Source organism: Tachyglossus aculeatus, chromosome X4, assembly GCF_015852505.1.
Source record: "Tachyglossus aculeatus isolate mTacAcu1 chromosome X4, mTacAcu1.pri, whole genome shotgun sequence".
NCBI classification, from domain to species: Eukaryota; Metazoa; Chordata; class Mammalia; order Monotremata; family Tachyglossidae; genus Tachyglossus; species Tachyglossus aculeatus.
The window spans coordinates 49,476,306-49,534,597 of NC_052098.1; the positions used below are offsets into that span (position 1 = coordinate 49,476,306).

Below are 58,292 nucleotides of genomic sequence, written 5' to 3' on the forward strand. Positions count from 1 at the left end.
GGGACTGTTGGTGAGTGGTAATTCATTCAATTCATTCAATCGTATTTATTGAGCGCTTACTGTGTGCAGAGCACTGTACTAAGTGCTTGATCACCACCTGCTTATCACCCTCACAACCAGGAGATAAAGAATTCCCAGGAAAAAAGCTGGGAAATCCAGGTCCATCACTGGGGAAGGGAGAGATCGCTCCAGCAACCCAGTCCAGATTTTCTTCCCTGCAGTAATCATAATTGTTGTATCTGTTAAACATGTACTATGTGCCAAGAACTGTACTCGGCGCTGAGGTGGATACAAATTAATCAGCTTGAATATAGTCCCTGACCCACAAGGGGATCACAGTGTAAGTAGGAGGATCAGGTGTCATACAACCATTTTACAGAGGAGGTGACTGAGGCACAGAGAAGTGAAGTGATTTGCCCAAGGTCATACAGCATGCAAGTGGCAGAGAGGGGATTAGAAACCTCTGACCCCCAGGCCTGCACTTTTTCCACTAGGCCATGCTGCTTCCCACTAAATCTAAGCTTAGTAGTCATCACCACCACAGCACTTCTTAAGTATATATCTTTTAGTTTGGTTACTTTCTCCTTCTTGTCATTTATTTTATTTACCTGTATTTATTTTATTCAGGGAAACAGCTTGGCCTAGTGGAAAGAGCATGGACCTGGGAGTCAGAGGATCTGGGTTCTAATCCCAGCTCCACTACTTGTCTACTGTGTGACCTTGGGAATGTCACTTCACTTCTTCAATCAATCAATCGTATTTATTGAGCACTTACTGTGTGCAGAGCACTGTACTAAGCGCTTGGGAAGTACAAGTTGGCAACATATAGAGACGGTCCCTACCCAACAGTGGGCTCACGGTCTAGAAGGGGGAGACAGAGAACAAAACAAAACATATTAACAAAATAAAATAAATAGAATAAATATGTACAAGTAAAATAAATAAATAAATAGAGTAATAAATACGTGCAAACATATCATCATCAATCGTATTTATTGAGCGCTTACTGTGTGCAGAGCACTGTACTAAGCACTTGGCACTGTACTAAGTATATATATATATATATATATATACAGTGTATATATATACAGTGTATATATATATATGCATATATACAGGTGCTGTGGGGAAGGGAAGGAGGTAAGGCGGGGGGGATGGAGAGGGGGAGGAGGGGGAGAGAAAGGAGGGGGCTCAGTCTGGGAAGGCCTCCTGGAGGAGGTGAGCTCTCAGTAGGACCTTGAAGGGAGGAAGAGAGCTAGCTGGGGAAGATGTGGGGAGGGAGGGCATTCCAGGCCAGGGGGATGATGTGGGCCGGGGGTCGACAGCGGGACAGGCGAGAACGAGGTACGGTGAGGAGATTAGCGGCAGAGGAGCGGAGGGTGCGGGCTGGGCTGTAGAAGGAGAGAAGGGAGGTGAGGTAGGAGGGGGCGAGGTGATGGAGAGCCTTGAAGCTGAGGGTGAGGAGTTCTTCACTTCTCTGGGCCTCAGTTTCATCATCTGTAAAATGGGGATTCAATACCTGTTCTTCCTTCCACTTAGACTGAGCGCCATGTGGGACAGGAACTGTGTCCAACCCGATTATTTTGTATCTACCTCACTGCTTAGTACAGTGTTTGGCACATAGTGAGCACTTAACAAATACCACAATTATTATTACTTATGCGTGGCCTAGCAGAAAGAGTTCTAGTGGAAAGAGTCATGGGTTCTAATCCCAGCTCCTCTTATCTGCCGTGTGGCCTTGGGCCAACAACTTTACTTCTCTGTGCCTCAGTTACCTCATATGCAAAATGGGAATTAAGACTGTGAGCCCTATGCTGGACAGGTACTGTGTCCAACCCAATTTGCTTGTATCCACCCCAGTGCTTTAGTTCAGTGCCTGGCACATAGTAAGCGATTAACAAATACTATTAAGAGCACAAACCTGGGAGTCAAGAGACCTGTCCCTGCCACTTGCCTGCTGTGTGACCCTGGGCTAGTCACTTCTTGTGCTTCAATCAACCAATCAATGGCATTTTTTAATGATATTTGTTAAGCGCTTCCTGTATGCCAGATAATCTGTAAGGACAGTTCTCGACCCACATAAGGCTCACAGTCTAAGGTGGAGGAAGATGGATATTCCATCCCCATTTTTCAGATGCAGAAAGTGAAGCAGTATCTGCAAACAATAGCATGGCCTAGTGGAAAGAGCCCAGGCCTGGGATTCAGAAGATCTGGTTCTAATCCTGGCTCTGGCACATGTCTGCTGTGTGACTCTGAATGTCTATCATTTATCTGTCTATCTATCTGTCTATTATCTATCTACCCATCCATCCATCCACCTACTCACCCATCTGTCTGTCTATCTATATTAGATATATATATATATATATATATATATATATATATACAACGCAAATCTCAAATATATATGCATATACAAATTAAATGGGGGAATGGTGGGGACGGTAAGCATCAGTATTGAGAAGGCCCTGGAGATTGGGGGCGGGGAGGGAAGGTGTTTCTAAGGATGGATGGAACTGCACCAATGTAGGGCAATGTAAGCAAGATGTGTCAGAATGGAGAGAAAAAGAATCAGAAAATGGCAACTTTATTCCTAGCAAGAATGTATTGTCTAAACATTTAATGAAAAGAATACAGATCTTTACCCTGCAGTCTGTCTGCTTTCTGTTGTAACTGTGAGGAGCTGGGGCTACTGCCCTGGGCTAGGAGAGGAACAGAAGGAATTTATTCCTTCTGATTTTGCAACAAGTTAAAGCACTCTATCGAAGCTGTTTGGGAAGGACTTCTGCTGGGATTCCAGCAGTGCCACGCAAGCCTGCTTTCTACAACACAACAGACACATTCCCTGCCCACAACGAGCTTACAGCCTAGAGGAATAGATAGACGGGAGCTAGGAAACCCTTTCCTGTCCACCCCAGAACCAACCGGGGCTGGACTGGGTGGTGGGAAGAGCCGGGGGTGGGGGGTGAGGGGGAAGCTGGAGACAAGAGGGTGAGCCTGAGGCATGTAATGAAAAGGAGGACTGAAAGGGTGGGGCCTCCTCAGAGCCCCTGAAACTCCCCTGCTCAGACCCCTGACCCCCTGAAATGAGACCGGGAGCTTCAGGTCCAAGGTCAAATGGGGTCCTGGGCTCGGTCTGGGGAGAGTTAGGGTTTAACGAGGGGAACGGCCAGAGGGGATGATTGTTCTGCTTTTTGAATTTCACCCATGCGCAGGCCTGGGGTCATGGGATGCCAGCTAACTAGGGGCTACCCTATGCTCACCAGACAGCCCGAGGCCACCCAATGACTTTGATCAGGTCCTTTCACCATGTTTTTCCATCCAGATTCCCAGCCTGGGGACGACTGCAGCTGTTCTCCATCCGTCTGACCTCTAAGCTTCCTCAACGATGACTTCCTTACACAACTCCAGGAGCTTCTTGGCGTCTTCGGCCACTTTGCTAAGAAAGTATGAGCGCATGTAGCTGTGCTGCTTATAGGCGATGGGGCCAGTGGCAATGGCACCAAAAACCGGAATAAAGTTGAAAGCTAGTTCGACTTTATCCAACCTGCCTCTGAAGTATTCCTTCATCTTCTCATCACTGTCTATAAGTTCCTTTAAATCATTAGGTTGGATCATTATTTTGAGGTCTTTTAGTGGTCTGTTCAGCTGCCGGGCCAGCTGAACAAGGGATGGTTCGTCCACTCCGAAGAGATACCGATATTGTTCCAAGCATTGTTTGAGCACATCCCAAATCTCAGCATCTCCCACTTTCCAGACTTTCCAGCCTCCAGCCAGATCTTCTCCTCCAGGGTTTCTTTTCTTCCTGTTGATGGCTTCCTCTAAAACAACCAGGGTGCCTTCCAGCTTGGGGAAATCATGACAGGTGATGTTGAAGGAAGAGATCAGAAAGATCTGAGGCTCTTGCACCACATCCCCGAGTTGCGTGAAGCTGGACTCTTTTATGTTCTGAATAAGCTTCTCCTTGCTACATATGTTATTTCTTCTTCGGGCGTTATCTATGTCTCAGTCCACCTTTTCCCGAACAAAATAGAACTCTGGGGGAAACACTGCGAACCTCTATTAGGGATCCCAAGATATCAGGGCCTCCCTGTCCCCACCCCATCTGTAACCAGGGCTTTGGCCCCAAATTCCTCTCTTCCCCCTGCAGTCTCTCTTCTCAAGGACCTGGACCCAGTAATTTGCTTCCTCTTCCTTGGTTTTTTGTATTATTTGTTAAGCATTTACTATGTGTCAAACACTGTTCTAGGCGCTGGGATAGATACAAGTTAATTAGATTGGACACACTCCCTGTCCAGCATAGGGCTCACAGTCTAAGTGACTTTTCTGAGGCACAGAAACGTTCAGTGACACTCCCAAGGTCACACTGTAAGGATTGGGCAAAGCTGGGATTAGAACCTCGGTCCTCTGGCTCCCAGGCCCACGGTCTTTCCACTTTCCCCCCCAGCTGCACCTTCTCCCCTGCCACCATTCCTTGACCCCTTGTTTGGAACCAGGAGTCCTGTCCCCCAGCCCCTGGCCCCCTCGGTTGCTGCTTCCCACTAGCAGAGCCAGGAGACCCTCACTCTCCATCCTCCGCTCCCATCCCTCCCCTCCCCCTTAGGACCCAAGTGCTGGGCCCTGCCCATGGGCTCCATCTCATTCACCAGTTTTCAAGAAGAAACGGATCCTTGGGGCTGAGCCCGGCCTCTGCTGACTCCTCTGGGATGGCAAGGGAGATCGTGGGGGACTGCTTCCCTCCTCCTCTTCCTCCTCCTTCTTTCTTCTCCTGCTGCTCTCCGGCTCCTGTCACTGCCGCCCGCAGCCCTTTCCGCAGAGGGGGTCACCGACTGAGAGTCGGCACCTGCTCTGGCCAAAGAGCTCAGAGCGAGCTGTACAAATAGGCCAGGGAAGGAAGGGAAATGACAACTTCCTTTTGAAGCTCTGTGGAGACCCGCAAGCTGCTGTCGCTATAATTGGACAAGAAATCTCCAGAGATTTCTCATGGGGAAGCATTCAATATCAGAGAAGAAGATGGCACCATAGAAAACACTGCTTTTAGAACAAAATCAGTCTTTGAGAATTGAATCTATGCTCACCTCAACACAGCTTCCTCCTGGATTGGGGGTGGGGGATCAGACGTGAGAGGAGGACAATAATAATAATAATAATAACTATGGAACTTGTTAAGCGCTTACTAAGTGCCAAGTACTGTTCTAAGCGCTGGGGTAGATACAAGTTAATCAGGTTGAACACGGTCCCTTTCCCACATGGGGCTCAGCTACTCTAGAGGGTCCTGTCTGGCTCAGACAACTCCCATCATGACCCACATGGGTGTCCCACAGAATGGATCCCAGGATCCCAGCTCCCTTCTGTGTTGCCCTTGCACTTGGATTTGTACCCTTTATTCATTCATTCAATTGTATTTATTGCGCACTTATTGTGTGCAGAGCACTGTACTAAGCACTTAGCACTTTACTCACCCCACCCTCGACCCCACAGCAGTTACATAGATACCCGTAATTTATGTATTTATATTAATGTGTGTCTCCCCCTCTAGACTGTAAGTGCTTTGTGGACAGGGAACCTATCTACTAAATCTGTTGTATTGTACTCTCCCAAGCGTTTAGTACAGTGCCCTGAACCTAATAAGTGCTTAATAAATACCATTGATTGATTGATAATTCCCTTGGGGAAAGCTTTATGGATCCTGGTTCCCAGCTCAGACTGGTGCTTCTGGGGTCACCCTGCCGGGAGCCCCCATGAATAAGGAGATGGCAGTGGGTAGAATTCACCAGGGAGCAGTTCCTCAGTGGATTTCATTCCTCAGGCCCCCACCCCATATCTCAGGCACAACTCTCTGTGTGCTTCCTAGCCGTCAGTCAATGGTATTTTCTGAGTGCTTACTGTGTGCACAGCACTGTGCTAAAAGCCCTTCCCTTCACAATCTGTCTTCATAGCAAAAAGCTGCTGGTTCAGGGCAGGTGAATCAGGCCAGCTCTGATGGGCTCGTTGAGGTATAGTCCTCCAATGGAAGAGGGAGGCTGTACACATCACTGGTTGATAGGCAGATCGGGCCCCGGCAGGTTGTTAGAGGTGGAAAGCAAAAGCTGGCAGTCAGCCCATTCTTCAGTCGGCACACACTAATGGTTACATTGGGTATGCTCCTATTTTGTGGAAATATGCGGATTTCAATCAATGAATCGTATAACAACGATAATAATAATAATACTTGTGGTATTTGTTAAGCGTTTATTCATTCAATTGTATTGATTGTATACTGTGTGCAGAGCACTGTACTAAGCATTTGGAAAATACAATCAGGCAAAAGATGGAGACAATCCATACCCAACAACGGGCTCACAGTCTAGAAGCATTTACTATGTGCCAGGCAAGGAAAACTGTGTTTTCCAGAGGAGCAGAAGTGTATCCTATACCTGTATCCAGATCACTGGTGTTCTCTAGCATTGCCACACAGAATGAATTTTAAAAGATTAGACCTACTAATGCTTTCCTGCAGTCAATATATAATGTCGGTATTTACTGGGTTCCTACTTTTTGCAGAGCACTGTACTGAGCGCTTGGGAGTGTACAGTACCACAGAATTGGAAGTTACATTCCCTGCCCACAAGGAGCTTACAGTCTAGAGGAAACACCGTGAACAGGAGTAGTTGTCTCCAAGGTTATACCATTACATGATATTTAAGCTGCTTCCAGAACACCTGGGCATCAAAGGACCTGGGTTATTATTCCTACTCTCCCACTTGTCTGCTGTGTGACCTTGGACAAGCCACTTACCCTGTCTGTGCCCAAGTTTCCTCATCTGTAAAATAGGGATTTTGATACCTTTTCTCCATGGCTCCAACCTGATTATTTTGTATCTACCTCAGCATTTAGTACAGTGCTTGGCATTGAGTGCTTAACAAATGTAATACTTATAGTAAAAATAATAATTATTATTCCACTGCCTGGGAATATCTCTGTCTGTTTCCCCCATTAGAGTGCAATGTCCTCGTGGGCAGGGAAGCACGTCTTGGGCTTCTGTTGTATTTCCCAAGGACTTAAAACAGTCTATTATTACTTAGTAGGTGCTCAATAAACACCGTTATACTATTGCTACTACTGCTATGACTGCTGCTACTACTACTTTTACTAATACTATGACTACGGCTACTTACCACCACTGCTACTAATGCTATGATTACTATGGATTCTACTACTACAACTGCCACTACTGCTACTGCTATTATTACTAGTATATTACTGGTACTACTATGACTACTACTACTGCTACTATTATTAGTATTCCTCCCAACACTATTTCTGCTATTAATACTATGATTACTATTACTGCTACTATGGATGTTACTACGGATGTTACTACTACCACTGCTACTGCTTACTACTCTACTGCTACTATTACTACTGCTGCTACTACTACTATAACTGCTACTAGTACAATGGCTACTACTACTGCTACTACTATGACTCCTCCTCCTGCTGCTGTTATTATTACTACTACAACTACCGTGGATCTGGAGAACTTTTGTGGTCGGACCCCTTGCCCTGCTCATCCCTGAGGGTTTCTGATCAGGATTTGAAAGACCCAAAATGGAATCAGTCGACCTGTGTGTGACATTTCCAAGCCCCATGAGGACTGTTGTTGTCTTATGCTGTCGCGTCGTGTCCGATCCATAGTGACGCCTGGGACATATCTCTCCCAGAATGGCCCACCTCCATCTGTAATCATTCTGGTAGTGGATCCAGGGATTTTTCTTGGTAAAAATACGGAAGCGGTTTACCATTGCCTCCTTCCACACAGTAAACCTGAGTCTCCGCCCTTGACTCTCCCCCGTGCCGCTGTTGCCCAGCACAGGTGAGTTTTGACTTGTAGCAGATTGCCTTCCACTCACTAGTCACTGGCCAAGCTAGGAATGGAATGGGTATACCTCTTCTTGACTCTCCCTCCCATAGTCAAGACTGGTAGAGTACTGGAAACTCTCCAGGTGTGACCCTGGGAGGTTTCATGAGGATTGCTTCCCCCTAAAATATCTCCTTTTTACCACCTGCACACTCAATACAAAAATAAGACTCCAGTTTTAGTGATAATAATAATTTGAATTTGCACAGCACTTGAAATTTTCCAGAGAACGTTCGTGTGGATCATCTCACTTTATCTTCCCAACCCCTCTGTGAGGGGCACATCATTTTGCCCTCACTGCCCACTCAGAAGAGCTCAAACGTGTTTGTGACTTACCCAGGAAGGAGAGAGGGGGTCTCGAAGAAAGGCTGAGCCATTCTTAATTACTATGGTGCTGGCTCAATATTTTATCTCCAAGGAGCAGAGAGGGAAATGGCTCATGGCCCAAGAAGCGCCTTGAAACGAGGCTGGCATTAGTGATGAGAATTCATTCGTTACTGGATCTGTCCTTTCCCTCGATATCTCCACAACCTGTACTTCCTGCCCTCGCCCCTTCTCGCAGGGTTCACGGGGAATCGTCCCCAGCGATGGCGGTCGTGGGCTCCGGGAAGCGTGTCTGTCTGCCTTGGGATGTCCTCCTTCAGCTGCTTCTGCTCTCGTGTTTGGCGGTGGGCTCAGGTGGGTTTCCAGCCTCTTCCTTGCCCCCTCGGTCCCCTTCTGCTGGGTTTGCGGCACTGTTTCCAACTAAGAGAGGCTTGTAGGTGCTCGGGAGACCAAGGGACAGTCTCCATTTTGGTCCAGAGCTTAAGGCTCAGGAGCGTAGAGACCCCCTCTCAGAGCTGATTGGGACTGCCCCAGATGGGTTGTGTTCTGTGGAGGAGGGGATTGGGCCAAACCTGTTTTGGGGAAAGGTGGTGGTGGTATCTGCTTTGTAAAGCCACCCATTTTAGGGAGATGAGGTTTGGCATCAGGGATTTATTGACAGCTGGCTCAATATCACTTTTCCCCTCCATCCCTGTTCTTGACTCGACAGACGAGATGACCCTGGTTAGGCCAGGGTGGATGAGTGTGCAGGAAACCAAGTGAACAGGGAGAAATGGGGTGCAGACCAAGAGAAAAAAAAGAATGTTTGCTTGGAGGCCCCATGGCTTCCACAGCCCCAGGCCCTGAAGAAATCTAACCTTGCCGTGGCCCTTTCCCTACAAGGGGGGAATCCCAAACTTGACTCCTCTTTCCTCTCTGTCTCTCCTAGAGCTCCACTCACTGAAATTTTTCAGTTTTGCTGTCTCCGAGCCCAGTCCGGAGGTCCCTGAATTTGGTTTGCTTGTCTATCTGGACGACCACTTCTTAGCACAGTATAATAGTGAAAACCAGAAATTAAAATTCCAGAGTAAGAGGGTAGAGAATCGAGTTGGACCTGAGTATATTGAAAAGCAGATCTTGCAGATTCGCCTCTGGCAGGATTGGTTCAAAAGCCAAATGCAAGACATCATGAGCCACTACAATCATAGTGGAGGTAGGTGATTGTTATTATTATTGTTGTATTTGCTAAGCACTTGGCGTGTGTCAAGTGCTGTTCTAAGTGTTGGGGTAGATACATGTTAATCAGTCCCTCTCCCATGTGGAGCTCACAGTCTGAGCAGGAGGAAGAACGGGCACTGAAGCTCCATTTTATAGATGAGGAAACTGAGGCACAGGGAAGCGAAGTGCATTGTCCAAAGTCCCACAGCAGACAAGTGGTGGGGCCGAGATTAGAATCCAGGTCCTCTGACTTCCAGGCCCGTGCACTTTCCACTGGGCCATGCTGCTCCTGCCTCCTGCCTCCTGCTCTTTCTTTGCTCCCTTCCCCCTTCTCCTGCCCCTACAAACAAAAGGTCTCCAGACCCCAAGGGGTGCTGTAGTGACATCATCAAGAGTCACCTGACAGAGCGGGCCTCAACAGGCCGACCAGCTCAAGGCTCCAACTTGTCTCAGTGTGGCCCTGGCGAAGGTCACAGGGTCAGACATTCAAGGACCTGGGTTCTCAACCCAACTCTGCAACTCGTCTGCTGTGTGACCTTGGGTGAGTCACTTAACTTCTCTGGGCCTCTGCCTCCAGTCTGTGTCTATTACAATTATAATAGACAAATTATCTGGGCCATTTGTTTTTATAATTCCTTGTTTTGTAGGACAGGGACAAGGCTTTGGTTTTTTAAGTAGAAATTGATGATGCTGTGTCCTGCTCATCTGAAGAGCAAGTAGGTTGGCCAATAGTCTACGAGTAATGTAATAATAATAATAATGGTATTTGTTAAGCACTTACTATGTGCCAAGTACTATACTAAGTACTGGGGTAGATACAAGATAATCAGGTCCCACATGGGGCTCACAGTCTAAGTATGAGGAGAACAGGTTTCAATCCCAATTTTGCAGATGAGGAAACTGAGGCAAAGAGAAGTTAAGGGACTTGTCTGAAGTCATACAGCAGGAATGTGGCAGAGCTGAGATTAGAACCCAGGTCTTCTGACTTCCAGGCCCTTGCTCTATTTACTAGACTACACTGCTTCTCTAAGTAGCAGGTACAAGGGTGTTTAAAGAAGCTGCTCTGGTACTTTGCATTCTGGAGTCTAGTTGTCTGCGAAGTGCACTAATCCAATGTGTGTGGGTGGGGCGGGGGGACGGTGGGGTGGATGTCAGGGTCTCACACTTTCCAGAATGTGATTGACTGTGAGATCCAGAAAGACCACAGCCCCACGGGAATTTTCCTCTGTGGATATGATGGTGAGGACTACATTTCCTACAACCTGGTTGATGGAACCTGGACTACGGAAGATTATGTGGCTGAAATCACCAAGCAAAAGTGGAACATCACAGAGGCACACAGGCACACACTGCTTGGTAAATGTATCCAGATTCTCCAGGAGTTGGTGAAGTACAGGAAATACATCCTGGACCTGAAAGGTATAAATTCTGTTAATCAATCAATCAGTGACATTTATTGAGTGCTTTCTGTGTGCAGTACACTTTACTAAGCGCTTGGGAGAGTACAATATAATAGAGTTGGCAGACGCAACGAGCCCTGCCCACAATGAGCTTACAGTCTAGAGATGAGTTTAACTCACCCAGTATGGTCTGCTCCTGCCTCTGACACCAGTCTGTTTCTATTATTATTATGACGATGATTATTAGTACTATTATTATAATTACTATCATTATTATTATGTTTCAAACACTGTTCTAAGTGCTGGGGGTATCAATCAATCAATCATATTTATTGAGCACTTACTGTGTGCAGAGCACTGTACTAAGCACTTGGGAAGTGCAAGTTGGCAACATATAGAGATGGTCCCTACCCAACAGTGGGCTCACGGTCTAGAAGGGGGAGACAGAGAACAAAACAAAACATATTAACAAAATAAAATAAATAGAATAGATATGTACAAGTAAAATAAATAGAGTAATAAATACGTACAAACATATATACATATATACCGGTGCTGTGGGGAAGGGAAGGAGGTAAGGCGGTGGGGATGGAGAGGGGGAGGAGGGGGAGAGGAAGGAGGGGGCTCAGTCTGGGAAGGCCTCCTGGAGGAGGTGAGCTCTCAGTAGGGCCTTGAAGGGAGGAAGAGAGCTAGCTTGGCGGATGTGGGGAGGGAGGGCATTCAAGGCCAGGGGGATGATGTGGGCCGGGGGTCGACGGCGGGACAGGCGAGAACGAGGCACGGTGAGGAGATTAGTGGCAGAGGAGCGGAGGGTGCGGGCTGGGCTGGAGAAGGAGAGAAGGGAGGTGAGGTAGGAGGGGGCGAGGTGATGGAGAGCCTTGAAGCTGAGGGTGAGGAATTTCTGGGTAGAGACAAGTTAATCTGGTTGGGCACAGCAAAAGCGTGGAGGAGCTGGGATTAGAAGCTAGGTCCTCTGACTCCCAGGCCGGGCTCTTTCCACTAGGCCAGGCTGCTCCTATGATTTCACTGGCCACCCTAAGGTGATTTTTTTCACCTGTTAGACTGGACTGCCTGCTCTTGGGTTGCAGGGCCTCCTTTAGACCCTGTGGTACTGCTTGGTTCTCCATGGGTGAAGGTGATGACTGAGGGAGCAGGGTGGCCTGTGGGCCACCATCTTGGATTCCCCTCCCCTCTCCATAGGTGGATGTACATGCCCTTAAAGGTCCCCAGGAGACCCTCCGGCCCTGGTAGTCAATTCCGATGATGAATCTGACCTTCCCTGACTAGGCCCTCATTTCCTCTCCTGCTCAATCAGTCAGGCAGTCAGTCGTATTTATTGAGCACTTATTGTGTGCAGACCACTGTACTAAGCTCTTTGGAGAGTACGGTATAACAATAAACAGATGCCCTTGCCCTTGAACTTGGATTTGCCCCCTTTATTCACCCCTCTCTCAGCCCCACAGCACTTACATACATATCCATAATTTATTGATTCATATTACTGTCTTTCTTTTTTTTTTTTTCAATCTTTTTTCTCTTTCAGAACGACCATCAGGGCTAGTCACCCAACATACAAGCCCCAAGGGAGAGACGATCCTGAAGTGCTGGGCCTTCAGCTTCCCCTCCCCAAATATCGTGCTGAGCTGGCTGAGGGACGGGGAAGAAATGGAGCAGGACACCAATCACGTGGAAGCGCGGCCCAGCGGGGACTGCACCTACCAGAAGTGGGCATCCCTGGAGATTTCCCCTGGGGAGAAGGAGAGATATATCTGCCGGGTGAAGCATGGGGAGCTGAGTGCCCAGTTCAGCCAGACCTGGGGTGAGGACCGGACTGCTGGGTGGTGAGCGGGGTCAGGGTGAGTGGGGGGAAACAGAATCATTGGTAGCACAATGGGGCTTATGGAAGAGGAGCAGCATGGCCTAGTGGGTACAGCACGGGCCTGGGAGTCAGAAGGACCTTCTCCTCCACTTGTCTGCTGGGTGACCTTGGGCAAGTCACTTAACTTCTCTGAGCCTCAGTTACCTTATCTGTAAAATGGGGTTAATACTGTGAGCTCCATGTGGGACGTGGAATCTACCCAAGCGCATTAATACATTACCTGGCACATAGTAAGCTCTTAATAAATACCATAAAAAGAGGGGTTATGAGAAGCAGCACTGCCTAGTGGAAAGAGCTTGGGCTTGGGAGCCAGAGGACCTGGGTTCTAATCCCAGCCCTGCCACTCTCCTGCTGTGTGACCTTGGACAAGTTACTTAACTTCTCTATGCCTCTGTTTCCTCAACTGTAAAATGGGGATTCAATACCTGTTCTCCCTCCTACTTAGACCGTGAGCCCCATGTGGGATGGGGGACTGTGTCCAACCTGATTACCGTGTATCTTCCCCAGAACTTAGAACAGTGCTTGACACATAGTAAGGACTAAATAATAACATAATAATATTAACACATTTAACAGTAATAACAATAACAACAATAATAATGTGGCAAGGGGCAAACACCTCATTCCCTCCAATTTTGTTTCAGAGCTGGAACCTAACTACTTGACCATCTGGGTCATTGCTGCATGTCTCATTACTGTCCTGGTCATCAACTTGGTTGGGGCTGGAATTGTGTACTGGAGGAAGAGAAACATGTCACCAACAAGTAAGGAGGCGAGACTAATTTCTCTACTTTCTTTTGAGTTTCCAGTCTCCAGTCAGTCAGTCGATGGCATTTATTGAGCGCATACTGTATACATTGTACTAAGCACTTGTTAAAATATGATACCCCAGAGAATCACAGTGGATTCTGGAACAACTACCCCATACCTACCAAGGAAGTCACCCAAGGGTACGCTTTGTCTTTTGAAGATTATTCCTCCTCACTCCCTGTAGTCCGTGACCCTTCTAGTTCCTGGGGTTCTTCTTGGGCATACGGGTCAGATAGCACCCAGATAGTGTTTCCTGCTAACATTCCAGGGAGCAGTCAAGGACACAAACATGGATTGATTCACATTGAGTCAGACAAGCAGCATGGCCTAGTGGAAAGAGCCTGGGCCTTGTGGGGGTCAGAGGACCTGGGTTCTAATGCACCACATACCTGCTGTGTGACCTTTGGCAAGTCGCTCCACTTTTCTGTGCCTCAGTTCCCTCATCTGTAAAATGGGGATTAAGACTGCGAGTCCCTTGTGGGACAGGGGCTGTGTCCAACCTGATTATCTTGCACCTACCCCAGTGCTTAGAATAATAATAATAATGATGATGATGACATTTATTAAGTTCTTACTATGTGCAAAGCACTGTTCTAAGAGCTGGGGAGGTTACAAGGTGATCAGGTTGCCCCACAGGGGACTCACAGTCTTAATCCCCATTTTACAGATGAGGTAACTGAGGCCCAGAGAAGTTAAGTGACTTGCCCAAAGTCACACAGCTGACAATTGGCAGAGCTGGGATTTGAACCCATGACCTCTGACTCCAAAGCCCGGGCTCTTTCCACTGAGCCACGCTCCTTCTCTAGAACAGTGCTCGACACATAGTAAGCGCTTAAGAAATACCATTAAAACCCCCGACTCACTGAACAGCAAAAATCCAGTTGCCTAGAAGCGAATTTCTTTTCTCTGCTTTCATTTGCTTTAAATCCCAGGAGTTCATCGCACCTTGAGCTCCTCAGCTGAGCCTGAGGGGAGCCCTGGGGAAGCAGGGTTATTTCAGGGGTCCCCATTATGTCAAAGGAGGACATTCACCCCAGCTAGCATCCTAAGGAGGTGGTGGGCCCTGTGGGGTTAATGAGCAGTGTAATGGAAACACTGAAGGTCCAAATGTCCTATTTTAACCCACTTTGTCACTCTTCACTGGGTCTTTTCTCTCTATGAACTAGACATGTTGACTACACTTGATTAGGGGCTACATCTAGGACAGGGCTCTCCACTGAGCCTAGTAACTGGCTGCCACTAGAAGAAAAAGGGCATAGCAACTGAGAGGAGGGAACCGCAAACTATCTCCACTTCAGTTCCCTAACTTTGGCCAGTATTTTTTACCCTTACCTTTCCATCCCATCACCCCAGATAAATAAGAAGCAGTGTGGCCTAGGGGACGGTCCCAGAGCTTGGACCTGGGAGCCAGAGGACCTAGGTCTGAATCCCATTTCCGCCACTTGCCTTTGAGTGACTTTAGACAAGTCACTTAACTTCTCAGTGCCTCAGTTTCCTCATCTGTAAAATGGGGAATCAACACCTGTTCTATTTACTTAGAATGTGGGACAAGGACTGTGTCTGACCCAATTAACTTAATTTTAAGCACTTAACAAATACCACAATTATTACTATTTTTATGAGCACTGGAGATGATGTGGTAGTGAGAGGTTTTTTTTTTCTTTTACGGTATTTGTTTAGCACTTACTAAGTGCCAGCCACTGCACTAAGCACTGGGGTAGATACAAGCTGATCATGTTGGCCACAGTCCATGTCCCACATGGGGATCACAGTCTTAATCTCCATATTACAGATGAGGTAACTGAGGCACAGAAATATTAAGTAATTAGCCCAAAGTCACAGAGCAGATAAGTGGCAGGGTCTGGATTAGAACCCAGATCCTTCTGACTCACAGACTGAGTGCCCTATTCACTGGACCACACTGCTTCTCAGCCTTCTCGGCCACTTGTCTGCTGTGTGACCTTGGGCAAGTCACTTGACTTCTCTGGGCCTCAGTTACCTCATCTGTAAAATGGGGATTGAGACTGTGAGCCCCACGTGGCACAGGGACTGTGTCCAACCTGAACTGCTTGTATCAACCCCAGCACTTAGTACAGTGCCTGGCACATAGTTAAACGCTTAACAAATACCATCATCATCATTATTATTATTATTAGAAGGAATCCATTAGATTAGGTTGTGGGAACTGTACTAATAGCATTTATCGAGTGGCCACTGTACTGGACGCTTGAGAAGTACAGAATAAAAAGAAATGACATGTTCCTTACCCACAAGGAGCTTCCATTCTATAAGGAGGAATGAGAAGGCAGTGAGATTCCTTTGCAGATGTTTGGGTTGGGTGCTTTCTGTCCTGAAAAATTTGAAAAACTCACACCTTGGTCATCCCTCACTCTGTGCTTCTTCTCAGCAAACCGCCAATGATTCCTCGAGAGGGTGAACCGAAATCCTGAACTGCCTCTACTCCCACTGAGAAACCATCCGATGCCGTCTATGACCCCATTTCAAGTCCAAAATTCTAGTCCGGAGGTCCAGGATGGGGCATAGCCCTGACCAGTTCCACAGAAAGAGGCCAAATTTTGCCTCTTCCCGGTGACCAACCTTTGCCAGATCACTCAATTATTGGAGCAATCTGTCACAGTGGAGATGAGAGCCATCTGCAAAACACGCTCTGATCACAGCCGAACAATAGCAGTGAAAAAACGAAGGGAGAAATGCAAAATAGGACTCAATGAAATGCTTTTCATCATCCTATCTCCTCCACTAGATTGTAAGCCCCCTGAAGTCAGGGAATTGTAGTCTGGATTTCCTTAGCATCTCATCTCAGTCCCCAGGAACAAAACCAAAAGATTTATTTTGGTGTCTGACTTCCCCATTACACTGTAAGCTCCTCAAGGGTAGAGAACTCTGTTGTATTACATGTACTCCCAAGCACTTAGTACAGTGCTCTCCAACAGTAAGCACTCAGTAAATATCATTGATTGACTAATTCCTCTAGGCTGTAAGCTCCTTGTGGGCAGGGAATGTGTCTACCAACTCTGTTGAATTGTACTCTCTCAAGTGCTTAGTACAGGGCTCTGCACATGGTAAGCATTCAATAAATACCCTTGATTGATTGGCCTCATGAATCTGCTTCACTATTTCTTCAGGCTCAATCACTCCACTGCAAAGTTAAGAAGCTGGACAGACATCTTCAGGGGGACAAAATGTGTTAAAAATATGATCGAGAACTTGACATGTTTTTTTTTCAGTGGTACTTATTAAGAACTTTCTTATGTGCCAAGCACTCTACTAAGTGCTGGGGTACATACCAAATATCAGGTTGGACAAAGTACCTGTCCCACAAGGGGCTCACAGTCTAAGTATGCTTTAGGTGACATTGAAAACGCGGTGAAAATCTACTATATAAACTAGGCTTGACTTTCTTTTAATGAGCTCACTAATTGTGTGTGTGTGTGTGTGTGTGTGTGTGTTTAGGGGACCACAGACTGGGACTTGTGATTTACTTGCAACTGAGGTGAAAAAAAGCCTCAAAAAATGACAATTAACTTTGATGCAAAAAATATTTTGAATTTTGATAGGAATCCTTTCATTTGAACAAGAGACTTTTCATTTGAAATGTAAGTAGCCATTTTTTAGTGGTATTTTAAGCATTTACATTGTTCTAAGCGCTGGGGTAATACAAGTTAATTAGGTTGGACATAGCCCCTGTCCTATATGGGCCTCACAATCTAAGTAGTAGGGAGAACAGGTATTGAATCCGCATTTTACCATTGAGTACTCTGAAGCACAGAGAAGTTAAGTGACTAGCCCAAGGTCATTCATTCATTCATTCATTCATTCAATCGTACTTATTGAGTGCTTACTGTGTGCAGAGCACTGTACTAAGCACTTGGACTAAGCGCTTGGACTAAGGTCACATGGTAAGCATTGCCAGAGCAGCAATTAGAACACAGGTCCTCTGACTCCCAAGTTCAGGCTCTTTCCACTAGATTCCCGCCCCTCCCCAAGCCATCTTATCACTTCCTCAGCCCCATGGCCTTATCGGACTCCACATACCTTGGCTCCTTACTTGATTGTGAACCTGTCCCAGCAGCTACTAGATTATCAAAAGGGCCCAGACTCTGCAGCCCGGAGCGAGTCTTCTGGATCCTTTTTTTTTTTTTTCATGGTATTTATTAAGTGTTTACTATGTCCCAGGCACTGTACTCAGTACTGGGGTAGAAACAAGCTAATCGGGTTGGATACAGACAATATCCCACATGGGGCTCGCGGTCTTAATCTTCGTTTTACAAATGAGGTAAATAAGGCACAGAAACATTGTGACTTGGCCGAGGTCACAGAGCAGACAAGTGGCAGAGTCAGGATTAGAACCCAGGTCCTCTGACTCCCAAGCCCGAGCTCTTTCCACTAGATCATGCTGCTCCTTCTTAGTCAAGACAGAGTGCCCCATTGGAACAGATGTTTTTAAAGGAAGGGGTCATAGGAAAGATTGGCATAACCGATGAAAGTTTATTTCAAATTCATCCTTACCTCTCCTCCGCTAGGCAATGGCACTTCTCCATCCTTTTGATTCCTATGCCTATTGCTCTCTTCTTTTCTTCCATTCATTCCTCGTATTTAATAGCTAGCTCATTACTGAGCCCTAGAGGAGTTAATTATAGGACATCTTTTCAGTCAATCAAGAGCATTTATTGAGAGCATTTCATGTGCACGGCATTGTACTAAGCATTTGGGAGAGTACAGTAGAGCTCATAGATTCATTCGATTGTATTTATTGAGTGCTTACTGTGTGCAGAGTACTGTACTAAGTGCTTGGAAAGTACAGTGCAATCCCTGTCCTTAAGAAACTTACAATCTAGCGCAGGAGAACGACACTAAAATAAATTACAGGTAGGGGAAGCAATAGAGTTTAAAGATAACAATTGTGGGTTTTATTAAGTGCTCACTACGTGCCAAGCACTGTACTAAGGTCTGGGGTAGAACCTAGTCAGGGCAGACACAATCCCTGTCCTAAATGGGACTCAAAGTCTAAGTAGGAGAGGGAACAGGTATTGAGTCCTTATAGAAAGATGAGAAAATGGAGGCACAGAGAAGTTAAGTGACTTGTCCAAAGTCACAGAGCAGGGAAGTGGCAGAGATGGGATTAGAACCCAGGTCCCCTGATTCCAAGGCCCGTGCTCTTTCCACTGGACCACACTGTTTTTTTGTTGTTGTTTTTTAATGGACGTGTTAAACTTTTACCAGGTGCCTGGCACTGTTCTAAGTGCTGGGGTAGATACAAGTTAATCAGGTTGGACACAGTCCCTGTCCCACATGGGGCTCACAGTCTTAATCCCCATTTTACAGATGAGGTAACTGAGGCACAGAGAAGTTAAGTGACTTACCCAAGGTCACACAGCAGAGAAGTGGCAGAGCTGGGATTAGACCCCAGGTCCTTCTGGTTCCCAGAGTACTATGAAGGGGTGGGGATGGGGTGAGTACCCAAGTGCATATGAGATGCAGTTTGGGGGAAAAACAGGGTGGGGGAAGGAGAAATTAGTCAGGGAAGGCTTATCTGTAAACTGGGGATTAAGACTGTGAGCCCCATGTGGAACATGGACTCTGTCCAACCTGACTAGCTTTCATCTGCCCAGTGCTTACAGTGCCTAGCACGTAGTAAGCACTTGACAAATATCATTTGTTTTAAAAAAAGGCTTCCTGGAGGAGACGTGATTTCAGGAGGGTTTTGAAGGTGGGGAGAGTAGCAGTCTGCCAGATATTCATTCATTCTACACTCTAAACTCTGCTTTTTCCCCTATCTGTACTTTACTGTAATGAGAATCAGTGTTGTCTAATGGAAAGAGCCTGAGCCTGGGCCTGGGTTCTAATTCTGCTCTGCTGCTTGTCTGCTGGATGATTTTGGGTAAGTCACTTAATTTCTCTGTGCCTCAATTACCTCAACTGAAAAATGGGGATTAAAACTGTGAGCCCTATGTGGGACATGAACTGTATTCAACCTGATTAGCTAGTATCTACCCCAGAGCTTAATACAATGCCTGGCACGTAGTAAGCACTTAACAAGTACCATTTTAAAAAGTTTGTCAATCAATGATATTTGAGTGCCTACTGCATGTACTAAACGCTCAGTGTCTCCCCCATTCATTCAATCGTATTTATTGAGTGCTTACTGTGTGCAGAGCACTGTACTAAGCACTTAGATATAAAGGGGGAGGGGAGGGAATTGCAGGCCAGAGGTCCCTATCTGGTTGGATTGAGAATAGACTGACTCAGAGCTCCTTCTGAGAGCCTGCTCTACCCACAGTGAAAAGGTTTTGGTGGCGTTGCCAACAGATGTGGAACTTTGTCCTTCAGTTATGGTTTATGATGCCTTTATCAGTGGGTGGACAATGCCCAGCAGCTTCAGTGAGAATTAGCTACTCAATACAACTTCTCAGATGCTGTTGGTTTTCATATGTGTCCTGCTGAAACTCATCCTGGAGCTCCCTGGAGTAGGTGAGATTTTAGAAGAGCTGAAAATACAGAGAGAAAGAAAGAACTGTGAAGCAGCATGGCTTAGTGGAAAGAGCATGGGCTTGGGAGTCAGAGGTTGTGGGTTCTAATCCCGGCTCCACCGCTTATCAGCTGACTTTGGGCAAGTCACTTCACTTCTCTGTGCCTCAGTTATCTCATCTGTAAAATGGGGATTAAGACCGTGAGCCCCACATGGGACAACCTGATTTCCTTGTATCTACTCCAGTGCTTAGAACAGTGCTTGGCACATAGTAAGCGCTTAACAAATACAAAAAAAAAGCCCTGTGGTCTGGTGGATTTGAAGGGCGTGAGCCAGTGTTCAAAGGTAGATGAGTTGAGAACAATGCAATAGGATAGGATGATACAATTCCTTCATGGTTTTTCTTACCTCTACTTGCAGAGGGGAGTAGAGCGGTGGAGAAAAGGCATTTTTAGTATGAGACTTTGTCCTTCAGTTATGACTCTTGTCAACATCAAAAGAGGGAGTCCAGGGGCAAACTCCACTCTGATTACTGCTTAGCCATTTTTGGAACAACTTGCAAACCACAAGCCGCTTCCTCTTGGAGAAAAGCCATTTCAGCTTCTCAAAAGCCATCTAGTCTCCTGTGATTAAAATGCAGCAGGTTGAGTTACGCTGAAATGAAATGAAATGAAACTTCTTCGGCTGAAGTTCCCACCTCTTTTCCTTAGCGGGATCGTGGGACCATCTTTGTTTAGACTTTCAAGAGTTCCTTTCTTGTAAGTACCTGTGTTTCTTGGGAATCTCGGACACGGAGGGTATGGCGAAGAGTGATGCATCTGGAGTTCAGATCTGGGAGGAAGAGGTGGGCAGCAGGGGTTCTGGCAGAGACCAGAAGCCTGACGGTAGAGCACTATATTTATTGGGAGAGTTAGAGTAGAGGGCAAGGAGGGGAGAGAAGTTTGGTGGTGATAGAATAAGGTTTGGGAACTGGGAGACAATGTCATAGTTTCATCTCTCTCTTGTTGATGACCCCTTTGCTCAAGTCTTCCCTCTTCAAAGCCCTACTTAATGATGAGGGTATTTGTTAAGCGCTTACTATGTGTCAAGCACTGTTCTAAGCACTGGGGTAGACACAAGGTCATCAGCTTGTCCCACGTGGGGCTCACAGTCTTAATCCCCATTTTACAGATGAGAGAAATGAGGCACAGAGAAGTTAAGTGCCTTGTTCAAGATCACACAGCAGAGGAGTGGCAGAGCCGGGATTTGAACCCACGACCTCTGACTCCCAGGCCCGTGCTCTTTCCACTAAGTCATGCTGCTTGTCTTCTTAACTACTCTTCTCTACTCTACTTAAACCCTATCTCCTCCAAGAAGCCTTCCCTGACTAACCTCTCGTTTTCCCACCCTATTCACTCTCTCTTTGGCATCACCTATGCACTTGGGTCTGTACCCTCTAAGCCCTTTAATACTCACCCCCAGCCCCATGGCACTCATGTATAGAACTCTACACTCTGCTTTTTCCCCTATCTGTACCTTACTGCAATGAGAATCAGTGTTGCCTAGTGGAAAGGGCCTGAGCCTGGGCTTGGGTTCTAATTCTGCTTTGCTGCTTGTCTGCTGGGTGACCTTGGTCAAGTCACTTAACTTCTCTGTGCCTCAATTACCTCAACTGAAAAATGGGGGTTAAGACTGTGAGCCCTAGGTGGAACATGAACTGTATTCAACCTGATTAGCTAGTATCTACCCCAGAGCTTAATACAGTGTCTGGCACATAGAAAGCACTTAACAAGTACCATTAAAAAAAGTTCATCAATCAATCAATGATATTTGAGTGCCTACTGCATGTACTAAATGCTCAGTGTCTCCCCCATTCATTCAATCATATTTATTGAGCACTTACTGTGTGCAGAGCTCTGTTCTAAGTGCTTGGGAGAGTACAACACAATGATAAACAGGCACTAGATTGAAAGCTCCTTGAGGGCAGGGATCATATCTACCAACTCTATCGTATTGTACTCTCTCAAGTCCTAACTCCTGACCAAAAAGAGACTCTTAGGAGCCTTAAAGTGAGTAATTAATTGACAATTAACTGATCTGTGACATATAACCTCAATAGGCCCTTTCTTTCTCGGTCGTAACACAAACAGGGGATTTCAGGGTATAGTGGGATGTCAGGGGATTTATCTCTTCCTGCTGCTCAGATCATTTTCCTGAAATGTCACTCAGCACACCCACCCCCGTCTCTTCCAAACCATTTTGCTGGTTGCCCATCTTCATTTCTATGAAGTAAAGATTCTTTGACATTCATTCATTCATTCAATCATATTTATTGAGCGCTTACTGTGTGCAGAGCACTGTACTAAGCACTTGGGAAGTACAAGTCGGCAACATATAGAGACGGTCCCTACCCAACAGTGGGCTCACAGTCTAGAAGGGGGAGACATTGGCTTCAAGGTTCAAGGTTCTTATTGGTGGCATTTATTAAGCACTTACTTTGTGTAGAGTGCTGTACTAAGCTTTTGGGAGAGTACAATACAACAGAGTTGGTAGGCACATTTCTTGCTTGCAACAAGCTTCTCCACCTTATTTATCAGCTCTTCACAACAGCTTGCCATACTTTGATCCTCCCTGTACTTTGCTCTCATCCTACCCATCTCTGGCCCCCGCAAATCTGCCAGACCTCAGCCCTCTCCACTTTCAAATCCCTCTCAAAATCTTAACCAGTTTACCGATGCCTCCAAATCTGATCAATCCTTCAATCTCCTTTTACACTAAAAAAAATGTTATTAGTTAAGGACTTACTATGTGCCAGGCACTGTACTAAGCGCTGGGGAAGATACGAGTTAATCAGGTTGGACACGGTCCCAGTCCTACATGGGGTTCACAGCTTCAATCCTCATTTTACAGATGAGGAAACTGAGGCACAAAGAAGTTAAGCAACTTGTTCAAGGTCATACAGCAGGCAATTGGCAGAGTCAGAATTAGAACCCAGGTCCCCCTGAATCCCCTAGGCCATGCTGCTTCTCTAATGTATTTTTGGTCATCTTAAGTTTTTAAATAATAATAATAATAATGATGACATTTTATTAAGAGCTTACTATGTGCAAAGCACTGTTCTATGCACTGGGGAGGTTACAAGGTGATCAGGTTGTCCCACTGGGGGCTCACAGTCTTCATCCCCATTTTACAGATGAGGTAACTGAGGCCCAGAGAAGTGAAGTGACTTGCCCAAAGTCACACAGCTGGCAGTTGGCAGAGCCAGGATTCGAACCCATGAACTCTGACTCCAAAGCCCGGGCTCTTTCCACTGAGCCACGCTGCTTCTCCAAACATATATATATTCAAATGAACATTCAATTTTGTAAATTCTGATTCCTCTGCATGTGAATATTTCTGCGACTAGCTCCACCATTAAAGTGTATGAATTTATCTACAGCTTCCTTAGCACGTGTTTGTGTGTGTTATTTATTGCCAATTTGTACTTCCCAAGTGCTTAGACAGTGCTCTGCACACAGTAAGTGCTCAGTAAATGTGATTGAATGAATGAATTTATTTTTTACTTCTCCAGTTGTAAATATTTTTTCATGTGTTCCTCCCCTGTTAGAAAGTAAGCTCCTTGTGGGCAGGGATTAAGTCACTTCTTTATTCTGCACTTCCCCAGTGTCTAGTACAGTGAACTGCACCAGTGTAGCCTAGTGGAAAAGGGATGGGCCTAGGAGTCAGAGGACTTAGGTTCTCATCTCGGTTCCACCATGTACCTGCTGTGTGACCTTGGGTAAGTCACTTCACTTCCCTGTGCCTCAGTTTCCTCATTTGTCAGGTGGGTATTCAATGTCTGTTCTCCCTCTTCATTAGACTGTAAATCCCATGTGGGACATGTCTGATCTGGTTACAGTATCTACTCCACTGCTTAGTACAGTGTTCATCACATTCATTCATTCAATCATATTTATTGAGCACTTACTGTGTGCAGAGCACTGTACTAAGCGCTTGGGAAGTACAAGTTGGCAACATATAGAGACAGTCCCTACCCAACAGTGGGCTCACAGTCTAGAAGGGGGAGACAGAGAACAAAACAAAACATAGTAACAAAATAAAATAAATAGAATAAATATGTACAAATAAAATAAATAAATAGAGTAATAAATGCATACAAACATACATACATATATACAGGTGTTGTGGGGAGGGGAAGGAGGTAAGGCAGAGGGATAGGGGGAGGAGGGGGAGAGGAAGGAGGGGGCTCAGTCTGGGAAGGCCTCCTGGAGGAGGTGAGCTCTCAGTAGGGCTTTGAAGGGAGGAAAAGAGCTAGCTTGGCGAATGTGCGGAGGGAGGGCATTCCAGGCCAGGGGGTGATGTGGGCCGGGGGTCAACAGCGGGACAGGCGAGAACGAGGCACGGTGAGGAGATTAGCGGCAGAGGAGCGGAGGGTGCAGGCTGGTCTGGAGAAGGAGAGAAGGGAGTTGAGGTAGGAGGGAGCAAGGTGATGGAGAGCCTTGAAGCCGAGAGTGAGGAGTTTCTCCCTGATATCACATGGTAAGTGCTCAACAAATATTGCCATTGTGATTATCAAAGGGGTGCTCAATAAGTTCTACCATGATCATCACCACTACGTGTGGGCGAGGAACGTGTCTCATGCTGCTGTTTGTTTAGTACTGCACATTCAGAAGGCATACTAAGCATCACTAGTATTCCTCGACAGAGATAGAGAGATAGGTCCAGGAGAAAATGAGATGAAATGAAGCAGACATGAGTAAAATGGGGACGAGGAGAAGGAATAAAATAAAAAAAGTAATAGGGATGGAGTGCCACATGATAGCAACAGCAAAGCATTAAAAGCTCTGTTTCTTCAATACCTCCCTGTCCATCAAACTCAACTCCCTGTTCTCTGTCAACCCCAAACCCTAAATTCCCCTCTCACAGAACCCCTCTTCCACTCCTACACTCGTGTAGTGACAGAAATCTCCATACTACAGATTTACCCTCTCATCCCTCTAGACTGTAAGCTCCTTGTGGGCGGGGAATGTGTCTACCAACTCTGTTGCATTGTACTCTCCCAAGCACTTAGTACAATGCTCTGCACACAGCGCTCAGTAAATACCATCAACTGATGGATTACCCCATTTCAGACTTTAAACTCTCTTCTGCAGCTGCTGGGACCCCTATGTTTCCCCCAACCTGATGCTATCGCTAACTACTTTCTTGACAAGATAGAAACCATCAAATAACAATAATAACAATAATAATGGCATTTGTTAAGCACTTACTATGTGCAAAGCACTGTTCTAAGTGCTGGGGAGGATACAAGGTGATCAGATTGTCCCTCGTGGGGCTCACAGCCTTCATCCCCATTTTACAGATGAAGTAACTGAGGCACAGAGAAGTTAAGTGACTTGCCCAAAGTCACACAGCTGACAATTGGCGGAGTCAGGATTTGAACCCTTGACCTCTGACTCCTAAGCCCATTCTCTTTCCACTGAGCCACACTGCTTCCACATTCTCAAATGTGAAACTTCCCCAAGGGCTAAACATTCCCTTACTCTTTACTATTTTCCCCTCTTTTCCAGCTGTCTCCTGAGTGCTCTTAAAATCCATCTTCTCTACCTGAGCCTTGGAACAATACTCTCCTCCATCTTAAAAATATTTAAAACACTCTTACAACTACCTTCAACCTCTTGTTTTCCTCTGACTGCTTCTCTTCATCCTTCAAAATTGGGCAAGTCTTCCTTATTCTAAAATAGCTCTCTCTTGACCCCATTGACCCATATTCCCTTCACATCCGCTCCATCCACCAATCCCCTTCAACCTGAATTTCATCCCTTTCCTTCTAAATCTTCAGTGAGTTCTTTGTAGCTAAGTTTAAGCCACCAACGTTTATTGTGATCATCACCAGTATTCACCGAGGGCCTGCTGCTGGCAGAGCATAGTGCCAGGTATTGCGAAGCCTACAATAAAGGTTGGCCACACAGCCCTGGCTCTAGAGAAGCGTAACAAGAGAGCTAGGCAGACAATGGAAACAAGATGAAAAAACCAGATATAACTTGTAGAAACAAAAGTAAGCAAAACCTGAATAATTAAATGGAATAAGACTGTGAGGTCCAGGGCAGAGATTATGTATTCCATTTTTAGTTTATATCTCTAAACTACCATCTGAGTGATGATGAGGCGAATTAAACCAATAGGTGCCTAAGGGCTAAGAGTGGAGGATGGGATCATAAGGCAGAGGAATGTTGTTGCCTGGAAGAGGTGGCTCTTTAGGAGGACTTTGAATGATGTGAGGAGGTATTGTCTTGGTGGATTTTAGGTGGGGAGGAGTTCCCTGCTGAGGGAAGAGATTGGAAAGTTAAGTGAGAGGTACAATTAGCAGGTTAGCTTAGTGGGAATGAAGAGTCCAATTTGGGGTGGAAAATGAACCATTCCCTGTTTTCTCTATTACTTCCAGACCCCTCAGCCATTTGCCTCTCAGGCTCAGTCCTTCCTTTTCTGTGATGAGATGGCAGAAGAAGGAATGATCCCTCAGTCAGACATTGATATGATCCAGGCAGCCCTAAAAGAAAGGAAAAGAAAAGAGGCGGTTCAAATAATTGAGAAGATACTGGAAAAGGTGAACAATACCCCTCTGGACATTGCTGTGACAGGGGAGTCTGGCTCAGGAAAATCTACATTCATCAATAGTTTCTTACAGATAGGGGATGAGGAGGAGGGTTCAGCCATCACTGGGGTAGTGGAAACCACCAGGAAAGCCTTCTGCTACCAGCACCCTAAGCTCTCCAGAGTGAAGCTGTGGGACCTGCCAGGTATTGGGACTCCTGATTTTCAACCAGAAAAGTATATTCAGAAGGTAGGTTTCCATAAGTATGATTTCTATATAATCATCGCTTCTCAGAGGTTCAAAACCAACCATGCCTTCCTGGCCAAGGAGATCCACCGCATGGGGAAGAGATTCTACTTTATCCGGACCAAAGTGGACGCTGATCTGAAAAATTCTAGACGGTCTCGACCCGACAGCTTCAATGAGGAACAGGTCCTGAAGCAGATCCGGGACGACTGTCAGCAGTGCCTGGAGAAAGAGGGACAGAAAAACCCTCAGGTGTTTCTGATCTCCAACTTTTACCTATCTCTCTTTGACTTTCCTAAATTGACAGAATATATGTGTATCGATCTCCCACTTGACAAGAGTCATGCCCTCGTACTGGCTATGCCAGATATCACTGAAAAAGCCATCGAGATGAAGAAAACTGCCCTACAGGAAACGATTGAGCTGGAATCTTTGAGGTCCATTCTGCAGGACCCTCCCACCGAACGCACAGCTAAGCTTCAGGAGTGTCTGGACCATTATCGCAGCATTTTTCGGGTCAACGATGAATTTCTTCAAAAATTGGAAGAGGAAATAAAAATCCCTCTAAAGAAGCTCAAAGACCTCTCCAAATCCTCAGATTTTCTGAAGCTCTTTAAGAACCATCCGCCTGTCGAGATGAAGGCAATGAAAACTCCCTTCCATTCTGACCCTGAGTTAGGAAAGTCCTTCAGTGAGAACCTAGCCATCCGTCTCCACTTCCTTGATGGAGTGGTCAAAGATGCCAAAAAGATCTTAAAGAAAGCAGGGGATCCACCTGAGAAGGTAAGAGCAAGGCAGAGGCTGGGGTCGCTCCAGGTCCATTTTGGGCTCACTTCCACCACTGTCCCCTTAAGTAATCTTCCCTATCAGCTTTAAGGCAATCAGCATGTCCCCTCTTACCTATCCTCTCTCCTCTCTCACTACAACACAACCCACACCCTTGTCTCCTATTTTTCCAATGGATTCACTGGGCCTCACTTTTTTCTCTCCCATAGTCAACCTCTCATTCAGGCCCTCCCTCCTGTCTGGAACCCCCCTCCCCACCCCCACCTGAGTATATCATAGACCACCACTTTCCCCATCTTCAAAATCCTTCAAAGTGGGCAAGCTGCTATTAGAACCCAGGCCCAGTGGGATTATTTATCCCAACTAGAATTATTATTATATAATAACATTTGTTTAGCACTTATTCAGTGCCAACCACTGGGATGGGTTCAGGATAATCAGATCCAACACAGTCCCTGTCCCGCATGAGGCTCACAGTCTAAGTGGGAAGGAGAACTTCTGTAAGACCCAGAAAAGTGAAGTGACTTGCCCAAGGTCACACAGCAAACAAGTGGTATTTCATCAAATGCATATATAGAATAGACAGAGTTAAAATCATGGAGGGTGATGGTCCAGGGATAATGATAAAATAAGAACTGGAGAGGGTACACATCTTGTATAGCTTTCTTTGAACCCTCAGAAGTTGGCTCCTGGCCTCCCCTCTCCCCACCACCGCAGGGGACCTCACTGTTATGGAGTTGGGTGAGACTGCTTAGACTCCAATGATATTTTGACAACCCTCCACCCCCATTACTGCCCCCAGTGATGAAACTATGTTAACTATGAAGCCTGTCCTCTCGGAAACCAGCGTCAAACATTCCCGAGGCCAATACAGATTTTGTTGTAGTCCTGTTCACATTAAATGACAATAATTTTTCTCTCTTTTTTACTGTTTTTCATATCATATGCTGATACACTGTAGAATGCATCCATGATGGAAAGAGTCACAAAGCTACTGAAATAAATATGAAGAAGTAGAAAGCCAGCACACAATCAACCCACCTACTTGGAAGCTGAGACGTTAGCCAGCCAATCATCGAGATGGCTGAGAGTTTTCTCAGAAATGTATACTTAAGATTTTAGTCGCTATGTGTTGGGGGAAGGAAAGGGTTAATGTCAAAGAGTCAAGCACTGTACTGAGCTCTGCAGTGCTCTGAACAGAGTAAGTGCTCAATAAATACCATTGGTTGATTGATTGTTGAGATGTCGCTGATGTGGGGAGGGCCTCAAGATAACCGCAGGAGAGTGTGTGTGAAGAGCAGAAGAGACCTCAAGACAATATTGAAAAAGACTGGCAGGTGCCAATTGGAAATGGCACCTCTAGTGCCATGGAGAAGACGATGATTTTTACATAGGGAGAAATGCATTTGAATGGTCACGCCAAGTGTGTGTAACCCACAATAGTTGTGGTATTTGTTACTTACTTACTATGTGCCAGACACTGTACTAAGCGCTGGGATAGATACAAGATAATCAGGTTGGACACAGTGTCCGTCCCACATGGAGCTCACAGTCTTAATCCCCATTTTAGAGATGAGGGAACTGAGGCACAGAGAATTGAAGTGACAAGTGGCAGAGCCACCATTATAACCCAGGTCCTTTGTGCTGCTGGGCTGGTAATATAATCTCTGGTTTCCTTAGTCACAGCCTGGAAAGAACAAAGTACCTTCTAGAAGCTATACATTCCTGTTTTGTTCTGTCTCAGCAACAGGAAAGAGGAGGGGTTATTCAGAGGTACAAAGACCAGATCAACATGGGTGGAGAAATGATTCAGATTCCATAGCTCATCTTCTAGACTGGAAGTTCTTCAAGAGCAGGGGTGGTGTCTACTGCAGTGCACTCTCCCAAATACCTCATCATACAGCGCTCGGCACATGGTAAGTGCTCAGTAAACATAATTGATTGATGAGACGAGGCTGCCTCTCCTACCTGGACTGAATTGCAAGATTTGCTTCTCTTGTTGCGGATTAAGAAAAAGCAGCTAATCAGACCAAAAGATCCAAGGATGGAAGGAGAAAAGAACCAACTAAAGGCAAATAGTGCAAGCCAATAATAGGCCGAATAGCATCTTCCTTCACCCACAGACAACAGTCCAATTCCATGCGGGCAGGGAATGTGTCTCTCCCAAGCACTTAGGACAGTGCTCTGTGCACTGTAAGTGTGTTGTGGGCAGGGAACATGTCTACCAGCTCTGTTGAATTGTACTCTCCCAAATGCTTAGTACAGTGTTCCCCACACAGTAAGCTTTGTTGTGGGCAAGGAACGTGTCTAGCAGCTCCGGTTGTATTGCACTCTCCCAGGCACTTACTACAATGCTCTGCACCCAGGAAGTGCTCGATACATATCACTGATTGATAGTAAGTGCTCAATAAATACCATTTATTGATATCAACTAAACTGGGGGAGTTCCAGGCCCTTTTGAGGAAATGTAGCCTGGGAATTAGAGCCCAAATCCAACCCAGCACTTCTCTGCACCTCAACTGTAAAATGGGGATTCAATACCTGTTCTCCCTCCTACTTTGTGAGCCCCGAGTGGGACAGAGACAGTGTCCGACCTGATGAACTTGAATCTACCCCAGGAGTTAGCACAGTGCTCAACCCGTAATAAGTACTTACCAAACGCCCCAATAATAATGTCATCGAAACTCAAGCACTCAAACTTAGACATAAAGCACATATTTATTAACTTGGGAGCTGGCATTGTTTGTCTAAGAGGCACATATTCTACATTGCTGTATCTGTTAGAATATTTGGGTTTGGTCAACATCTAATACAGTGCCAAAAAATGGTTTAGGAAGCCCATTCTGGCCCGCGAGAGTGGCTTGTAAGTTGCTGTGGTCATTGGCCAGCTGTCCAGTTGATTGAAGGAAGGGTCCTGGCTTCACAAATGCAGGTTATTCCAAAGACCCCCTGAGCTGGGGCTTGAGGCAGGTCTGGGATGGCCTTGATGGATTCCTTCCAGACCTTATAGCTAGAGTGTGGGTTACACTAGACTGTAGACCCCATGTCGGGCAGGGACTGATTAATCGTATCTACTCCAGCGCTTAGAACAGTGCTTGACACATAGTAAGCGCTTAACAAATACCATCATAATCATCATCATTATTATTAGGTTCCCAGCTCAGGGACCCTTGGAGACTTTTAGTTGACTCAAGTGGGCTTCAAGCATGGGGAATCAACATATCTGCCAAACTACAGAGGGCATCCCAGATCTGCCCTTCTACATTGTCTAGGCTAATGGAATCCATTTCAGAATGTAAGCTTCTAGACTGTAACTTTGTTGTGGGCAGGGAACGTGTCTATCGAATCTGTTGTATTGTCCTCTCCCAAGCGCTCAGTCCAGTGCTCTGCACACAATATGCGCTTGATAAGTACCCCTGATCGATCGATCCTAGAGGGCAGAGGAGGCATCTGCTTCCTTGAATGGGACAAGCTCTCAGTGATGCACCCTGTTTACACTGGGAGAAATGATGAAGGTCTCCCCAGGAGAGCGTCGCTCTCTCCCGGGATCGAGCCAGGACCCTCCAGGGATCTCGGTGGCTTCTGAGGAGCCTCTTTGGGGACCCCCGTGGGGTTAACTTCTATTGGGCAGACTGTCAGAGAAGCTGGGCTTTCTCCTTCTGGATTTGCACAGAGACTAAAGAATGGGAAAAGGTGCTCGTGGAAGAGGGTGTGGGGAAAAGTGTAGAGGTGGACCATGTCTGTGGTGCTGTAAAATGAGAGGAGCCCAGAACTGTAGTCCAAGAAGATGCCCACACATTGTGGGGGCTTCACGAGGGGAAGGAGGGAAAAGGGGGACTCCAGGATCCAGTTTCCATTTCCTTTCTTCAGCCACATGGCCCAGTAGCCATTCTGGGGGTTGAATGATACCTTTCCCTGCATGTTTGCCCCTTCCCTGCAGACTCCTAGAATCCACTGGGCTCCATCTCCCACCTCCACCTCCCAGTAACGTCTCCCCGAGGTGAAGCTCGGAGAGCCCAACACAGCGGGTGTGACATTAAATCTCCTGTGCCCTCTGGGCACATCCCGCCATGTTTGTGTCAGGATCATCGTGTGATGGTCGTTAGACAGTTCCAGTTGCGGATGGGCTGTGTCTGGATCCAGTGTCAACATGACTGGAAGGAAAAACTCGGGGTCAATAGTCTAGTTGTTTCAGTTTTCCCAGTGAACACTCCTCTGGACCATAACTTCATCCTCTAGACCATAAGCTTGTTGTGGACAGTGAATGTGTCTATTATAATGTTGTGTTGTACTCTCCCAAGCGCTTAATACAGTGCTCTGCATGCAGTAAACACTTAATAATGCAATTGATTGATTGATTGAACATGGGGTCTTTACTGATTCAAGTCCAGTTCCATAATCCCACCGTTCTGACACTTCCTGGTCTCTTATTCCAGAACCTTCTGAGAAGAGTTTGACTCCCCCAGCCTTCCTTTCTCTTGTCTTGCACCTCCTGGGTGATGGGGCAGGGGAGTGGGAGGAGGGGAGATTAGTCTTACCTGCATGCAATCGTCTCCAGCCTGAAATGGGACAGAGGGAGGAAACAGTGATTAGCTGGGAGGAAAGTTCACATTATTTATTAAGCACTCACAATGGGCTAAGCCCAAGAGTAGATACAAGATAAACAGATAAGACACAGTCTCTGTCCCACTCGGTGCTCAGTCTAAGAGGGAAGGAGGACAGGCATTTCATCTTGTTTCTCTAGTTAGCTACAAATAGTGAGAACAAGAAGAAGAACTGTGATATAATAGGAAGTAGGATAAATATAGGGATGAAACAGCTGGGTAAATAGCTAAATGAATAACTGAACATATAGGAAAATATACAAATAAAATCCCACATTGGTATATTCGTACATATATTTCTGAGTATAGGAATGGAATGTGTATACACACACACACACACACACCCTTGGGGGGTGGTGAATTAATCAGGGAATGCTTCCTGGAGGAGATGGGCTTTTCCTATGGGGCTGATCAGCAATGGGGATTGTGTTTTCTAGTTGGAACTGTTCCCTGGGGGAACAGGGAGTGCTAGCCGAGCGCTCTTATTGAGGGACAAATCTTAAGCATGTGATTGGGGGAGTCCATTGAGTACTCCCAGCATTCTTCAATGTTCCCAGGGTTTTGGGTGGGGCCTTGAGCTCAATATACCATGGCCTAATGGATAAAGCCCGGGCCTGGGAGTCAGAAGGACCTGGGTTCTAATCTCAGCTCCGCCATTTGTCTGCTGTGTGACCTTGGGCAGCTCACTTCACTTCTCTGTGGCTCAGTTACCTCATCTGAAAAATGGGGATTAAGAGTGAACCTGATGTGGGACAGGGACTGTATCCAACCTGATTAGCTTATATTTACCCTAGCACTTAGAACAGTGCTTGACACATAGTAAGCGCTTAACGAATACCATCATTAATCATTAATATAAGTAGGGTAGGGGATCCCTTCTACTTAGACTGAGAGCCCACTCTAAGACAGAGACTGTGTCCAAACTGATGATACTGTATCTATCCCAGTGCTTAGAACAATGCTTGGCACACAGTTAAGTGTTTAACAAATACGATTTTTTTTAAAAAAGCTCTGGTTCCAAAGTAGGGATCCCAGAAATAAGCACTCACCTATATCAGCTGTAGGTGTTTTGGAAACTGAAACAGAAGAAACCATACAACATGAGGTATTTCCCGGGCACAGAGACAGGGAGACAAACAAATCTTAGTGTTTCAGGGGAAACAAAGAACTCACCAAGCCCCATCTTGTACTTCTCTGGAAGTGGAAAGGAAACAAAGGCAGAAGCAAGTGTCAGTGGGGAACCCTGAAGTCGGACCTGATGAGAGTCACGCTTCTCTGAGCCTAGCCCTTTCCTCCCAGGATTCAGTTCTGGTCTGGCTCGGCCAGTGTGTAAGGGTGGCTCTAGCCTGGGGCAAGCTGGAGCCCTTAAAGAAGACCTGAGTCTTTCTGGCCTAAAGTACTCGATCAGCTCATGCCCCCCGCCTCCTTTAACCCCCTTCTTATCATCTCTCTGATCTCCTACTACAACCCAGTCCGCACGCTCCGCTCGATAAGGAGCACCGATTGGCTGAACTGATTGGGAAGGATGGTTTCAGGCCCGGGAGGTCACAGAAGAGACATTCAAGTCTACTTCCCAGGTTTCCCAGCCATGTAGGGAAAAGGTATATTTCCCCTTGCCCTCCCCAATTTCTCCCCATTCTCCCCTTCATGGCTTTACTTTGCAACTTGTTATGACTCCAGAGGAAGCACTGAGCTAAGCCAATGAGAAGGATCAGAACCGTCAGGAGCACGCCCAGAATGATGGACCATGGGGACCTCTTCAGGAACAGGAAATCTGAAAGAGAAACCCTCTTGATGAACATTTGTTTTCATTGTTGGGGAGGGGGGATTTTGGGAAAGGGGGAAGGGTCAGGTGGTCTCTTTGGATGAGAGGGTGGAGTAGGGGAAGGGGAGTCATTGTGACACAGCATACTAGGGATGGTGGGTATTGCCCACCTGCTGGGCTCCAGAGCCCCAAAGGCTTCTGGGTAATGGAGGAAAGAACTGACCAGCTACATGAATCTTTGAATCCAATTTCTGCCCCAAAATGGGGTTCCAGAAAAGGCATGACAAATTCCTTTCATCCTTTTCAGTGATGAGCAAAGACGCCTTCTTCCAAAACAGCTTGTCTTCCCCCTGATCTGTGGACTCAGAGGATGACAGCAAATTGTTTCCAGCGTTGTCTTTCCACTGCACTTCAGGCTCTGGGTACCATCCTTCCGACTTGCATTCCAGCAGAATCCTTCCATCCACATGGCCCTCCACTGAGATCTGAGGGTCCGAGCCCATGGCTGGGGGTGGGGGAAGAACAGGACAGCAGCTTAAGTCTCTGATTTCTTTCCAGACAAAACCCCACCCTGGACTGAAGACAGCATGGCCGAGTGGAAAGAGCTCGGGCCTGGGAATTAGAGGACCTGCGGTCTAATGCCGGCTCTGCCACTTGTCTGTTGTGGGACTTCTCCGTGCTTCAGTTTCCTCATCTGTAGAATGGGGATAAAATACTTGTTCTCCCTCCCTCTTTGACTGTGAGCCCCAGGTGGGTAAAGGGCCAATGTCTGACCTGCTCATCTACCCCAGTGCTTAGTACAGTGCTTGGCGTACAGTATGTGCTTAATACCACAATTGAGACAGGTAGAAATGGAATGATGCCTGTATCATTATTGCTTAAACCTTGTATCCTAGTGACATCCCCTCCACAACACTGGGTCATAGCACTTACATATTTATCCTTAAACTCCACCTTTAGACTGTAAGCTCCTTGTGGGCAGGGAACGTCTACCCACTCTGTTATATTGTATTCTCCCAAGTGCTTAGTACAGTGCTCTGTACATAGTAAGTGCTCAATAAATACCGTTGATCGGTGATTGATTGATCGACTGTCACTTCCCCCTTGTCTTGTCTTATACCATCGAGTCATCTCCGACCCATAGCAATGCCATGGATACATCCCTCCCAGAACACTCCACCTCCATCAACAATAACTCTGGTAGTGTTTGCATAGAGTTTTCTTGGTAAAAATATGGAAGTGGTTTACCATTGCCTCCTTCACGCAGTAAACTTCAGTCTCCGCCCTCGACTCTCTATTGTGCCGCTGCTGCCCAGCACGGGTGAGTTTCGACTTGCAGCAGATTGCCTTCCACTTGCTAGCCACTGCCCAAGCTAGGAATGGAATGTACAGGTGCTTGACACTCCCTCCCGTAGTTGAGACTGGTAGAGCACTGGAAACTCTCCAGGCGCGACCCTGAGAGAGGCACTTCCCCCTACCGAGATTTTATTTTAGTGTCTGTATCCCTGGTCTAAATTGTAAACTCTAAAGAGGGCAGAGATCATGAATACCAACTGTATTTTACTCTCCCAAGTTCTTAGTACAGTGTGCTGCCCAGAGGAAGCGCTTGAGAAAAACTACTGATTGATGGAATGATTGCCAGAGACACGTTGAGAGGTCCTTTCTGTGCCTGTGACTGCTTGTGTGAAGAAGAAGAAGAAAATCACAATGACAATGATAAAAATGGTATTTGTTAAGTGCTTACTGTGTGCCAAGCACTGGGTTAGGAATAAAACAATCAGGTTGGACACAGTCTCCATCTCACAGAGGGCCTCCAGTCTAATGGAGAGAGAGAATAGGTATCTAGTTCCCATTTTCCAGCTGAGGAAATTGAGGCCCAGACAAGTCAGGTGACATGCTCAAGGTCATTTAGCAGATTAGATTAGAATGCTCATCTGTAAAATGGGGATTCAATGCCACTTCTTTTAAACTGTTAGCTCTATGTGGGACAGGGACTGTGTCTGACAACTTGTATCATAGTAAGCACTTAACCAATGTAATAATAATAATAATAATAATAATAATAACAGCCCACGTCCTCTGACTCCCGGGCCCCAACTCTTTCTGCTACGCCATGCTGAAATGTCACAAAATGTGAAATGACATAAAATGTCACATTACTATTATTATTATTATTATTATTAAGCTTGTAGGAAAATAAACTATTCCCAAACCCACACCTAGATCAGAATTCATCATTCCTAGATCTAACTCCATCCTTCCCCTCCAGATCCCCCCTTCCCCCTTCCCCAAAGCCCCTCTCCCAACCTGCGACATTGAGCCGGATAGTAAAGCCTTTTTGATTCGTGCTGCCGTCCACGCTGCACGTGTAATCCCCTTGGTCGGAGGGCCGCACGTTGTTCACTGTGAGGAGGAGGATCCCATCGGAGAGGGCTCTTTCCTCCATCTTGGTCCGGTTTTGGTATTCCGGCATCACCTCGTCATTTAGCGTCCTGCCCTCATGGTACACATGAACCAGTCGGGTGGAGTCTCCCCGGTACCATTTCACCAGCATATCTTTAGCATCCACCAAAGGGGTGAGCTGACAAGAAAATTGGGCTTCTTCCCCAACCCAGGCCAGTATGGGCTCCGTGGGTCCCATCACCTTGAACTCCCCTGGAGAAAGGGCTGGAAGAAGAGATGGAGGAGGACACGGTGGTTGCCAGCCTTACAACTGGAAAGCCAACACCCCAACACCCCAAGCCCCATCTCCCCCACAACACCCCTAAAAGCCCTATGAATTTATACCTCCCCCCTAGACACACACACACACACTCATATCTGTAAGGTATACTCAACGGTGCTTTCCATTATTCATTTTTTTATGGTATTTGTTAAGCACTTACTATGTGCCAGGCACTGTATTAAGCTCTGGGGTAAACACGAGCTAATCAGGTTGGACACAATCCCTGTCCCACATGTCTGAATCCCCATTTTCCAGGTGAGAGAACTGAGGCACAGAGAAGTGAAGTGACTTGCTCAGGGTCACACAGCAGACCAGTGGTGAGGCCGGGATACAGAACCTGACTCCCAGGCTTGTGCTCTATCCACTAGGCCCCGCTGCTTCCTCATTATTCAATCTGATTTATTTCATATCAAGCAAATAAGTGGTATTTATTGAGTGTTGACTGTGTGTAGAGCACTGTACTAAGTGCTCTGGGAAGCAGCGTGGCCTAGTGGCCTGGGAGTCAGAGGACCTGGGTTCTAAACCAGCCTCACCACTTGTCTGCTGTGGGACCTGGAGCAAGTCATTTCACTTCTCTGGGCCTCAGTTACCTCATCTGGAAAATGGGGATTATGACTGTGAATGAAACCCATGTGGGACATGGACTGTGTCCAACCTGATTAGCTCATACCTACCCCAGTGCTTAATATAGTGCCTGGCACAGAGTTGGTGCCCCCAAAATATCATTTTTTTAAAATGGTAGAGTTGTATTACACTTTCCCAAATGCTTAGTACAATGCTCAGCACACAGTAAGTGCTCAGTGAATACCACTGATCAATTGATTAAACAAATACCACTATTATCGTTCTCCTGGCACATTTTAAATTGTTATGCCTGGCTTCCCCATGAGATGTTAAGCTCTTTGTGGATAGGGAATATGCCTCTTACATCTCTTGCTATCTTCTAAGCATTCAGTACAGTGGGTTACACTCAGCTGATGGTCCCAAAATACGCATACCATTACTGTGTCACTATCTGTAAGTGATTTTATTCTGTCTTCCCCAAAAGATTGTAAGTTTCTTGAGGACAGGGAACCCAAGTCTTGCTACCGTTGGAATAATAATACTATTGATGCTTACTAAGCGCTTACTATTGACCAAGCAGCGCACTAAGCTCTCTGTGAAGTAGCGTGGCCAAGTGGAAAGAGCCTGGGTAGATACAAGATAATCAGGTTGAACACAGTCCCTGTCCCACCCGGGGCTCACAGTGTAAGTAGGAGGGAGAACAGGTGTTGAATCCCCAGAGTTGGTAGACATGTTCCCTGCCCACAAGGAGCCTATGGTCTAGGGGAGGAAACAGACATTAAAAAGAAATTACAGATGTAGACAGAAGCGCTGTGGGGCTGAGAATGGGGTGAATAAAGGGTGCAAGTGCAAGGGTGATGCCGTAGGAAGTGGGAGAAGAGGAGTTGATAGCTTAGTTGGAGCAGGCCTCTTGGAGGAGCTGTGATTTAATAAGGCTTTGTGGGCAAACATATCCTACTTTCTGTTGTCCTGCAACTCAGCTTGCACACTTTGCTCCTCTAACACTGTGCGTCACTCTCACCTTTCACACTACTCCATATTCACACTCTACCCCCTGCCTGGAACCCCCCCCCTACTTCATAGCCAATAGACCACCACTCGCCCCAGCTTCAGACCCCCACTAAAATCACATCCATAATTCATTTATTCATATTAATGTCTGTCTCCCCTTTGTAAAGTGCTCTGCACACAGGAAGCACTCAGTGAATGTGACTGATTGATTGATTGATTGATTGATTGACAGCTCCTCCAGGAAGCCTTCCCTGACTAATCCCAGTGCTTAGAACAGTGCTTTGCACATAGTAAGCACTTAACAAATGCCATCATTATTATTATTATAATCTTTCATCTCCCCACCTTATTTTCCTCCCTTCTGCATCATTTGAGTCCTTACCTCTCCCCTGCCTCGGGTATTTATGATAGTCACCCCACCATCACAAAACGTATTCATATATTTTTATACTCTACTGGTTCTGTACCCTTAATTTATTATTGTGTCCATCTCCCCTGCTAGATGGTAAGGTCTTTGAGGGAAGGGGTCATGTCTACTTACCCTATTGTACCTCCCAAGAATTTAGTACAGTGTTCTGCACAGAGTTAAAGCTCAGTAAATATCATTGATTGTTTGATTGAGCTGGTGAAGGACAAAGCCCTCTCGCCTGTCTCCAAGCCAGTCAATCAATCAATGGTATCTATGTAGCTCCAACTCTGTGCCGAGCACTAAGTACTAAGCGCTTGGGAGAGTACTGTACAAAAGAGTTGGTAGTTACATTCCCTGCCCACAATGAGCTCACAGTATAGAGGGGGAGACGGACATTAATATAAATAAATAAAATGTGGGTATACTGCTTTGGAGCCAAGGGTGGGGAAATTAAGGATGCAAATTTTAGTGCAAGGGTGACGCAGAAGGGAGAGGGAGGAGGGAAAATGATGGCTTAGTCTGGGAAGGCCTCTTGGAGGAGATGGGATTATAGAGGGCTCTGAAGGTTGAGAGAGCGATGGTCTGTCGGATATGAATGGGGAAGGCGATCCAGGCCAGAAGGAGGACGTGGGCCATCCACAGCTTCTTGCTTGACTCACGGCCCCAGGGATTGAGTGAGCGAGAACCAGGTGTACATTCTTACCTGAGCTCCAGGGGAAGACCTGGAGGATGAGGAGAAAGAGCACCGGGCTGGGCAGAGAGGAGTCCTCCATCAAAGCTGCTTTGGAAGACCCCAGAGGTGGGTCAGGCAGATGCTGAGAGAGGCACAGGAGACAAGAGAAAGTGGTGTCAGGTGGACGAGACATTTAAGCAACTAGCGTTCCTCCCTGGGAAGGAAGTGGTTTGGCTTAGTGCCTAGTGCCTAACTGCCGGCTCCGCCGCTCATCTGCTGTGCGAACTTGGGAAAGACACTTCACTTCTCTGGGCCTCGGTTACCTCATCTGTAAAAGGGGGGTTAAGACTGTGAGCCCCATGTTGGACTGTGTCCAACTCAATTTGCCTGTATCCACGCCAGCGCTTAACAAATACCACATTTATTAATTCCCCACATAATCACTAGATTGGTTTTACAGTTGACTCTGTTGTAGAAGTGATATCAAAATCTAGTGGAAAGAGCACGGGTCTGGGAGTCAGAGGACTGGTGTTCTAATCCCAACTCTTCCAATTGCTTGCTGTGTGACCTTGAGCAAGTCATTTCATTTCTCTGAGCGTCAGTTTCCTCAACTGTAAAATGGCAAGTCAATACCTGTTCTCCCTTCTTCTTAGACTGTGAGACCCATGCAGGACAGGGTCTGTATGCAACCTCATTAACATGTACCTACCCCAGTGCTCAGGAAAGTGCTTGACACATAGTAAGCGCTTAACCAATACCATAAAAACAGTGCTTGACACATAGTGTTTAACAAATATAATAATAATAATGAGTTAGCTTTTCACAGTCAGTGGGAGAGAAGCCTCTGGGTGTTTGAGTTACTGGAAGAATCAGAAAAGGCAATCCGTACAGTGCTCAGCACTCAGTACAGTGGCTTGCACCAAATAAGCACCTAATGCAGTGTGGCCTAGTGGATAGAGCATGGGCTTGGGAGTCAGAATCCCAGCTCTGCCTCTTGTCTGCTGTGTGGCCTTGGGCAAGTTTCTTAACTTCTCTGTGCCTCAGTTACCTCATCTGTAAAATGGGGAATAAGACTGTGAGCCCCATGTTCAGGAGGCCTTCCCAGACTGAGCCCCTTCCTTCCTCTCCCCCTCGTCCCCCTCTCCATCCCCCCGCATCTTACCTCCTTCCCTTCCCCACAGCACCTGTATATATGTATATATGTTTGTACATATTTATTACTCTATTTATTTATTTTACTTGTACATATCTATTCTATTTATTTTATTTTGTTAGTATGTTTGGTTTTGTCTCCCCCTTTTAGACTGTGAACCCACTGTTGGGTAGGGACTGTCTCTATATGTTGTCAATTTGTACTTCCCAAGCGCTTAGTACAGTGCTCTGCACACAGTAAGCGCTCAATAACTACGATTGATGATGATGATGATGATGATGTGAGACAACCTGATTACTTTGTATCTACCCCAGTGCTTAGAACGCTGCTTGGCACATAGTAAGCGCTTAACAAATACCATCATTATTATCATTACTATTACTACTATCAGAGCTCAAAATTCTACTTCGTATCAGAGCTTACAGTGGAGATTTGCATAAGTGTCTCAGTGTCCTGGTTTCCCGGGCAAACCACCCCAGGCCCTCTCTGTAGAGTCAGAAAACATTCCTGGAGTCTCCCGAACTTGCTTTTGCTAGTCTGAGAAGCAGCTTTGGGGTGGCAATGGGAAATCAGTCACAGTAAAAGAATGAATATTTGTTAAAAAGATGCTTCATCTTCTCTGTCCTGGCTGAGCTGGTGTTTCTGAGGTACTTCTTTCTGGACCCAGAAGAAAACCAAACTGGATCTGAGTTTGGTTAGTACAGTGCACTGCAGACAGTAAGTGCTTGATGAATACGATCGAATGAATGAATGAGAGGCTCCCTCCCTCTCTCCACCAGGGTGGAATCATAACCCAAGGCACCCACTCCCGGGAGCCCCTGAGGATTCTGGGTGATATATGGAGGCAGTGTGGCCAAGCAGAAAGAGCCCGGGCCTGGGAGGCAGGGGACCTGGGTTCTAATTCTGTTCTGCCACTTGCCTGCTGTGCGACCTAGAACAAGTGTTTTCCCTGCTCTCTCTGTGCCTCGGTTACCTCACTGTAAAATCAGGCTTAAATGCCCATTTTCCCTCCCACTTACGTGGTGAACTCCATCTTGTACCTACCTCAACGTTGCTTGGCACCATGTAAGCAGTTAACAGATACCAACATTACACCAGAGTCAGTTCCCACAAACACACACATGCAGAAATGCAAACACACACACACACACCTGCTCACACTCCCTCACCAATCCTCACTCTCAGTTTCTCTTTATCTTTCTCATATCTCCATTCCCAGCCCCCAACTCAAAGGCTTCAAATCAGCCACTTCCTGCAGGTGTCTTTGAAAATCACGAGAAGCAGCCTGGCCTAGTGGATAGAGCCCAGACCTGGGAGTTAGAAGGACCTGGGTTCTAATTCCGGCTCCGCTACGTGCCTGCTGTGCGTCCTTGGGCAAATGGCTTCACTTCTCCATGCCTCGGTTACTTTATCTGTAAAATGGGGATTAAGGGTGTGAGCCTCATGTGGGACAGGGACTGTGTCTAACCCAACTGGCTTGGATCTACCTCAGGGCTTAGGGCAGTGCCTGGCACATAGTAAGCGCTTAACAAGTAGCATTAACAAGTTGAAAATCCTTCCACTTGTTGGCTTGAGGCTTCCTCCACCAGGACAGCCCCCCTCAGGGACCCTCTGTCGGCTCCCCCCTGCAAGCCCCAGGTTGCGGTACAGCTTCTGCAAGATGGCACCTGGGAAGCTTGGAGGACATGGGAAAGGTGGTGCTGCATAGGCACCAGCCCACCTGAACACACGCCACCCTCGATTCCACCCACCTGAGTCCTTGAAGAAGGGGTGTCACAGCGGGGGCAGATCTGGGGGGTTCTCCGGGCTCCCTCCAGCGTGGAGCAGGGGACCGGGGAGCTCTCTCTGGCCAGCACCCCAAGTTACAAGCACATGTGGATCCACGTTTTCTTCACCCTCCACCCCAACCAGGAAATGAGGGAACTCTTAGACCCTGAACCTTAAACGGTCACTGAGATTATTGCAGTGAAAAAAAGTCTAATCTTATGGTTCATACTTCCTTGTGCCTCCCCCCACCTAAAGTCCACACCCCTCTGCTCACAGATAATATAGACTTTGCAGGCTAGAGGGTGTCATGGAATCAGCCACAGAACGAGGACTCAGACCCAATTTGGTAAGAAAATGATGATGATGATGATGGTATTTGTTAAGCGCCTCTTATGTGCCAAGCACTGTTCTAAGAGCTGGGGTAGGTACAAGGTAATCAGGTTGTCCCACATGGGACTCACAGTCTTAATCCCCATTTTACAGATGAGGTAACTGAGGCACAGAGAAGTTAAGTGACTTGCCCAGAGCCACACAGCTGACAAGTTGCAGAGCCGGCATTAGAATCCATGACCTCCAACTCCCAAGCCCGGACTCTACCCACCAAGCCACGTTGCTTTTAAAAGAAGAAGAAAAGAAGCTTTAATGCTTCACAATCCATCCCCATGCCCTGTGAACTCTGACTAGTGCAGTCCGAGCATTCTTCTCCTACAGTGAGAGTTGCACATCATGGTGTTTCCAAAATTACAAAAGAAGGAAGCTGTGTTTTTACAAATGGCCCTCGAGACCCCAGCCTCGGAGTGAGGAAAACAATTGTTTCTCAAAAGGAGGGGAAGCTGATGGTCTTCCACAGTACTACGAGGGTCTGGAGATTTTCCACAGGGCTCGGTATTTTCATCTACAAGGCTCACCATTTGGGTGCTGGGCCACAGGGTCCCTTGGCTGTTGCTGCTGCCTTTCCCCGGGGGGAGCAGAATCAATCAATCAATCAATCAATCATATTTATTGAGCACTTACTGTGTGCAGAGCACTGTACTAAGCACTTGGGAAGTACAAGTTGGCAACATATAGGGACGGTCCCTACCCAACAGTGGGCTCACAGTCTAGAAGGGGGAGACAGAGAACAAAACCAAACATATTAACAAAATAAAATAAATAGAATAGATATGTACAAGTAAAATAAATAAATAAATAGAGTAATAAATATGTACAAACATATATACATGTATACAGGTGCTGTGGGGAAGGGAAGGAGGTAAGGCTGGGGGGATGGAAAGGGGGAGGAGGGGGAGAGGAAGGAAGGGGCTCAGTCTGGGAAGGCCTCCTGGAGGAGGTGAGCTCTCAGTAGGGCCTTGAAGGGAGGAAGAGAGCTAGCTTGGCGGAAGTGCGGAGGGAGGGCATTCCAGGCTAGGGGGATGACGTGGGCCGGGGGTCGACAGCGGGACAGGCGAGAATGAGGCCTAACGGTGAGGAGACTAGCGGCAGAGGAGCGGAGGGTGCGGTTGGGCTGGAGAAGGAGAGAAGGGAGGTGAGGTAGGAGGGGGCGAGGTGATGGAGAGTCTTGAAACCAAGGGTGAGGAGTTTCTGCCTGATGTGTAGGTTGATTGGTAGCCACTGGAGATTTTTGAGGAGGGGAGTAACATGTCCAGAGCGTTTCTGGACAAAGACAATCTGGGCAGCAGCGTGAAGTATGGATTGAAGTGGGGAAAGACAAGAGGAAGCCTGAGGCGGGTGGAGGCGGACATGAAGGATTCCATTGACGGGGGCGGGGGGATTTGTCTTCTCCTTCCTCACTCCTGCAGCTTCTTGGGAGTCCGAGGACCTGAGTTCTAATCCCGGCTCTGCCACTGGCCTGCGGTGTAACCTGGGACAAGTCATTCAGCTTCTCTGGGCCTCAGCTGTAAAATGGAGATAAGACATCCACCACTCTCCATCGCCTAGATTGTGAGGCCTGTCTGGGGTGGGAACTGATGATTTTGTATCTACCTCAGCACTTAGTACAGAGCTTGGAACATAGTAAGTGCTTAATAAATGCTATTATTATTAACATTATTAATTTGGCATGGAGGAGGAGCTTAATAAGAGGCAGCACGTTTTTGTAGAAAGAGCTCAGGACTGGGAGTTAGTAGCCCTGGGTTCCATTCCCGCTCTCTCTCTCTCTCATCTGCAGTATCAATCATATTTATTGAGCACTTCCTACTTGCAGAACACTGTACTAAGTGTTTGGGAGACTGCAGTATACAGAATTGGTAGACAACCCCACAGCACTTATGTACATTTATTTATTTAAACTATTGTCTTTCTCCCCCTCTGGATTGTTAACTCGTTGTGGGCAGGGAATGTGTCTGTTCATTTTTATATTGTACTCTCCCAAGTGCTTAGAACAGTGCTTTGCACACAGTAAGCGCTCAATCAATATGATTGAATGAATGAATGAATGAACATGTTCCCTGCCCATAACGAGCTTACAGTCTAGAGTCTAGTCACTAACTTACAATGTAGAGTCTACTAATTAGCAGCTACATGCCTCAGTTTCCACATCTTTAATTTTGAATAAAATCCCCATTCTTCCACCTTCTTAGACTGTGAACCCCATGTGGGGCAGGGACTGTGTCCAAATTGATTATCTTGTGTCCTCTCCAGCATTTGGCACATAATAATACTTGATACCACAGGGAAAGGGCCTCCCTCTTCACTCTTCTCTGTTCTCTCTTCTCTGGCCAGGCTCCAAGTTTTCAGGAGACCACTGAAGGCACATCTCCCCCAAGAGGCCTTCTCTGACTAAGCCTCCATTTCCTCTTCTCCCACTCCCTTCTGTGCTGCCCTAATTTGCTCCCTGTATTCACCCCCCGCTCTCAACCCCACAGCACTTATGTCCACAGTTGTAATCATCATCATCATCAATCGTATTTATTGAGCGCTTACTATGTGCAGAGCACTGTACTAAGCCCTTGGGAAATACAAATTGGCAACACATAGAGACAGTCCCTACCCAACAGTGGGCTCACAGTCTAAAAGGGGGAGACAGAGAACAAAACCAAACATACCAACAAAACAAAATAAATAGAATAGATATGTACAAGTAAAATAAATAAATAAATACATAAATAAATAGAGTAATAAATATGTACAAACATATATACATATATACAGGTGCTGTGGGGAAGGGAAGGAGGTAAGATGGGGGGATGAGAGGGGGACGAGGGGGAGAGGAAGGAAGGGACTCAGTCTGGGAAGGCCTCCTGGAGGAGGTGAGCTCTCAGCAGGGCCTTGAAGGGAGGAAGAGAGCTAGCTTGGCGGATGGGCAGAGGGAGGGCATTCCAGGCCCCGGGGATGACGTGGGCCAGGGGTCGATGGCGGGACAGGCGAGAACGAGGTACGGTGAGGAGATTAGCGGCGGAGGAGCGGAGGGTGCGGGCTGGGCTGTAGAAGGAGAGAAGGAAGGTGAGGTAGGAGGGGGCGAGGTGATGGACAGCCTTGAAGCCCAGGGTGAGGAGTTTCTGCCTGATGCGCAGATTGATTGGTAGCCACTGGAGATTTTTGAGGAGGGGAGTAATATGCCCAGAGCGTTTCTGGACAAAGATAATCCGGGCAGCAGCATGAAGTATGGATTGAAGTGGAGAGAGACACGAGGATGGGAGATCAGAGAGAAGGCTGATGCAGTAGTCCAGACAGGATAGGATGAGAGCTTGAATGAGCAGGGTAGCGGTGTGGATGGAGAGGAAAGGGCGGATCTTGGCAATGTTGCAGAGCTGAGACCGGCAGGTTTTGGTGACAGCTTGGATGTGAGGGGTGAATGAGAGAGCGGAGTCGAGGATGACACCAAGCTTGCGGGCTTATGTAATTTATTTCTTATATTAATATCTGTCTCCCCCTCTTGACTGTAAGCTCACTGTGGGCAGAGATTGTGTCTATCAATTCTTTTATGCTGTTATATTGTACTCTCCCAAGCACTTAGTACATTGCTCTGCACACAGTAAGTGCTCAATAAATATGATTGATTGATTGATTGAGAGTTTTCCAGCTCAGACCCCCACCAGAGCCCGGGCCCCGACCCCCTCCCTAAACCAATCCAGCCAGAGGAGCTACGATTTTCATAGCAGCATGGCTTAGTGGAAAGAACAAGGGCTTGGGAGTCAGAGGTCATGAGTTATAATCCCACCTCCGCCACTGATCAACTGTGTGGCTTTGGGCAAGTCACTTGACCTCTCTGTGCTTCAGTTATCTGTAAAATGGGGATTAAGAATGTGAACCCCACGTGGGACAACCTGATCACCCCGTACCTACCCCAGCACTTAGAACAGTGTTCGGCACATAGTAAGTGCTTAACAAATACCATTATTATTATTATTATTATTATTATTATTAATAAAGTATTGACGGATTGAACCTTGAAACTGACACCTTGCCAACCAAGGCGACCTACCCTTTTCTGAGGCGTGGAAAACACTTCCTCCTCCGTGGCACTACGACTCTGACCCCAAGAGCAGATCATTCTTCCAAGACAGTGCGGGGGCAAGGCCCGGCTTGTGAGAGAGAGAAGAGGAAAAGGCACAAGTGGTCGTTCTCTGAGGTGAGGGTAACACATCTCGGTGGAGGGGAAGGAGGTAGGAGTTGGGGGAGGGAAGGAGGGAACAGAAAGAAAGAGAGAGAAGTGGGGAAAGAGATAGAGAAAGAATGATAGAGAGGTAGAGAGAAATGGGGAGAGAGAGATAGTGAGAGAAAAATGAGAGATAGAGAGGGAGAATGTTCGTGAGATAGAGAGAAATGGGGAGAGAGTGAGAGAGAATGTTAAAAAGCTAGAGAGAAATGGGGAGAGTGAGAGAGAAAAACAGACAGAGGAGACAGAGAGATTGAGAGAAATGGGGAGAAAGAGATAGCAAGAGAAAATGAGAGAGAGACAGAAAGTGAAAGGGAGAAAGAGGGAGGGAGAGGAAGAGAGAGGGAGAGAGGCAGTGAGAGGGAGACAGTGAGAGAGAAAAGAGAGAAAGGGATGGGAGAGAATTGAGAGAGACAAAATGAAAGTGAGAGAGAGAGAGAGAGAGAGGAAGGGTGAGAGCTGGGCTTGGACACCAATTAAGAAGAAGAAGAAGAATTACAATAAAATCGGTATTTGTTAAGTGCTTACTAAGTGCCAAGCTCTGTAGTGTAAGCTTGTTTTAGGCAGGGAATATGTCTGTTTATTGCTATGTTATACTCTCCCAAGTGCTTAGTACAGTGCTTTGCACACAGTAAGCGCTCAATAAATACGATTGAATAAATGAATGAATGAATGAATGAATGAATGAATGAAGCACTGCAGTAGATACAAGGTAATTAGGTACCACGTGGGGCACACAGACTAAGTAGGAAGAAGAACAGATATTGAAGTCCCATTTTGCTGATGAGGGAACCGAGGCCCAGAGGAGTGAAGTGACCTACCCAAGGTCCCCCAGCAGACGAGCAGTGGAGCCAGCATTAGAACCCAGGGCTTCTGACTCCTAGGCCCCGGTTCTTTCTACTAGGTCACACTGCTTCTCTTAAGGTGAAACTCTGAGCTTCCTTTGAGATCCTGTTCTGCCTGTTCTGTTGCATGTCATCTCAAACCCCAGCCTGATCTCATTGAGCTGGGTCTTTGAGGGGACCCCAAGTCGAGGGTGGCCTGTCACCCAGATCTCAACTGGTCTGCCTCCCTCCCTCCTGTGTGACCCCAAAATGGCTTTCCATGGGGGATTTTTATTTTCTACTGCCCGGACTTCCTCTCCCTCAGCCCTTTCCTTGAATTCTGCAGCTGCTGACAGGGATCTGGGAGGGGTGTGATGACCTTGAGGCCAGGGAGAGGTTCAAAGGTCCCTCTGGGCTCTTCTGCAGATTTCCACCAAGAACTTTCTGGAGAGCTACGTTCTGTAACCTCCGTAATAACAACGGTGGTATTTGTTCAGTGCTTACTCTGTGCAGAGCACTATGCTGGGAGCCGAAGCGGAGACGGTACGATCGGGATTGGGCATGGTCTCTGTCCCAAATCGGGCTCACGGTATAATCCTAATGTTTACCTCGTTCTTCCAGGTCATTCAATCAGTGGTATTCATTGAGCACTTACTCTATGCAGAACACTGTGCTAATAGCATCAGTAGGCACGATCTGAGCCCTCTGGGAGCTTACATTCTGGGGGGGGGGGGTGACAGAATTAATATAAATGACATGTAGGGGGAAGCACCCGAGTTGAAAGCTGGGTACAGAAGTGCTGTGGGGAGAGGGGGTGGGGTGAAAACCTAAGAGCTTAGGGGATGCGGGCTCAAGTTGGTCAAGGGGTGTCCCAATTTTTTGAGGTCTGTCAGTGGCGACCATCTCCTTGCTCCGTGTCACGGATCTTATGGATTTGGGGGATTTTCTTCAGCTCTCAGTGACAAACTCCCGAGAGAAGAGTGGAGAAAGAGAGAGGTTGCTGAATTTACCACCAGAACCCAAAGCGCTGATCTCACTGGCCCCTCAGCTGCTGCACACCCCTGACCCCGTGTTCCCTCTGGTTCCCTAGATTCCCCCGAATTAAAGGGGACAGGGCACGACTTGGGCAACCACTCACTCCATCGCCAGCTACTCCAGGGACTGGGTCTCCATGGATCCGAAGAGCATCTCTCTCCACAGCCAAGATGAAGGAAGAGTGCAGGAAGCCATTTCCCAGTTGATGGGGAAATTGCAGAACGAAGAGGACACGGAGCTGCAAATTGCAGTGTTGGGAGAGTCAGGAGATGGGGCCTCCATGTTCATCAATGCACTGCGGGGGTTGAAGAATGAAGATCAGGAGGGGTGGGCCCCCACCGGCGTAGTGCAGACCACTATGAAGCCCACCTGCTACCAGTGTTCCCACTTCCCCAAAGTGGCCCTGTGGGACCTGCCCGGCGTCGGGACAGACGGTTTTCTACTGAAGGCGTATTTGGAGAAGGTAGAATTCAGCAAGTACGATTTCTTTATCATCACGATGTGTGAGCAGTTCACCTACAACCATGAGGACCTGGCCAGGGAGATCGAGGGAGCGGGAAAGAGGTTCTATGTGGTCCGGAGCAAAGTGGACCTGGACCTGGACAACTACTTAATGAGCAAATCTAAGCCCAAGACCGAGGCGGAGGTCCTGAGACAGATCCGAGGTGAGTTTCTAACGCACCTCAGGAGAGCAGGGGTGAGCGATCCCAAGGTCTTCCTGGTCAACAACTTTGACAGTTCCCAGTACGACTTTCCCAACCTGAAGATCCTCTTGAAGAAGGAGATTCCTGCCCTCAAGAGGGAAGCCTTCCTGTTGGCCCTTCCTAACTCCTCCGAGGAAGCCATCGAGAGGAAGAAGGAGGCCCTGAAGGGCAAGATCGAGAATCAGGCCCGGAAGTCCATTCTGTGGGCCGCCATCCCCATCGTTGGCTACCCCGTCTCCAAAGCCATGGCCAAGCCCGAGGAATGGCTAACCTTTTACCGCAAGAGCTTTGGAGTGGATGACGAGTCCCTCGAGCAACTGGCCAGGAAGATGGAATTGTCCCCGGAGGCGTTACTGAGCATCACGACCTCTCGGGATCTGAAGCCTGTCAGAGAATACCAGCTGGTGCCGGACACCATACTGGGCAAATCACTGGTGATGGCCAACATGATCTGCAGCTACATTCCTCTCTTAGGGGTCATCAACTCCAGTCCGGTTTTGTTCAAACTCACGTACCACATGCACATGCATTTCCTCGAAGAGGCGGCCAGCGATGCCAAGAAGATCTTGAAGAAGGCTATGGAAAACCTCCGCTGAGGAAGAGAAGAACCTAGGCAACCTGGGAGAGAACTAACCAAGGGGCAAGGGGATGTTGAGTCATTCATTCATTCATTCAATCGTATTTATTGAGCACTCACTGTGTGCAGAGCACTGAACTAAGTGCTTGGGAAAATACAATACAATGATAAACAATGACATTCCCGGCCCACAATGAGCTTACAGTTGGGGGGGGGGGGCGGGGGGGGGATAGGGTGGGGGGGCTGGTGGTGGTGTAGGGGCAGACAACAATACAAATGAATACAATTACAGATCAATCAATCAATCAATCGTATTTATTGAGCGCTTACTATGTGCAGAGCACTGTACTAAGTGCTTGGGAAGTACAAATTGGCAACACATAGAGACAGTCCCTACCCAACAGTGGGCTCACAGTCTAAAACCGTACAGATACGTATGTACAGATACAGATGTACGTACAGATACGTACATAAGTGCTGTGGAAGGGGGGAAGAACAAAGAGAGTAAGTCAAGACAATGCAGAAGGGAGTGGGAGATGAGGAAAAGTAGGCTTAGTCTGTGTAGGCCCCTTGGAGGAGTCATTCAAGGAGACTGCCACACTTGGAAAGATATTGTGTCGATCAGACTGTGATCATTTCTGCTACACGACTGGACTTAATAAAACACCTTTACTGTAAATCAATCGATCGATCGATCAATGGGTTTTGTTGAGTGCTTACTGTGTGTGGAGCATTGTGCTAAGCACTTGGGAAGGTACAATATAACAGCATTTGTGTAGTCTATGCAGTTGATTAACTTACATCTTCCAGCTTCTTTTCACGTTACTCATCTCCTTCCTTTTTTCACAGTATCTATTAAGCGCTTGCTGTGTGCTGCCTCTCTTTTAATGGAATTTATTAAGCCAAGCTCTGTGCTCAGTGCTGGGGTGGACACAAGATAATAGATCAGACACAGTTCCTATCCCACCTGGGGCTCACTGTCAGAAAGGAAGGGAAAATAGGTATTTTATTCCCATTTTGCAGGTGAGAGAACTGAGGCCCAGAGAAGTTAAGTGACTTGCCCAAGGTCACACAGTAAGAGGTGGCTCCGGAATTAGAACCCAGGTCCTCCTGATTCCAGTCTTGTACTCATTCCATTATGTTACTCTGCCTTGACAGATTTCATTCTCATTTCATTCCCCAGACTGTGAGTCTCATGTGGGACAAGGACTATGTCTGACTTGATTATCTTGCATCTATCCCTCAGCACTTAATACAGTGCTTGACACATACAAAGCACTTAACAAATATTGTTGTCATTATTATTATTATTGTTGTTGTTATTAAGCTCGTTGTGTGCAGGGAACCTGTCTACCAATTCTGTTGTATCATACTCTCTCAAGTGCTTAGTACAGTGCTCTGCACACAGTAAGTGCTCAATAAATACCATTGATTGATGGATTAATGCAATTGATTCATTATTATTGTTATTCTCCCTGACCCAACTCATACACCCAAACATCCCACAGAGAGAGTGTAAGAGAAAATAAGGGCAGGAGTTTGGGTGGAAGTACAGGAGAAAACCAACTCACAGAGGAAATCAAATTAAAACTCATCTGAGCATAATGGACCCCTGGAAGATGAAGGGAAAGTAGCATGACAAGAACCTTGAGCTTGTATCCGTCCTGAGCCAAGAACTTGGTAAAGCCAACCCTGAAGGAGCTTGGCTCATAATGGAGAGAGAGAGGATCGAGGAATAGGAGAAGCTGAAAAGCAAACTAAAGGGTGTATTCCCCCAATCCAAAGCCCGGTGTGATCACCTACGATTGAAGTCCCGAAGTGATGGGGCGGCAGGCTGGGTGTAGGTTTGGGGTGTGCAGTTTGGGAAAAAAAGTGGAAATATAATGGGTTGACATCGGGGTGGCCAGCTGCAGGGGAAGCTGAAGGAAATTTGAGAAGCAGCATGGCCTAGGAATAGTTACATATTAACAAATAGTTCCCAAGTCTATGTGAACTGAGTTGCTTGATCTGGCCACCTGCTTTATTAAGAAAATTGACATTCTCAGGTATGATATTTCTTAAATCTCCCCAGCCCCTCCCCACTTCTGTCCCTTCTTCAACTCTCCCACCGTTCCCAGCAGTATCTCTAGAGATCTCCTGCCTTCTCTCAAAATCCACCCCCTCCACCTGTGCATCTGACCCCATTCCTTCGCACCTTATCAAAACACTTGCCCCCTCCCTTCTTCCCTCCCTAAGTGCCATCTTCAACTGTTTGCTTCCCAGTGGCTTCTTTCCCACTGCTTCCAAACACATCCATGCCTCCCCTATCCTAAAAAAACCCCTCCCTTGACCCTCACCCCCGAGGAGCTGACAGTTTGGGCTCTGTAGTTCCCCATAGACTCCTTCCTTCCTACCTCTATCTCTTCAGGAGAGTGGAAATGCAGACATCGGGGAAACGCCAGTGTGACCCAAAGCTCTGGAGGTCATGATGTGGGCAGAGATAATATACCTGCTTCTGTGCCTCGGACCCACAGCTTCCCAGGAGCTACAGGCAGGTGAGTGGAAGGACTCAGCCTCAAAGTCCCCCAGTGGGGTCCCTCCATTTAGGGCCCAGGGGGAGGGGGTGCTGCTTTCTCCACTTAGCTGATTCTCAGGGGTGATGGGGGAGAAGGTTTGCCCCAGCCTCATTCATTCATTCATTCAATTGTATTTATTGAGCGCTTACTGTGTGTAGAGCACTGCACTAAGCACTTGGGAGAATGTAACACAACAATAAGCAGTCACAATAATAATAATAATGGCATTTATTAAGTGCTTACTATGTGCAAAGCAGTGTTCTAAGTGCTGGGGAGGTTACAAGGTGATCAGGGTGTCCCATGGGGGGTTCACAGTCTTAATCCCCATTTTCCAGATGAGCTAACTGAGGCACAGAGAAGTTAAGTGACTTGCCCAAAGTCACACAGCTGACAATTGGCGGAGCCGGGATTTGAACCCATGACGTCAACTCCAAAGCCCGTGCTCTTTCCACTGAGCCACGCTGCTTCTCTTAGGCAATTCCTGCCCACAGTGGGCTTAAATTCCTTGAGGACAAACTGTCAACCTGCATCGCCTCCACTCTGCCCAGCAGCTTGGGCGGGGTGGGGGGGAGTCCCCTAACAACAAGGTTTGAGCCCCATAGCTCTTCCTGGCCCACAGCCTCTGGTCACTACCCTGTCTGCTGGATGGGGGAACCCCACATCCTGGTGGAAACAGCCCAGGCTTGGAGTCAGAGGATCTGGGCTCCAATTCCGGCTCTGCCACTTCTCTACTGTGTGAGTTTGGGCAAGTTGCTTCACTTCCCTGCGTCTCAGTTTCCTCACCTAAGAAGCAGCATTGCTTAGTGGCAAGAGCTTGGGCTTGGGAGTCTAATCATGGTCATGGGTCATAGGTCATGGGTTCTAATCCCAGCTCTGCCACTTTTCTGCTGTGTGACCTTGGGCAAGTCGCCTCAGTTACCCCATCTGTAAAATGGGGATTAAGACTGTGAGCCCCACATGGGACAACCTGGTTACCTTGTATCCACCCCAGTGCTTAGAACAGTGCTTGGCACATAGTAAGTGCTTAACAAATACCACAATTATTGTTATTATTATTATGGGGATTCAATACCTGTTCCCTCTCCTCCGTAGACTGTGAGCCCTATGTGGTTCAGGTACTGTGTCTGACTGGATTATCTGGACTCTACCCCAGCACTTGATACATATTCCTTCATTCATTCAATCATATTTATTGAGCGCTTACGGTGTGCAGAGCACTGTAGTATGCACTCGCACTGTACTAAATGCTTAGAAAGCACTTAAATGCCACCATTATTATTATAATTAGCAGCACAGCTCTGGGCCAGTGGAACCTACTGGACTGTGGACTGTATCTGGATTTGCATCTACCCAAGTGCTTTTTTTCTTTTTTATACGGTAGTTGTTAATCACTTCCTATGTGCCAGGTACTGTATTAAACACTGGGATAGATACAAACTAATCAGGTTGGAAACAGTCCATGTCTCATGTGGGGCTCACAGTCTTAATCCCCATTTGACAGATAAGAGAATCGAGGCACAGAGAAATGAAGTGACGTGCCCAGGGTCACACAGCAGGGAAGTGGCAAAACCAGGATTAGAACCCTGGTCCTTCTGACTCACAGGCCTGTGTTCTTGCTTGACATATAGTATGCACTTTTAGGAAGCAGCGGGGCTTAGTGGAAAGAGCATGGGCTTGGAAGTCAGAGGTAATGGGTTCTAATCCCAGTTCCGCCACTTGTCAGCTGTGTGACTTTGGGCGAATCACTTAACTTCTCTGTGCCTCAGTTACCTCATCTGTAAAATGGGGATTAAGACTGTGAGCCCCACGTGGGACAACCTGATTACCCTGTATCTACCCCAGCACTTAGAACAGTGCTTAGCACATAGTAAGAACTTAACAAATACCATTATTATTATTATTATTAATAAATACCACAATTATGAACAAATACTACAGCTGTTAGGCTTGTAACTGAGTGTATAGGGGTTTGATTTCAGCTGTCAGTTCCTCGGAAAGCAACCCCTGGAAATTGGCTCTGGTTGTAACCACCACGATCTTAGGTCTCCTCCTGCTTACCTCCTTTTACTTCATCTGGAAACAACGCCGGGATCAAGGTAAAGAAATGAACGGGGAAATCTAGAAGGAGTTTGGAACGGAAGCATCCAGACAGAAAAGGGAAGAGATGGAGATGGAGATGATCCAAACGCACAGCTCTCGGGGCCCTGGTGAAATAGTGGAGTCGAAATCGTTGAGACCCTCCAGTTTATTTCCCCCAGATATCAGTAACGATACCAGTGAATCGCAAAACTCTGAACTCAAGTATTCATCGATTTCTAGAGCATTTTCCTGGAGTTCGGGAGGCTAGATAACACCTTTAAGTCAAGAAAATAATAACCCATTCAAAAAGCAGTGAGTCAGAAGGGATAGGGAATCTGGCAGGGAGAAAAGGAGAGCTAGTGAGGAGGAAGGAATGGGAGTGGCATGGCCTGGGAGACATAGGACCTGAGTTCTAATCCCAATTCTGCCGCTCATCTGCCGTTTGCCCTTGGGGAAGTCACTTCTCTGGGCCTCAGTTTCCTCATCTGCAAAATGAAGATCCAATACCCATTCTCCTTCTGCTTAGACTGTAAGCCCCGTGTGGGACCTGACCATCGTGCATCTACCCTAAGGCTTAGAACAGAGCTTGGCACATAGTAAGTGCTTAACAAACACCACAATTATTATTATTAAGGAAATCCATAAGCCAAAGGGCAGAAAAGTGTTAGTTGAATAAAAGAAAAATGCCCCAACTATTCCCTCATTAACAATTCAGATGAATGTGGCTCTGTATTGGAAACAAACCCTGCTCAATGTTCCAGTGAATCAAACAATCAATGGCATTTATTGAGTGCTTACGGTGTGCAGAGCACTATATTCATTCATTCAATTCATTCAATCGTATTTATTGAGTGCTTACTGTGTGCACAGCACTGTACTAAGCACTTGGAAAGTACAATTCAGTAACAAAGAGAAACAATCCCTGACCACAACGGGCTCACAGTCTAAGAGGGGGGAGATAGACATCAGAACAAGTAAACAGGCATCAATAGTAGCAATATAAATAAATAGAATTATATATATATATAAATCAGAACAAGTAAACAGGTATTATATAAATAAAATAGAATTATAGATATGTACATGTATACACAAGTGCTGTGGGGTGGGGATGGGGGATAGAGAAAAGGGGGCAATTTGGGGTGATGGGAGGGGAGGGGCAGCTGAGGAAAGGGGGGTTTAGTCTGGGAAATAATCACTTGGGAGAGTACAATATAACAGAGTTGGTGGACAGGTACAACAAGCTTATAGTCTGGGGGGAGATGGGGGAGGCTTACGGTCTAGAGGGGTTCCAAAAGTCAAAATTGAATATATTTCTGTTTAATTTCCAGAGGAATGCTTTGCAAATCTCAGTAAGTTTCATTTCCTTTCTCTACTGGTTTTACTGGGGACTGGGGCCACTGTTGGAAGACAGTGAGAAATGTCACCCCCGCGTCATCATCATCACAAGCGTACTGAGCTTTGGTCCTTGGAGAATTTGCAATTGAAGGGGCAAATCACTTAACTTCTCTGGGACTCAGTTTCCTCATCTGTAAAATGGGGAGTAAATCCTACCCCCTCCTACCTAGACGGTGAGCTGCAGGTGGGACAGTGACTGTCCAACCTGATTATCTTACAACCAGTTGCTATTATTTAAGCAACCAGTGCTTAGAAACAGTGCTTGACACATAGTAAGCACTTAACAAATACCATTATTATTGATTATGACAGATACACAGAGAAAAATTGAACAACAGGAAATTGAACAGCTGTAGCAATAGAAAACAAAACAAGAAAGCATCAAAACCTGTTCTCCCTCCTACTTAGACTGTGAGCTCCATGTGGGACAGGAATTACGTCTGACCTGTTTATCTGGTATCTACCCCAGCAGTTAGCACAGAGCTTGGTACAGAGTAAGCGCTTAATAAGAACCTTAATTCAGTATTGTTATTATTACTAAGGCATGCATAAATTCAAGATGTGTTTCCTCCAACCATACAGTGCCAGTAGTAATCGTGGTTTTTATCACACATCTGAGAAGCAGCATGGCCTAAGGAAAAGAGCATGGGTGTGGGAGTCAGAAGACCTGAGTTTTAATCCCAGCTCTGCCATTAGCCTGCTATGTGACCTTGGGCAAGTCACTTCACTTCTCTATGATTCGTTGCCCTCATCTGTAAAATGGGCGTTCGATAACTGTTCTCCCTTCTACTTAGTCTGTGAGCCCCACTTGGGACAGGGACTGTGTCCAACCAGATTTGCTTGTATCCACCCCAGCGCTTAGTAAAGTGCCTGGCACATGGTAAGCCCTTAAGAAATGTTGTTATCATTATTATTATTACTATTACTATTATTATTACTATATTGAATTCCCACTGCAATATCCCCAAAGATCCACCCTTTGTGCTGAGTGAGGATACTGACTCTTTGTCTCTTTCCACAGGAGAACTGATTCAGGACCTGACTGATGATAAATTCAGCCTCGGACTGACTGATGATCAGAGAAAGGTGAGACTCAAAGATTCCAGCCAGGGCTTGCCTGGACACTTCATGAGATTTGGGATTTACGGGAAAACATTGGATTTTCAGTTCTTTTTGATCAATCAATGGTATTTATCGAAGCTTACTGTGTGTAGAGCATTCATTCATTCATTCATTCAATTGTGTTTATTGAGCGCTTACTGTGTGCAGAGCACTGTACTAAGTGCTTGGAAAGTACAATTCGGCAACAGATAGAGACAATCCGTACCCAACAACGGGCTTACAGTCTAGAAGGGGGAGACAGACAACAAAACAAAACAAGTAGACAGGCATCAATAGCATCAAAATAGATAAATAGAATTATAAATATATACACATCATTAATAAAAATAAATAGAGTAATAAATATGTACAAATATACACAAGTGCTGTGTGCAGGGAAGGGGGTAGAGCAGAGGGGGGGAGTAGGGGTGATGGGGAGGGGAGGAGGAGCAGAGGAAAAAGAGGGGCTCAGTCTAGGAAGGCCTCCTGGAGGAGGTGAGCTCTCAGAAGGGCTTTGAAGAGGGGAAGAGAGCTAGTTTGGTGGATGTGAGGAGGGAGGGCATTCCAGGCCAGAGGTAGGATGTGGGCCGGGGTCGACGGTGGGACAGGTGAGAATGAGGCACAGTGAAGAGGTTAGTGGCAGAGGAGCAGAGTGTGCTGGCTGGGCTGTAGAAGGAGAGAAGGGAGGTGAGGTAGGAGGGGGCGAGGTGATGGAGAGCTTTGAAGCCCATAGTGAGGAGTTTTTGCTCCATGCGAAGGTTGATAGGCAACCACTGGAGATTTCTGAGGAGGGGAGTGACATGCCCAGAGCGTTTCTGAAGAAAGATAATCCGGGCAGCAGAGTGAAGTGGGGAGAGATAGGAGGATGGGAGATAAGAAAGAAGGCTGATGCAGTAATCCAGTCGGGATATGATAGCGCTTGGGAGAGTGCAATACAACAGTCGACCGCCAGGACCCCTGCTTACAAGGAGTTTACGCCCGTGTAAGCTCTCTTCAAAGTGACGTGGATTCAAGAAGCAGGGTGGGATGCTGAAGTCAAGCCATGTGGTTTGTGGGAAGACCACCAGCCTGTGAGCCAACGGACCTGGGTTCTAATCTTGGCTCCACCACTTGACTGCTGAGCAGTCGTGGGCAAATCACTTCAG

At 46.8% G+C, this 58,292-nt stretch overlaps 4 protein-coding genes and 1 non-coding gene across 5 annotated transcripts; 3 read left to right on the plus strand and 2 right to left on the minus strand.

The window, feature by feature from the left end:
* Positions 1 to 7,865: 7,865 nt before the first annotated feature.
* On the minus strand, positions 7,866 to 8,003 carry LOC119948649. The gene has a single exon (XR_005457031.1). It is a non-coding gene; the product is annotated as a small nucleolar RNA SNORA7 (small nucleolar RNA).
* Positions 8,004 to 8,487: 484 nt separating this feature from the next.
* LOC119947903 (class I histocompatibility antigen, Non-RT1.A alpha-1 chain-like) lies at positions 8,488 to 13,701 on the plus strand. Its single transcript, XM_038769556.1, is given in 7 exon segments — positions 8,488 to 8,578; positions 9,153 to 9,416; positions 10,577 to 10,840; positions 12,365 to 12,640; positions 13,345 to 13,413; positions 13,416 to 13,464; positions 13,695 to 13,701. Coding segments are annotated over 7 exon segments (1,020 nt in total).
* A 13,087-nt stretch (positions 13,702 to 26,788) lies between these two features.
* On the plus strand, positions 26,789 to 28,763 carry LOC119948144 (T-cell-specific guanine nucleotide triphosphate-binding protein 2-like). Its single transcript, XM_038770059.1, has 2 exons — positions 26,789 to 27,603; positions 28,568 to 28,763. Exons 1-2 carry the CDS (start codon positions 26,914 to 26,916, stop codon positions 28,607 to 28,609), a joined length of 732 nt encoding a protein of 243 aa, XP_038625987.1. The 5' UTR covers positions 26,789 to 26,913; the 3' UTR covers positions 28,610 to 28,763.
* Positions 28,764 to 31,098: 2,335 nt separating this feature from the next.
* Positions 31,099 to 48,841, minus strand: LOC119947904 (butyrophilin subfamily 1 member A1-like). The gene is made up of 9 exons (XM_038769557.1): positions 48,837 to 48,841; positions 42,178 to 42,268; positions 39,388 to 39,499; positions 36,283 to 36,642; positions 34,199 to 34,480; positions 33,868 to 33,984; positions 33,260 to 33,286; positions 32,145 to 32,165; positions 31,099 to 31,760 (listed from the first exon to the last, which is right to left on the minus strand). The coding sequence occupies exons 1-9, from the start codon at positions 48,839 to 48,841 to the stop codon at positions 31,099 to 31,101; spliced, it is 1,677 nt and encodes a 558-aa protein (XP_038625485.1).
* A 28-nt stretch (positions 48,842 to 48,869) lies between these two features.
* LOC119947905 (T-cell-specific guanine nucleotide triphosphate-binding protein 2-like) lies at positions 48,870 to 50,033 on the plus strand. The gene has a single exon (XM_038769558.1). It carries the CDS (start codon positions 48,870 to 48,872, stop codon positions 50,031 to 50,033), a length of 1,164 nt encoding a protein of 387 aa, XP_038625486.1.
* The last annotated feature ends 8,259 nt before the right edge of the window (positions 50,034 to 58,292 follow it).

Excerpts from the sequence above, each read along its gene's own strand:
- LOC119947904 (XM_038769557.1), bottom strand. Across the intron at positions 33,287-33,867 it reads GAGTCATAACAAGTTGCAAA|TTTCCAAAACACCTACAGCT; the intron begins GTAAAGCCATGA and ends CTTCTGTTTCAG. Across the intron at positions 32,166-33,259 it reads AACACCTACAGCTGATATAG|GCTGGAGACGATTGCATGCA; the intron begins GTGAGTGCTTAT and ends GTCCCATTTCAG.
- LOC119948144 (XM_038770059.1), top strand. The coding sequence starts at position 26,914 with ATGGGGAAGAGATTCTACTTTATCCGGACCAAAGTGGACGCTGATCTG. Across the intron at positions 27,604-28,567 it reads CAGGGGATCCACCTGAGAAG|AATGCATCCATGATGGAAAG; the intron begins GTAAGAGCAAGG and ends GATACACTGTAG.
- LOC119947905 (XM_038769558.1), top strand. The coding sequence starts at position 48,870 with ATGGATCCGAAGAGCATCTCTCTCCACAGCCAAGATGAAGGAAGAGTG.